This window comes from Triticum aestivum, chromosome 4D (assembly GCF_018294505.1).
Source record: "Triticum aestivum cultivar Chinese Spring chromosome 4D, IWGSC CS RefSeq v2.1, whole genome shotgun sequence".
NCBI lineage: Eukaryota > Viridiplantae > Streptophyta > Magnoliopsida > Poales > Poaceae > Triticum > Triticum aestivum.
In genome coordinates this window covers 22,433,984-22,505,163 of record NC_057805.1, presented here as the reverse complement: position 1 = coordinate 22,505,163, position 71,180 = coordinate 22,433,984, and the positions used below count along the sequence as shown (strand labels likewise).

General features: G+C 46.8%; 3 protein-coding genes across 4 annotated transcripts; all 3 read right to left on the bottom strand.

Moving 5' to 3' along the window:
• Window positions 1-10,860: 10,860 nt before the first annotated feature.
• On the bottom strand, window positions 10,861-14,570 carry LOC123099480 (DNA (cytosine-5)-methyltransferase DRM2-like). Its single transcript, XM_044521629.1, has 9 exons — window positions 14,433-14,570; window positions 14,205-14,313; window positions 14,065-14,111; window positions 13,808-13,975; window positions 13,138-13,237; window positions 13,034-13,098; window positions 11,721-12,893; window positions 11,339-11,430; window positions 10,861-10,957 (listed from the first exon to the last, which is right to left on the bottom strand). Exons 1-9 carry the CDS (start codon window positions 14,568-14,570, stop codon window positions 10,861-10,863), a joined length of 1,989 nt encoding a protein of 662 aa, XP_044377564.1.
• Window positions 14,571-17,389: 2,819 nt separating this feature from the next.
• On the bottom strand, window positions 17,390-27,874 carry LOC123096595 (uncharacterized). The gene is made up of 12 exons (XM_044518354.1): window positions 27,471-27,874; window positions 26,718-26,835; window positions 25,349-25,656; window positions 25,126-25,257; window positions 24,953-25,051; window positions 24,228-24,767; window positions 24,035-24,111; window positions 21,193-21,510; window positions 18,364-18,503; window positions 18,147-18,272; window positions 17,932-18,058; window positions 17,390-17,684 (listed from the first exon to the last, which is right to left on the bottom strand). The coding sequence occupies exons 1-12, from the start codon at window positions 27,857-27,859 to the stop codon at window positions 17,626-17,628; spliced, it is 2,433 nt and encodes an 810-aa protein (XP_044374289.1). The 5' UTR covers window positions 27,860-27,874; the 3' UTR covers window positions 17,390-17,625.
• A 2,395-nt stretch (window positions 27,875-30,269) lies between these two features.
• Window positions 30,270-32,479, bottom strand: LOC123099478 (cell division cycle-associated protein 7). 2 transcript variants are annotated; one of them, XM_044521628.1, is made up of 9 exons: window positions 32,286-32,479; window positions 31,929-32,169; window positions 31,678-31,828; window positions 31,530-31,600; window positions 31,120-31,197; window positions 30,959-31,046; window positions 30,762-30,817; window positions 30,582-30,659; window positions 30,270-30,485 (listed from the first exon to the last, which is right to left on the bottom strand). In XM_044521628.1, the coding sequence occupies exons 1-8, from the start codon at window positions 32,349-32,351 to the stop codon at window positions 30,589-30,591; spliced, it is 822 nt and encodes a 273-aa protein (XP_044377563.1). In that variant the 5' UTR covers window positions 32,352-32,479; the 3' UTR covers window positions 30,270-30,485; window positions 30,582-30,588. The 2 variants fall into 2 exon arrangements, with proteins under 2 accessions (XP_044377563.1, XP_044377562.1); XM_044521627.1 differs by having other exon boundaries at window positions 30,270-30,659.
• Between the last annotated feature and the right edge of the window lie 38,701 nt (window positions 32,480-71,180).

Genomic DNA, 71,180 nt, shown 5'->3' with positions numbered 1-71,180 from the left:
TCTTCTCCTGCATCATCGTCCATACCGCCGATGTCTTCGGAGTCGAAATCGAACATGTCGGTTAAGTCATCGACACTGGCTATTAAGTGGGTGGTGGGTGGGGAACAAATTTCTTTGTCGTCCACCTCCCATTCGAGCCGGACATAGTTCGGCCAAGGGCCTCCTGACAAGGAGAGAGTCCTTAATGAATTTAGCACATCACCAAAAGGCGAGCGCTGAAAGATATCCGCGGAGGTAAACTCCATGATCGGCGCCCAATCAGATTCGATAGGCATGGACGCAGGCGGTTCGGGGCCTGTGGCCGGGGACGAATCCGAGGATCCGGCGACACAGGTCTCGTAGGAGGTGAAGTCAGTATTCGGCTCTATCGCCAGTGAGTGTGCAGCCTCCAAGGCGGGGTCCATCCACCCGTCCTCGGACGGCGCAATCTGCTCCGGATTGAGGGCCGGAGTAGTTGCAGGTGTGATTTCCCGAACACTGTCCGACGGCAGAGCAAAGTCATGCCCGTCGTGACTGTGCGGCGCACCTGACATGGGCTCGAATCCGTCGAAGATCAAGTCTCTGCGGATGTCGGCAGTATAGTTCAAGCTTCCAAACCTGACCTGATGGCCAGGGGCGTAGCTATCGATCTGCTCCAGATGGCCAAGCGAGTTGGCCCGCAGTGTGAAGCCGCAGAATACAAAGATCTGTCCGGGGAGGAAAACCTCACCCTGGATCACATTGTTGCCGATGATCGAAGGAGCCATCAAGCCTTGCGGTGACGGCATAGTGGAACTCTCAATGAAAGCACCAATGTCTGTGTCAAAACTGGCGGATCTCGGGTAGGGGGTCCCGAACTATGCGTCTAAGGCGGATGGTAACAGGAGGCGGGGGACACGATGTTTACCCAGGTTCGGGCCCTCTTGATGGAGGTAATACCCTACTTCCTGCTTGATTGATCTTGATGATATGAGTATTACAAGATTTGATCTACCACGAGATCGTAGAGGCTAAACCCTAGAAGCTAGCCTATGGTATGATTGTTGTTGTCCTACGGACTAAAACCCTCTGGTTTATATAGACACCAGAGGGGGCTAGGGTTACACAGAGTCGGTTACCAGGGAGGAGATCTACATATCCGAATCGCCAAGCTTTCCTTCCACGCCAAGGAGAGTCCCATCCGGACACGGGACGAAGTCTTCAATCTTGTGTCTTCATAGTCCAACAGTCCGGCCAAAGGATATAGTCCGGCTATCCAAGGACCCCCTAATCCAGGACTCCCTCACCGGGGTCGTCTGCCTTGACCTTCTTGGCAGCGCCGGTGTCGTCAGACCCTTCAACGGCAAGCACGGCCTTGCCCTTGCGTTTCCTATTGCGACGCCGGCCCTTCTTCGTCGGGGCGGCGGTGTCTTTATCAGTAGAGTCGGTTTCCGCGCCGGCGTCCTTGCCGGGGTACTTCCTTCCCTCTTCAGCCCGGGCGCACTTGTCGGCCAGAACATAGAGTCCGGCCACATCCTTAACCTTGGTCATCACCAGCTCTTCGCGCATCTTGCGGTAGCGCATGTTCTGATGGAACGCGCTGATCACAGCGGCGGGATGAACGTCGGGGATGTTGTACTGCACCCGGCTGAATCTCTGGATGTACTTGCGCAGAGTTTCCCCTTCCTTCTGGGGAATGATATGTAGATCACTGGCCTGGCCATGAGCTTGGTGGCCTCCAGTGAAGGCGCCAACGAACTCATGGCACATATCCGACCAAGAAGAAATGGAATCCACCGGCAAGTGCATCAACCAAGACATAACATTGGGCTTCAGTGCCAACGGGAAGTAATTGGCAAGCACCTTGTCGTCGCGAGCTCCGGCAACCTACATCGCGATGGTGTAGATGCTGAGGAACTCGGACGGATGGGTCTTGCGAGTGTACTTCTTGCCGACATCGGGCTTGAACGTGCGGTGGGACGGCCACTGGAACTGCCGCAGCTCGCGGGTAAAGGCTGGGCAGCCCACCTCGTAAGGTAGGCCGCCGGAGCCCCCCGGCACTGGGTGGTCCATAGCGGGTCCCGCCCGCTTGTCCGACTGGTGGCGTGTATCACGCCGGCGCTCGATAGTGGTTCGAGCATCTTCGTGAGCTCATTCTCGAAGAACTTGGCGCTGGTCGCGGTAGGTCCGCGGGTCGGACGATGCTATAGAGATGTTATCACAAGCTTCGTCACGACGAGCCGACGCCCGCGGCGGCTGGCAAGGAGGAGGAGAGTGCATCGTGACCACAGCACCCCCGGTCCTCCCAGCGCTGGCATGTGGTGGCTCGGTGGAGTGCCGGCCCGAGGGTCCCGCCGGCCGCGGATCATCTTTGTTGGCGACGGTGACGAGGCTCCGGATGGTGGCCCTCCACTCGTCGAGCTTCTCCGCAACAGGAGGGAAGTCGAGGAGCAGCTGCGCGCGTGCCAAAACTTCTGCTGGCGTGGGTGGCGGCGACAGTTGCGTGGACCGTGGCGCGCTTCGACTTCTAACCACGTTAGAAGGAGCTCCATCACGACCCAGCGGCTGCGCGCCATTTTCGCCAGCACTTCGGCGGGCATGTTGAACTCCTTCATCCCGCGGATGACGCACAGGGCTCTTCCCACGGCGGTGCCCAGGGTCACCGGCGTGGTGACGCTGCTCGTCGCGCACACCATGGGAAGAGCGTGCAGTGGTCGCCGGCGTGGGCGTCTTGGAGGTTGTTGCGCCGCCCGTGGGTGGCACAACGACACTCCTGGAGGGCCCTGCGCCGCCTGTGGGGGGCCCAGCCCCGTCTTTGGAATTGGTGATGTGCGGCCCGTCGCCTGGTGCGTGAACGGCACCGCTCGCCAGGCTCTGATTGCCAGGGCGATGCTGGTGCTCACAGACCGCGGCTCGGGTTCTGTCCGCAACCGGGCCGCTGCTCGCCCGTACTGGCACGGGCCGTTCGGCCCCCGATGAGCCGATCGCCGTGGCCGTCTTCTTCTTGGGAGCCATGGCGATGAAGAAACGCTAGGCTAACTACTAGACCAGATTCTCACAATCGCGCACCCCCTACCTGGCGCGCCAAAGATGTCGGTGGGAAACGACACCTATGGGATCACAAGAATCCCTACTACGGTTGCCAGGGCGCAGGGTTGTGAGAAGAGCAGGGATAGCAGTCAGCACAAGGATCGTTTACCCAGGTTTGGGCCGCAAGGATGCGTAATACCCTAGTTCTGCTTTGGTGGCTGTATTTCAGAGAGTTCTTGAGCTCTCGAACTAGCTATGGTGGGTGCGTGGTTTCAAAGAGCCGAATCCCTCTCCAGTACGCCATGGGCCTCCTTTTATAGTCGAAAGGGGCTGCCACAATGGCACATAGGAGGTGGAAAGGCGTACAGTGCTACGAGCTTATCGCTCGTATTATAGGACAAGATACATTTAATGCATCGCTTAGGTGTCCCCTTGCTTTATTGGGGGACGGGAACGAGGCCCGTCCCGTCCGTCGCCGCTCCTCCTCGCTTCGACACGCGCCCTGGCCAGCGATGCGTGCGGCGCCATGTAGGCAGGCAGGCAACTGAGGTGGCGCGGTGGTAGGGTCTTCATGAAGATCTGCATGCCGCCACGCAGGCGTGTGCTGAGTCGGCCTGGAAGCTGCATGTTGCCACGCAGGTGCCTGCCTAGCTGGTTGGGCTGGCAGCTGCATGCGAATGGCGGTGGAGACTTGGCTGGTGCGGGCCTGGCGGTGGCCCCGCTGGCGTCCTTGGTGAGGGCCTTGCTGGGTGGCCCGGCAAGGGTCTTGCCGTGGCGCGCAGTCGTCCCCGACAAGGATCTTGCCGGGGGTCTTGTGGCTTTCTTCGGAAAGGATCTTGCTGAGGATCGTTGTCTTCCAATCCTCATCTGATCCTGAGTGTTCTTTGTCTTCACAAAGATCTGCATGCCACCATGGAGGTGCCTCCCGAGCCCTGCCCCAACGTGGTTGACGGTGTTGGAGACCGTGGGCTCAAGGGTGGTGCGCTCCGCTGGTGTTTGGACGAGCCGCCCCGACAAGGGCCTTGCCGGGGCCGTGGAGGTTGCCCCGGCAAGGGTCTTGCCGGGGGGACCTGCTTCGCCTCTCTGCTCTTTTGTGGTCTTGGCCTTGGCATTGCTCTGGCTGTCTTGGACTTTGGTTTTACCTCGGTTCACCTCCCTTGTTCTGCTTGGTGCGGCCGTGGGCGCGGCTCCGACTGTCCGTGCACAGGTAAAGGGGTACAAAGGTGCGCCCCTTCTTTTGTACACCGACAAACATAGTTTTAAACCAAATTAAGCAATTTTTGAAATAGTATGACACTTAAACCAAGCAGTTTTCAAGCAAACCAATACGACATAGTCGATACCAAACCAACACGTGCAATAGAGAGCTCTCCTAGACGTTCATGATGAAGGCGTCGTCGTGCCTCCCGCACTTGGTCACCAATACAATGTCGTCGTCGTTGAAGACGATCACCTTTAGGGTGTCAGGAGTCAGCAAATTGAAGGTCGCCATGTACCTGATCCTGGTCTGGTGGGCGGCGGCGAAGGGGGCCCAACCCTGATCGAGGGTGACCCTGTCGTTCATCAGTCGGATAGTGACCCTCCATGTGCAGCCGGTGTTCGTCTTCAGCTTGAACTCCATCGACACGGCTGGGAAGTGCTTCGTGAAGTCTAGGGGCATAGCCAGGCACTCCAGCTTCGGGGCAAGGATCACCTTGCAGAAGTGAGTTGGTCCACCCTCCTCATGGTGGGCCGTGAGCTCAGCCCATGGATTGTGGGTCGTATAGGTTAGTACCCCTTAGTCCAGGACACCATCACGAGGGGCGAATTGGAGTGAGGAGCTCCTCCCCCCTTGGACGACGCCCCAAGGAGGGACTTTCCATCCTTGGTGGCTGCCATCTTCTCCCCCTCTAACCTGTATATACTTGAGGTATTGGCCACAATTGAGACACAACTTTTGGAGCCTCCTCTAGTTCAATACTACTAGCTCTAATTGAGACAATTATAGCTAGTTCTACTTTCTCTAATCCTCATAATTAGAAGCCCCGTGTGGCTCTAATCTTATCCTCTAATTCTCCGGTGGCGATTAGTTCTGGACTGTGAAGCGCTACCGGATCGTGAATATCGTACGCTTGCAAACTGTAGAGAGGTCGTGCTTTCGGTCTTCCATTCGAGAGATTGTTCGAGGGCGGTTCGCGAGATCATTCATCAGCGGTACGAGGGACTCCAAATACGATCTACACCGACTCGTCTGCTTCCACTACAACTCGGAGTTGGTAAGCATCATGATCCAATCTTCTAATGCACCTTCATATTGTTCCTGGGTGTTCGTAGGCCATTTTTTTTGTTTTCTACCATGTTTCCGAAGGAAATATGCCCTAGAGGCAATAATAAAGTTGTTATTTTATATTTCATTATTCATGATAAAGGTTTATTATTCATGCTATAATTGTATTGATCGGAAACCTAAATACATGTGTGAATACATAAACAAATACCGTGTCCCTAGTAAGCCTCTACTAGACTAGCTCGTTGATCAAAGATGGTTAAGGTTTCCTAACCATAGACATGTGTTGTCATTTGATAACGGGATCACATCATTAGGAGAATGACGTGATGGACAAGACCCATCCGTTAGCTTAGCATAATGATCGTTCAGTTTATTGCTATTGCTTTCTTCATGTCAAATACATATTCCTTCGACTATGAGATTATGCAACTCCCGGATACCAGAGGAATACCCTATGTGCTATCAAACGTCACAATGTAACTGGGTGATCATAAAGATGATCTACAGTATCTCTGAAGGTGTTTGTTGAGTTGGCATAGATCGAGATTAGGATTTGTCACTCCGAGTATCGGAGAGGTATCTCTGGGCCCTCTCGGTAATACACATCATAAGCTTGCAAGCAAACGACTAAGGAGTTAGTCATGAGGTGATGTATTACGGAACGAGTAAAGAGACTTGCCGGTAACGATATTGAACTAGGTATGAAGATACCGACGATCGAATCTAGGGCAAGTAACATACCGATGGACAAAGGGAATTACATATGTTGTCATAACGGTTCGACTGATAAAGGTCTTTGTAGAATATCTAGGAGCCAATATGAGCATCCAGGTTACGCTATTGGTTATTGACCGGAGCAGTGTCTTGGTGATGTCTACATAGTTCTCGAACCCCTAGGGTCTGCACGCTTAACGTTCAATGACGATATAGTATAATATGAGTTATGTGATTTGGTGACCGAATGTTGTTCGGAGTCCCAGATGAGATCACGGACATGACGAGGAGTCTCTAAAGGGTCGAGAGGTAAAGATTGATATATAGGACGATGGTGTTCGGACACCAGAAGTGTTCCGGAGGGTACCCGGTACATATCAGGTCACCGGAAGGGGTTCCGGGCACCCCCGGCAAAAGATATGGGCCTTATGGGCCAAGAGGGGAAACGCACCAGCCATAAGGGGCTGGTGCACCCCACATATTGGCCGGCCAATGTGGAGAAGGAAAGGGGAAGGAGGAAAGGTAAGTGTGAATTAGGATTCCCACTTCTCTCTCTCCTCCCCCCCCCCCTCTTTCCTTCCCCCTTCGACATATATGGCAGGGGGCGCGGCCAAGGGCAGGAGCCCAAGTAGGATTCGGTCCTACTTGGGACACCCCTAGGCATCTCCCTTCTCCCTCCCACCTATATATATGTGGGGGGGCTAGCACACACCAGACAATTTCCTAGCCGTGTGCGGCGCCCCCCTACACCGTTTACACCCCTGGTCATATTTTCGTAGTGCTTAGGCGAAGCCCTGCGGAGATCACTTCACCATCACCGTCACCACGCCATCGTGCTGACGGAACTCATCTACTACCTCGACGTCTTGCTGGATCAAGAAGGTGAGGGACATCACCGAGCTGAACGTGTGCAGGACGCGGAGGTGACGTGAGTTCGGTACTTGATCGGTTGAAGCGTGAAGAAGTTTGACTACATCAATCGCGTTGTGAAACGCTTCCGCTTACGGTCTACGAGGGTACATAGACACACTCTCCCCCTCGTTGCTATGCATCTCCATTGATAGATCATTGCGTGTGCGTAGATTTTTGTTTTCCATGCAACGATTCCCAACAGTTTCCCAACTCTTTACTTCTAGTTGACCCAATTAGATCTAGATCTAGATCCTCTCTAATCCTCAAATTAGAAGCCCGGTGTGATTCTCATCTCCTCCCTCTAATTCTCCGACGGTGATTAGCTCTGGACGATGAAGCGCTACCGGATCATGAAGGCGCTTGTAAACCGTGGAGAAGTTGTGCTTTCGGTCTTCCGTTTGAGGGATCATTCGTGAATGTTTCGAGGGACTTCAAGTACGATTTACACCGACTCGTCTTCTTCCGCTGCAACTCGGAGTTGGTAACGATCCGGTCTAAACCATAGTTGCATCTTCATAGTCCTCATGGTTGATCGTAGGATGAAATTTTTGGTTTTCTACTACGTTTCCCAATAACCCCTTCCCATGGGGCATTGGATGGAGGGCTTTCTTCCAAGGGTGCTCGCTTGGTGACCGCACCAAGTTTGAGAACACCATGGAAGTGTGCTCGAACTTCACCAGCAGCGAAGACATGCACAAGGAGGCAGACGCTGTGGTGAAGAAGACGATGACGGAGGAGATGAAGACGTTGATTCTTGACCCAGTGAAGGGCGCTATGTCAGTAGACATTGCGCTGGGCCATGAATCAAGACGACTTCGGCAATGCTGGACAGAGGGCAAGATGGGCCAAGTACAGGGAGTACATGGCTCCTCAAGACGAACGTGCCGCAGCGTTCTGGACTAGGACATTGGTGGCACCGGAGGTCATCACTCTAGAGCCGGAGGAGGAGGAAGAAGCGGTGGAGGTGGTGGTCAGGGCGCCGGAGCCAGGCCATCGTGTATGCCAATCGATCTGGACGACTGCGAGGATGACCAGACAATGCATGCTACGGTCGAGCTGGAGGACAACTACAAGGCCAAGGGCCCCCGCCGCTCCGAGCGCCATCAGGGTCGCCGTGGCTACGATTTATCGCTACTGTGTAAGATTAACCCCGAATCCCCATTCCCCTTGTACTCAATCCGGATCGGTACCCTAAAATCAATGGCTACTCAGTACTCATGAAGAAGTGCTAATCAATCCTATGGCTATTTTCCCCGATTCCCCATTCCCCTAGAACACAGATGGATTACGTGGATTGAATATGAAATCGTAAGCGAGGAGGTGAAAATAGGGCTTACCGCCATTGCCGAAGTGCTGCGGGTGATGTTGTTGATGCCGGTGATGGAGGTCGGTGGTCACCTTGCTGTTCTTGGATCCGCTTATCGCCGCCGACGGCGTGAGAGCGGGAGAGTGGAGGGGGTGGGCGAGGGAGAGAGGTGAGGGTAATTATTGCTGACGCTTCGGGAAACAATGCGACGTCTTGAGCGTGGCTCCTTGCGTGCAGTCGCCGCCGCCCATGTGCATCCCGTGGGTCTGGCTGTAGAAACTGCCGATTTGACGGTTTCCAGCGGGCCTGACCCCAAGGTGTTTTAAGTTTTTTTTTTTTTTGAACCTCTAAGGTACTTTAAGTTTCATGCTATGCAGGCTAAACAGTGAATGCATGTAACCAAGCAACCTATTTTCTTCCCGGACGGGCCTGGTTGGGTCTCATGCGATCAACCAAACACGTCCATGCTACTATTTGATGTGCAGATTCTGCCCCGCTTAGAAAATGTTTGGAGACGCCGATTGGTCGTTAGTAAATTGTAGTAGTGCGGTCATATGTTAATATGCAAAGCATGGATCCTGTTGCTGGCTGCATCAGTGCAAAGGGGTTCAGTCAGTGAGTCCCAGTGAGATGGCAGGGTATGGGGTGTGTCCCAGGCAGCCAGATTCGGAGGCCATCAAGGTGCAGCTGATCCACGGCGTGGGGGCACACTGCTTTCGTTCGCTCGCTTGCCGGGTGGGATATGCATACGCGGCTATGGTAATGGTGGTGTAGACATCCTCGTCATGTTCTCCGGCCTTTCGGCACCCTCCATGATGCCTTTGATCCTTTCTTTCTCGTCTCCACTCGTCGCCCTTGGCTTTCTCGAGGAGATAGCTTCGTCCAGGCAAAGTGTCGAGAAACTCTAGCTAGGAACGCCGCCTTAGTCTGCACTTTCATCCTTTCGCACTCTGATTTGCAACAGTTTCCAAATCCCAAAAATGCGCGTTTGGCTTCCTAAACTTTGGCGCCGAACATGCATGTTTGGCGTACCAATTCGGAAACGTCACATAACTGAAGAAGAAGAAGAACATAACCTAACACTGTCATAGGTAACACTTGTAAGCGTGTCAATCAGTTGGACTGAAAGAAAGAAAGGAAAAAAAAGTAGCTTCATCAGGTGTGCAGCTTCTGCCTCACTTGAAAAACCCTTGATCAGTGCACACACACAAGCCACATAACTGAAGAAGAATATATCATAACACAGTCATAGCAACTAGCATGTCTTGTATGAATGCATTACTCCACAGGTTCGTTGTCTGAATCTGGTCAGTAATTCAGACGACAATGGCGACAGCACAAACAGGCAATCGAATCGGTCAAGGCTAGCTGCTCGTGGCGATGGCGCCCAAAGCAACTTGCGACTTACCCGGTGGGATGGAGGATTCCAGTGATCACAGGCCACCGGTCCTTCCTCTGATCCCCATTTCTCCTGCTACACTAGAAAAAAGGCCATTCCTCAGGGCTGAATGCCGCCGATTTGCAGCATGAACCGTGCATTCCCCTGCTTATTCACATTGCATTGGAGTTAGTTTAGCAACCAACAAGAATTTACTAGTGCACAAGGTTATCTCCAAGGAAGTCTGAATGCGAGCTGTTGTTTTGAAAATGCTCAAGATGCACTACCAACTTACCCAAATTTTCTTCACAAGCAAAGCTGCTTCAGAAGGAAACAAAAACAACAGCTCGCATTCAGACTTCCTTCGCACGATCTGGCACAGCGCAACTCCCATCACCACTGGATCCTGCGAATAAATTAAAAGTATCCATTATCCGCTCCATGCTGCCAACAGAATTTAAAGATCATGAACTGCCATGCAAGGTGGTGAAGTAGAAAAGACCAGCATCTTCAAGGAAGCCTGTTTAATCTTTTACCATGCAGTTGATGACTCGCAGAACAGAGCATATGACTTGCAGAAAATACGCGGTCGGATGTTCTAGTGTAAAGACCAACAAAAAGTTTTCGCGATCCAATCTAGAGTCCTTGTTAGAGACAAGCGGAAAAACATCAACAAGGGAGGGTCGAGGCCGCTCATGTTTTTCAAAACTTTATTAGTTGAGTTTGGCATTGCACTGATTTTGAAATGCACCTTCGATTATGTTTACTTTGATACTTCAACAAATTGATAGGATGTTTGTGAGCAGAAATATTATACTCCTAGAATTTGTTAAACTCCATATAACTAGATACATTCCACAGGAAAATGTAAATGCTAATGGATAGGATCTTTCAGAGCAGTAATAGCATTTGTAAAACTCCATTTAACTAGCTATATTTCACAGGGCAGCGTAATGCAACACAGCATCAGCCAGTCGCAAACTGGCCATCAGTGTTTATTTAACTTGGGTTACATTCCCAATAAAGCAAACAATTTTCTTTGCAGTTTTTCAAATACGCTAATCCCTCGGTTTCTTAGTTTAAGTTTTTTCCTATGAAAGTACATTGAACATTTATCTGCAATTGGCCATTAGTTGGGTTACATTCATTTGTCGAAAACTGGCCAGTCATAAAGCTTAACTTTGTCGAAATACAGTGGTACTCATTTGTCCTTCTACCACATTTGATTGACAGGTGTATGAACCACGGTGATTTTAAGATTTTCAATGACATGACAAACCGGCAACCTGAAGATTATGCAGCTCTTCTCTCAATGCCAGTCCAGTCACTGGGTGCTTGCTTGACTGAATTCCAGCATCGAAGTATAAGCAATGATAGGTTACTGGGCCATCTACAAGAACAGGCTAGTAAGCAGACATCGATGTACCTTATAACACATAAATGGTAAGAAAATAGCGCCAAAATCTGCACCTAAGCATGAACGTGCACATAAAAATATCTAGTAACATATGTCTTCCACGAAAGCTTGTTTGGTGGAAACTGAATGTATTAAGATTATCAACACAACATTTCTAACGCATCTCAACTGATTAAACAAATCAAAGCACGGTAGGAGAACAAATACAAGAAATGGACTTTAACCAAGGGAAGAAACACTAAAATACAGAGCTACACTCTCCAATTTCCCAGCACATAATTTGTTTCCAGGTAATACACTAGCTAACCTCTATCTGAAGCACATGAGTCCTTGCCCTAAAGCTCTGAGATGTACCTTTCCATGCGCACTTTGACTTTGCAGCAGATTGCCAGCCCTTCCCCCTGCTCTCCCAGGTTCTGCAAAGGAGCAGAGCAACATTGCCAACCCTACCATAACCACCCACAAGTGTAGAATGAAAATACAATGAGAAAGCAATGAATTCAGTGTTCACAAAGATCAAAACAAGTTTCTTCTCTGTCAGGAAAAAATGAACTTCTCCCAAATGAAGGCCAGCAGGTAATAAAATAGTTATAAGCATCAAACACAGAGCTCCAAATTTATCTGGTCTGTCTACAAAATAAACTTTCACCGCAGTTACTTGATGTTCCAAACCTAAATGAAGTAGAGTTTCTAAGGATAAGGACTAAAAGAACATGGAATGCAATCATCATCCTACATTCGCCATAATCGACTTCACAGAGTTCAAGATTCTAACATAGTCACGAAACAACACGGACTGGTCACCCTCCAAGCCAACACGGTGGTGCCGGTTGCTGCCGGCAAGGTTGTTACATGGGCTTCCCCCGATCACTAAGTCAAAGCCACCAAGTTGTCTGATAAGTGATGCAATTTTTTCATGTGTGAGAGACTGCACATCACGAAACTCTATCAATGTGCCTTCCTGGGTCTGATCCCACCAAGTTCTCAAGATGTTCCTACTCGCGTCGCAGATTTCCACAGAAACCACGGTCTTCATCCGTATGCCAAGCTTGTGAAGGGCAACCTCTGCTCCTCCGATACCACTGAACAGGGACAGCACGTTCATACCACATGGAAACCTATCCTTCAGCACTGACAGATGAAAAGCAACAGTATCGACTTGGAATGAATTTCCAAGGCATTTGTCTTTCTTTTTCTTGCTAGCTCCCCTAGTATGGTCCCTCGGATAACCAAGCAGAAACTCCATTTCCAGAGAATCCAATGCAGCAACTTTGTTTTTGCCAATCCATACCAAATTCCACTTCCTGCACTCTTCCAGCACATATTTCTGAACAGCTTGAGTTGGTGGATCGCTCGAGTTTGCAAGAGCACGGTGGATCCGTTCAGTCAGCTTTGCGCTTGCCATACATGTTTGTAGGCAATTGAACTGCCTTCTTTGGTCCCACGAGGGCCACCATGTCTCGTACTGGGGGAAGGCCTCGAAAATGGTCTTCGGAGGGATGGGACGCAAAACTGACCTTCCCTCAGTTGGGAGGTTATGGATGTAACCCCGTTTCCTTAACGCTGCGCAGAAGTATTTCGAGTCTACGAACTCTGGCTCAATACCATATAGGCATCTTGAAATTTCTGCCCAGGCACCTTTAGTAGCAAGTGCCACATTCTCATAGTAGAAGAAAGGTGCTCTCATACTATGTGCAGGAAGCAATCTGCTCACTGACCGTGGTCGGTCACCAGGTAGGCCAAATCCCACCATTGGCTTTGGCAGAGAAATTGACTCTTCATGACCACCATCCCATGGGGATTGACTTCCATGTGCTCCACCTCCGTATCTTTTCCTCTTCTTGCTATCTTCTGTGAATCTTGCTTTCTTTCTCCCCACGCAGGAACTGAAGCGATTCTCATCCAGAACCTGCAAACAAATTCCAGTGTCAATCCATCGAAATTAAGAACGAAGCCATTATTATTCACATGTATAGCAAACTGCAATGTACCTCATGGTCAGCCTGTGATGCATAGATGGAGTCAACCAATACATGCATAGGGGTATACCTGGCCAAGTTTGAACCAAATATAAAGCATAAGGTACCATCCCATTAAAGTATGATCAACAAAGCCTAATCACCAAGCCAACAACTACAAGAAGAGAGCCATACCACATCTTCTAAGAGCCATGTTTGCTTCATCTTCAGGAAATCCCATGTCCACTAAGGACTTGATCTGCTTGTCCCACTGTGACATTTCTTCTAGGAAACCCTGCACAAAAGCACAGCAAAACAGAGATTAGAAAGCACTTTCTACATCTCACCGCCCATTTTGATGCCAACTAAGTAACTAGTAACTACATACTAGTGGTGAATGTAATTGTACAACATGATGCACAAGACCTGAAGAAAGGAGGGGGGGGGTTCAAAAAATTAATATTTAAGAGCTCGATTTGATGTCCTGCAATGCCGTTTGAGATGTATAATACAAGAGTTATTCTTGTGTGCATGAACTCAGTCCAGTACTTCATCTGCTTACTTGACACAGCTACCTAGACCAGCCATAAATGTGTTTGCAGCGTCATAAATAAGTGAAAACATATCTAGATAACACATAAATCATGAAAGTGGGTAATGCTTATGTAGCTAGTAATTTTCCATCCCTCTAGACACATTTCAACAGGTAAAATTACTCGATGGAAACAACTCATGGTCTCATACGTTAGATCATACCAGCTAATAAACAGATCAACAATGTTTCACATGTATATAAAATTATATATCACAATCCACATAATCAAAAAAATTCCGGTTACCAAGCTGAAGATAAGTAAGTATCTACCTCATCACCAGAACCATCAGAGTAAGGTTCCCTTTGGCCAGCATCAACAGCATCATCCCAGTCTTCAAAATCAAAAGCATCATCTTCTTCTTCTTCTTCTTCTTCATCTTCAACGCGCTGGGGGATGCGGCGAGAAGTAGAGCAGCTACCCACTGAGTCGTCATTTTCCTGCATTTCACACAACCAATCTTAACATACTGTCCTTCCCGCTATGAAGCAAGAGGTCAACTCAGATATGGGAGCACATCAACAAATACCGTATATGCAAGAAGTAGTGACAGCAATGCACTTTCGTCCCTCTCCCCTGAAAGCAAAACAAAAGGTTACAAACTGAAGGTGCAAAACATCAACAACACGAATGAAATGATCAAATGGAACTGACTACTACTTGTATTACCAATCTCTTTGACGGCCTTCAATACCATCTCTTTCGGGAAACCCATTTCTACATACATCCCAACTAACGAGGCAGAAGGAGCTGCCCCATTGGCCATCCCAACAGCGTCCTTTAGATCAGTAACAAACATCAGACTACGATCAAAATCATAACAAAATAATAACCTTATGCGAGCAATGACTAGCTCTTGTGCACTTGTGCTTAAAGACACCCACTTCTATCAGTTACCTGCCTCACCAGCGTGGACGGGCCAGGAGCATCAGCGTTTCTCAGGACTGGATAAGACGAGCCCCCAACCTGACCATCATTGTCCTCATCCAATTCGAACTCATCATTATCGCTAACCAAGTCCACCATCTGTAACATGAGTGACACCACAACTCAAACGCACAGAACAACAGCGAAAGCAAACCAGCAGCAACGGAGAAGAGAAATTACGCGAGGGCATGACACACTGAGCCCCAAGGCAACAACAGCCATGCGACATCGCAAGTGAAGCCTCAAACAAGAAATTAGCACAGCCACATTCAATTAGTATAAGGTCTAGAACACGTTTAAACAGAAAGAAAACTGCCACCTTTTTCGATCCAACCGACCATTTGCGTCCCACAGATGTCAAAACCCCGTGCACGGTTTATCGCATGCAATCGGAACCATAGCATGCATCGTCACGAGGTTTCAAATTAAAGACTGCTAAGTGCTAACCATCACTAGACGTGGAAACCTCGGCATGTAGCCGCATTTAAGAATGAATTTGCTGCCCTTGTCCAGGATCACATTTTACAACTGTTAAAAAACATTACAGAAACCAAAGTTTCCAGATTGCAGGGGAAATTGCATTGCCTACAGCAAGATGGCAGCACATCTAAGATCTAACTACATGAAGAAAAAGAAACCAACTAAGTGTGCTCGGTCTCTTCTCGGCTGTGACGAGAAAGAATCGTTTCATGCAGAACATCTGAGGAATCGATGAGAGGAGAGGAGGTCTTTACCACCGCCATTGTTCCTGAACTGCCTGGAGAGCGAAATCACCCGGCCAAGTCCTAGACAGTTCCCTCCCTGAGTCCCTGCGAAACAGAAAAGGCATTCAATTTTAGGGCGGCCGACGTACGGACGGACGGACGGACACTCGTCCCGCGAAATCCGCGGCCTCCCCGTTCCGGAGCGAAACCCTAGCCCATCAGACGGCCACGAGAGAGAGAGAGAGAAGGGAGGAAGCCGGGGAGAGAGGCTGCTCACGTGCGATGATGCGACGGCGGCCGGCGTGGCTGGGGACGGCCGCGAGCGTGGACGGGGAGGGGGAGGCGGCGGGCGGTGCCTGGTCAGGAGGGCGCGGGCTCCGGGTCCGATGGCGCCGCCGGGGGTCGCCGGCGCGTAATGCGGGCGCCGATCGCCTCCTCGCCTCGTCGATGGCCCTCGCAGCGGCGGGGTGGAGCGGAGCGGAGGTGGCGGAGTAGGTGGAGAGGAGGCGGCGCCCCGACCAGGTCACAGCCAGACAAGAGGACTGGAGCGACGAGTTTCTGCACCCGAGCTCAAATGAGCTCGGGTGAACAGTAAAATCAAAAAATTCAAAAAAATCCCTTTTTTTTAGAAACATTGACAAAAGTTTTAAGTGCTTGCAAAAATTCGTCATGAAATCACATTCCACATGGCAAAAAAACAAAAACAGTACTCTGAAAAAGCTACTTTCAAAAGCATTTTGAAGCACTGAATTTGTTTTTTTTGCCACGTCTTACAGGAACGTGATTTCATGATGAATTTTTACAGGCACTTAAAACTTTTGTCAATGTTTCTCTCAAAAAAATTGAATTTTTTTCGATTTTACTGTTCACCGAGCTCAAATGAGCTCGGGAGCAGAAAGGCACTTTCGACGAGTCCACTCCACTTGTTGTAGCAGCTGGTATTTTAGCTGGGCCTCAACTGAACTGGCCCATTGCTCGTTAAGGCCACTCCAGTCTTTTTATTTATTAACTGTATTTAATGCAGTAATTTTTTTACTGCATTTAAGGATTCCCTTAGAAAGAATACCGTATTTAAGAAGATCATAAGTTGTCAAGGAACATAGATGAAGCCCGTATCTTCCCCTGCCTAAACTCAAACTTTCCAAATACGTTTAACTTGAACCGGTTATGGATGGTGTCTTTCTTTCTCTTTAGTTAGGGGCTATTAAAAAAAGGATGTGAACAAAGGGAAGGGTAGAAGGAAATGCTATGGATTGCGAATGATAACCTTCAAAAATCCATAAATTATTTTGTGAAAAAGAAAGTAATAATTTCATTTTTATGATATACAAATTATTTTATTTTATTTTCATGAATTCTTGCCGGTTCTTATTTTTGTGGGATTTTATGAATTTTAATTTCTTCCCCTAAAACTTTGAATGCCCAAAACCACCCTAGGAACTCCCCTCCAAAAGTATAAAATAAAGTGAAACAATTCATGGGTCTGAGGATTATTGTAGGATTCTAATCAAAATAGCATCAGACAATACGAGATCATTTGTGTTCCATACTAAATAGGAAAAATGGTAAATGCATTTCTCTTTTTTTCACATGATATAAATAGTCCTAGTGCTAGATAAACCGTGGCATTTTATTTATTATATGTTTACTACATGCATGGTTTTGTTTTTGCATATATTTTCCTAGAAAAAGTGGGCTCTGGGTCGATGTTTTGGGAAGTTCTGGTTTATTATAAATTCTTGTGATCGGTTAGAGTTTAATTGGGACCAAACACTGTTAGTTCATTCCAGTTGAATATTTTCCTAATAACTCTACATTTAACTTTAGGTGAGAATTGACATTCTTGTTACCCTATCCACCAGTTGCTTTGTCATTTTGTTGTTGATATGGTCTTGCTTGCTTCTCTTATGCACTTTTGGGAAATGTTTGGTCAGTAGCCAAAAATTGGTATGCCAATATGTTGGCAAGCCTACCAACTTATTTTGCAAACATAAAACTTGTTTATTTTTGGCAACTTTTGGAGTTGGCTACCAAACAAGCATACCCTTAGTAGCTACCATCAGAGTCAAATCAAACAAAGAAAGCATAAGGAAATCCTACGAAAAGTCATAAATAGAAGTACTGTTCACTAGGCGACATCTGGTTTGCAGTTCTGTGCGTAAAAACCAGTGGTTTTCCATGATGAAACCCATGGAACTGATGCAGAAAGAAGTTCCCAAGAACTAACAGAAAGAAACAGCAAGCACATGGCTCTTGATATTGCTAAATGAGGGATAAAGGGTTACACCACTGTGCAGACTGATTAACGAAGTCATTGGCATTTTATTTCGGCAATAGAGCAGTTTCGATCCAAAGTAGCGACTAGCGACTGTCAAATTACATGATTTCCTCCTGGGTTTCCTCAGCTTCTGCGTTCTGATGCTACTCAGTGTAACACTGTACATTGCAATGCGCGTATCTTACATAACGACACATCTAGCTGCTAGCCCTTTCTGCTCCACTCTCTGATCATCGTTGCCTGCAGAGAAAAATCAGAGTAGGTTTAGAATCTGCTGTGGTACGCAGGAAAAATTCACCAGCACCAAAAAATGAAAACTGCATTAGCTTCTAGTAGAAATTAAGAACTCCTTGCAGCTAGAATCACTTCAGGGAAGAGAATGGGCTTTGTGGCTTGACAAGCTCCTCTTGGCAAGAATTTTGGCAAGTCAAGATTGATTCATTCAAGTAGATCTCAGCCACACTGAATCAGTGAAAAGCACAACTACCTTCATGAGGCTGGTGGAGCCTGCGGTTCTGAGGGGTTGACATCTCCTTTTTAAGGCTGATGAGGATATCCTCCATTGTATGTTCCCTTTTCCAGTTTCCAAGCATAGGAAATCGTCTTGGATCAACCTAGAAAAATAGCTCACTGTAAGTACTAAGGTAAACATCACATCAACAACTTCACCACAAGTTGGGTTTTTATTTTTTGCACAAGTACCATTCCAGTTTCTTGATTCACACATGTCATATTGACCCTAGCCTGGAACCGGACAGTCGGTGGTTTGTCTGGATAATCTGTATCACAGAACAACTTCAATTGATAGATTCGTCCCTCGTGAACAGTCTGCAAGAGAAAAAAATGCAGTAATCAGTTGGCTCGAGCGTAAGGAAGCAAAAGACAATTAATATCTACTCATGGGTATTGTACAACATACATTGGGTGGACCGATAATAGTTCCTGTCCAGGAGCGCATATATATGTCATCAGCATCATCCATCCCATAGCTCACAGTTCCATCACCAATGCCCTTCTCACCTCTCTCAAGTTCTTCCAAAAGTCTAAAGTTTCTGGGAACTGAAGAACAGATAACAGTTGGTACAATAGAGCATGCTTATTATGAGCAGCTCATTCAAGCAGAGTAAAACATGAATCCAGTCACATCATTCTAAATTCTAATGGTAGAAAATTAAGGAAAAGCAAAATTCCCTAATTTATTAGGATACTTATAGTTTTAAAACAGTACACTTATAATTTTTAAAGATGTTTTCAATGTCATAAAATTGGAGTGTAGTAGCTAAGTTAACAGTTGTAGTATTAACATAAGCTATCCATTTAAATAGCAGAAATGGGTGATGTTTAAGGGAAACAATGTTGTGTGCCTAGATCATAGACAACATACTGAAACAAAAGAGAAGAGTATAGAGCCACAACTCGCAGCATTAACCCTAGCATTGCACAAGACCTACTTAATAACTGCAATCAAGCACAAGGAACAATATCTGGAGGTACTAAAGATGCACAACAAGCCAATACTTGTTTCAATATTGGCATATTTGCCTATGGCAGTATTCTTCTCATAAGAGCTTATTCAAGTTGCATAACAGCAATGCTTTGCATTTTAGACCAATGTAGAAGACCTTAGTTTCAACTTGTAAGCAGGTTGCAGATGGTCCATGTTGTTTAGAAGAGTAGTGTCTTGCCCCATGATGGAGATTAAGGACTGCGTACGAAATCGGCTATAAGTTACAAGTGAATGTTAGTTGTCAAGTCTTTCAATTTTGAAGATTGGCTTGACAGGTGTGACTGTCCTAGCTAAAGCATCTAGTATAAACTGACTTATTGGCCTTTAACTTGTAGTTGTAGCGCCCAAAAGGCAAGGCTCTTAGTAGACTGGGCCTTTCGGTATATCAAATAAAATCCCGAGGAGAGCGACCTTTTAAGCAGCGTTGACTTTAAGTATTTAGTTCTTCAATGGCAGGATATACTCTTAATAGATGGATAGCTCTTCACAAGTTGTGCCCTTGCAAGACAAGTATGGGTTATGGTTTCATCCTGGCAAAATCAGCCGTTCGTCCCATTCCTGTGATCACATGCTAGGGTTGGTAATGGTTCGATCATTGAGTGAGGGTAGGCTTGCTATATCGAGGAGGAAGAGAGATAGAAGAGAGGGACTAGGATCAGATCTCTCTAGTTGATAATTCTCATTGGATAATATATATATATATATATATATATATATATATATATATATATATATATATATGGCATCACTTTAATATAGACGAATTTCTTAGTCCTTAAGCGACATATCTCAACTAACTGGAGACCTATCTTATATCCAAGGAAATTGTCCTTATCTTTTATAAGTTTATAACCTTCCTTATCTATAAGTGACCATCCAAGTTACTGTTTTATTCGGCTAGACGGTGGGCCTACGCCTGACACAGCTGGCCACAAGCAGCATATCAAGTATAACAGGTTAGTAGGAATCAACATGAAAAGGGCAATGCCAGTTAGGAAGAAACTGATCGTATAGCTGGAACACATTTTTATCAACAACGCTTTCATGTGAAGCAGTGTATGATCACATCAAAATAGGACACTATACTTAGGCTGAGTGCCCTGAGGATGAAATGCCTTCCTTAGATCGGTTGTTGTCAGTGTTTCTAAGTGGAGAGGAAGGACAGATATACCCACCATCCAATATAACTCCTAGGAGTACTCTAGTACTCTTCGCATTTAATTTGCTTCAAAATTCTCAAACCCTTCTTTAGGTTTTGGCTGCTCATGGCATACCAGTCACAAACAACTAATGCCGGTGGGTTACAGGAATAAACACATCTTCATGATTGTTCTAACACCACTAGTTTAGCTACAGATAGGGATCCAAAATTGCATTATTGTTCCATAAAAACATGCCCTGAGAGTGGGTTGTGAGTCTAAACGGACAGCACATAAGTATTGATAGGAGTTTTTGATAGAGAAAATGACGCGTAAGAATACAAGTGCCCAGATCGTAGTAATAGCTCGGATACCAGAGAGCTGACAGAAAAAATCAACCTAGGATTATTAATCATAATGCGAACCTAATCAACAGACAACGATTCGCATGACAAGATAAACTGTGACCGGCCAACAAATCCAGCTGGTACCCCCTAAATTCATACCGGTCCATCCATCCAAAACTGTGCCAATAATTGAGGACTTCATCAATTCCTGGTGTTAGGCATAAAGGACCAAACCACTCACCAAACATCACACCAGCAAACAACACGGTGAATTTGGCCTCACCAATAGCTCTAGACGGTTCCTCGGACCGACATCTAGCCCATCGTCCTGATAGCCCTATCCAAAATTAACCCAACATAGCAGCATTCCGTCTTCGCTTCAGCCCCATCATGGAAGTATATGCTAATAATACCTACGAAACCTGCCTTTGCTCGAGAGTTTCTTGGCTGAATGTCCACACGGATGTCTGAACTGCGAAGGCAGATTTCATAGGGCATCATTCAGGAGGGATTCGGGATCGCCGGCAGATCCCACCCCCTCACATCAATCCCCAGAGGCCGAGCCTAATCCAGCAATCCCTCCAACGCCCCCCTCCCCGGTCACTCGAATCACCAGGCCCTAAAAATCCCACCAAGAATCCAAGAACTCGTACTCCACGGCCAGGAAGATCCCGCGGCGGCAGAACGAGTCCTACAGGAGGCGGTTCGTACAAATCGTGGCAAAGAAACGGCGAGCGGGGGAGAGACCGACTCACCTACGACCGGCGCGGATCCCTCGGAGCCCATGGCGAGCCCCTCTTCCACCTCCAGCTTCGACCGCCTCTTCCCCCTGAGCTGCGCTGGATGGATTCCGCGGTGGCTGAGCCGCGAGGACAACGAATATCCGGAGCCCCGCGTGAAGCAAAGAAAGCCTCTCAGGGGGGAGAAAAAGGAGGAGAGATGCGCGCACAGTACTGGACTGGGGCCGGAGCGGAGGAAGGAGCCCAAGTTGCCAAGTGATAAATAGGGATGACTTGGCTGCCGGCAAGCAATTTCCTTGCCACCTCCATCTTTTTTTTCTGCCTCAAATTTTCCTAAGATGAAGATAATTGACCATTTAAATTTAATCTATGGAAAACCGGGCGAAAACCGATGCAGACACGTCCACGATACGTGTCGGTCATGGGACATGGTAGCGCACAAGGCATCCTCGGTCTGGCTATTGATAGTGGAATCCACACACAACCGAGAAGAGAGCAATCGACAAGGATGACTACAAGCGTCATCTTATCGCCCATCGCCCTCGGAACAGCGACTCCGACTTTTCGCCACGGACCAACGGCCACCGCCATCTTATGACATATTAGTATTTGGTTAATAGCCGGATGTATTGAAGAGAAACCGGTCATCCTTTTTTCGGCAAAGTTTGGCTAATACATCAATGCACGACAGGCGAAACATAACGACAAGAAGGTGTGACGCCACGATCATGTTAGTGAGATAACCAGTTTGTTATAAACAGTTGTTGCTTATGTGGCAAAGTTTGTAACCTTTTTCTTAAAAAATTCTATTAATTCATTAAGACAAAGAGAATTGCCAATATAATCTATGGAAAATCGGGCGAAATTTGATAGACACATCCACAATACGTGTTTGTCATGGAACATGATAGCACACAAGGCATCCTCGATGTAGCTATTGATAGTGGACTCCACACACCACCATGAAGGGAGCAATCGACGAGGCTAACTACAAGCGTCATCTTATCGCCCATCGCCCTCGATTTAGTGACTCTGACTTTTCGACACGGACAAACGTCCAACGCCATCTTATCACATATTAGTATTCGGTTAATAGCCGGATACATTTAAGAGAGACCAGTCATCCTTTTTTGGCAAAGTTTGGCAAATACTCCCTCCGTTCCTAAATACTTGTCTTTCTAGGCATTTCAACAAGTGACTACATACAGAGCAAACTGAGTGAATCTACACTCTAAAATATGTCTACATACATCCGTATGTGGTAGTCATTTGAAATGTCTAGAAAGACAAATATTTAGGAACGGAGGGAGTATATCAATGCATGACACATAAAACTAACAACAAGAAGGTGTGATGCCACAATCACGTTAGCGAGACAACCAGTTTGTTATAAGTAGCTGTCACTTATGTGGCAAAGTTTTTAACTTTTTTCCTTGAACTTTTTTCAATTAATTAATTAAGACAAAGAGAATTGCCAATTTAATCTATGGATAATCGGGCGAAACCCTATATAGACAAGTTCACAATACATGTTTGTCATGGAACATGATAGCACACAAGGCACCCTCGGTCTAGCTATTGATAGTAGACTCCACACACCGCCAAGAAGGGAGCAATCGATGAGGCTAAGTACAAGCATCATCTTATCACCCATTGCCCTCGAAACAGCGACTCCGACTTTTGGCCACGGACGAATGACCACCTCCATCTTATGACATATTAGTATTTGGTTAATAGCCGAATACATTGAAGAGAGATTGGTCATCCTTTTTTGGCAAAGTTTGGCAAATATGTCAATGCATGATAGGTAAAACATAACGACAAGAAGGTGTGACGACACGATCATGGTAGCGAGACAACCAGTTTGTTGTAAACAGTTGTCACTTATGTGGCAAAGTTTTAACCTTTGTCCGTGAATCGGGCATGCTTAATTTGTGTTTCTTAGGCGAGTTATAACAATAGTTGCTCGGATCACTTTTGTGTAACATGTTGTTTTGTTATTTTTGTTTTTGTTGATTATTGAATCTAAAGAATAGGAATTTCAAAGTAGCCCTGAGAGATTCTTTTCAGAGAAAATTTGTACGAAAGCCCATATCCAGTTATTATGATAAGTGTAATGTTGTGGGTGTGTATTTGCTACATATCTAAGGGCGTATATAATGATGCTATCTTAGCAGTGTCACATAGGATAAATGTTCAGGTGGAGAAAAGAGAAACCAGAAGAAAAAAAAGTCTTTGTTTTCTCTTAATTAAGAAATGATCTCTTAGTAACAAATCTCTCACCACATTCACAATTTTAGGAATATCTAGTTACTAGAGATAAGATGAAGAGACAACCCATTGTACTTTTTTTGTCATCTCTAGATTAGCTGGCAGGACTAAGATTAGACTGTTTTATCAACCAATATACATGCCCTAATTAGCTAGCCGGGTTGAACTCGTCTTATCAGTTTCTGGCCGGTTTTTCTCAATAACTAATAATGGTTTTTTCTATTGTTGCTTAACCTCCGCAAAAGTCACTCATCATCTACCCCTTTTTCACCCAAATCTTGAACCAAGCATTAAACAAACAAGGGCTCGAGAAAAAAAATATGTAGGTATTTCATTTCGTCAAACAATAGCACGTGTGTATGTCGTATCTTCTCCAATTGTTTCGTTTTCAAAGGGTTGGTGGCCAGTCATGACAGGTAGATATGCTCGTAGCCATTTCATCAATTCCTGCGAAAATCCTCACGATTTCGGATAATTTTCAATCGGATACGTAATCCCTAAAAAAAGATCCTACGGGACCACTGGTACAAGTGATGAGCACAGAGAGAATCAAGAAACATTAAGGGCCAGATCTTTGATGGATGACCTAACATGGACCATATGTCATTGTAGTCTGCCATAAATTTCTGCTCCTTGGATAGTACCATGTTCTCACGGAAGTTGCTGGTAAAAGAACAGCAGTAAAGATGTCTTCACTGAATTCTGTACCTCTGGACAACGGTAGATTTTACATGTGAAATTCCACAAATTACCGGCATTTACACAAATTTGTTTACTACTTTTTCAGGTTTCTACTACTGTTCGCACCAGAAAACCATGATGAGATATCGTCGTCGTCGTCCTCAGACTCGAGCATCTCCATGCTTCTGGGAACACGAGGGGAGGACCGATTACTTTCTTCTGATGCCTCTCCTGGAAGCCCCTGGTTCCCCCTGGACATCTCTTCCTTCCATTTTTCCCTCTCCAAAGGTTCTTGGGAAGTAGCAGTCCTGCCCCCGACAATGGGGAAACCGTCGAGGAATTTGTAGTCCCTGTGCATTGGGAGCATGCTGTTCTCATCGCCGTCGTCGTCATCGTCCCCTGCCTCCTCTGAGCTCCAGAAATCTGAATCTTCATCAGATAGTGGGGCCCTTTTTTGCACAAGCTGTCGCTTTCGCAATGTCGGCTGGATGCCATCTTGAACAAATGAAATAGCGGGGTGCTTATTCTGCTCCAGATCACGGTGTGGTTCGATAGTGTCTTGGTCGTTTAATGCTTTTGGTCTTTTCCAACCACATTTCAAGCAGAATGCATTCCTCTTGAAGTTCAGATAGTTACACCTGACATCAATCACTCAATAATATTATTATGCTGATTCTATGGTAGTACAGTACAGAGCAAAATAACAATGCGGAAAGGTTAGCCACATCGTTGACACCACTTTCCCCGTGTTCTGTCTCATATTGACATTAGACATCAAAACAGTGCAAATATACAATGGTGTGCAGTAAGAATAGTCACTCACGAAGGACACTCCCATTCGCCCGGACTGAGTAAACGGTTTGTTGGTTTGTCATGACACTGCAAGCATCGTGTGTTCTTTGCGAAATTCAAAAAGTTGCACCTGAAAATGTAGGATCAGTACAGGCGAGAGGGTTCCCCCAGTCCAATATAAACTGGACTTATTGGCATTCTCACCTTTTGCATATCCAATCACCTTTTTTGAGGGGTAGATGATCTTGGTCCTCATGCATTAAGTGATATCTCTCTTGAAATTCGCCATCGCAGCGCAAACATTTGATATTCTTTGCAAAGTTAAGAAAGTTGCATCTGAAAATATACACGTGGTATTATTCTTTTTGAAGAAAAATAGATTACATCATGTGGATAAGTGATACGAGGTAAAAAAAAACCAACATACTTGGGACAATTCCAGTCACCCTGCTTCACAGGTACAGCAGATTGACCTTTTGACATACGTTGTGCAGCTTTATCAGTTGCGGAACCAGGCCCTTTGGAATCGAGCTCGACAACCTCATTCAGTAGTTTCTTAATGGATTCTTTAACAGTTTTGTTTAGGCATACTTTGTTCCCCACATTACCAGTAATGATATCAAGACCATAAGTCAGGAGGATGCGCATAACATCCACAGTTCTGCCCACTTCCTCTTTACGAGCCCTTACATATGCTCTCTCACAACTTCCCCTTAAATTGCATTGGCTGCAAACCTGTCACTCTGTCAGCATAAGGTAATGAGGCAGATATACTATATATAATACATAGATTTATGTCACAGACTTAAAGCAATCCAAATTGTCACATGTAGGCAAAAATACTAAAACTACAATATACAGATTGAGGGCTAACCACAGGAGAAGGCATAGTCAGACCATGTAAGATGTAAGGTGCCTCGAGAGGTGCTTAGTAAAATAAACCGAGTTTTTCTTCAGCACCAGTGCTTATTTCTATGGCAGGGGTGCCTAATTAAACATCTGCCATCTACAAATAAGCACCAGTGCTTCAGCAAAAACCAGTCTATTTCTCTAAGCACTTTGCATACATGGTCTTAAAGGCAAGGAAAGTGAACATCGTCTGCAGCATGGCAAGCAAAGTGAACATCTCTGAAGCATGGAAAGAAAACTGAACATTGTCTTTTGCAGAGGTATACGGAATGGATTGGTTGAAAGCAAAATATCCTAAGTTTTATGTTAAATAGTACTCCCTCCGTAAATAAATATAACTGATCTAAACGCTCTTATATTTATTTATGGAGGGAGTAGTTACCAGAAAAATGGAAATGTCAATAACTCCTAATATTTCCTAGTTTGCAGCAGAACGTGTTTTAGCTTTTAGGTTGAATTCTAAATTGCTAACACAAAACATGGTTTCTCAAGCTCATACACACTGATTGAGTAAGGCAAGGCTAATAGAGGGGGCAAACTGTTAACTACTTCAGTCCCCAGCTTGTATTTGTAGTTAAGATTTGCATGGTGCTTTTTATAAGCAAGCAGATTAAAACACACACTGTTACATTATTATCATTATCTGAAGTACAAAACATCATGAACTTTGCTGAGCCTAAGAGGTAAGATAGTTTGCACACACACAGCTTTCACATATTTTCCTGTGTTTTAACAGTTTGAGTGTTTGAATATATTGGTTAAGAAAACGTTTTTCTGGTTCCGTTTTTCTCCAGAACATTTGTACAAATGGGTAAGTTCAAAACTGAAGTGAAGTAGAAAAAGGTAAATCAAGAGAAATTCCTCTGCACACATTTTCATGCACTTACCTCTCCTTCATCAAGTCCTACATGAGCACGCAATCGCTTCCCAGAATTAATAACTTTCCTGTCAATGCTAGGGCACCCACCACGCAGAGCGACCTGAATATCCCATCTTGACAGGTACCTGCAACAGAAGAGTTCCGACATTACATGCACGACACAGGGATATCGTATTGTAACGCACAGCATCCTGGTAGTTCAGTGTGGCAAGTGGTGACTGGTGTGGCCAATAATAACACTGCTGCTATACAAGCAGAAATCCTGTCCTAAAATTGCTTATATTGACTGACAGTCTTTCTCCAGTTCTAGAACATGTTGAGCACCCTGTATATTTTTGTTCAGAAGTTCTGTTGAATTTCTTTAAAATTATTTAGCAATACTTTGCTCAACTTCATCAAACAACCATTAGGTAGCGGTGCTCTGGAGTCTGGAGATTTCTACCAAGATTGAAGACAGCATATCAGCAGTTTGGCATAGTTTAGGGGCATATAAACAGCATTGCATTTGTTAGGCAAACTGCTGCGACAAAGCCAACATATTCCCATCCAGGAGATGGGCAACAACCCAGCCTGCAATCTGCACTGCAGTACCCAACACGGAAGGCAACGCAAACTGCTGGCACATTTCAGCAAACATCTGGCGTGCAGCTAAACAATGGCGCCAGAGAGTGACAGCGTCATCCAGACGCGCAGGCGCAGTCCCAGTACAAGAACCCACGTAGACACACAAGCAGGATTCCTCCGAGCTCAGCCACCTCACCTGACGATCTCCGGGCGCTCGCGCCCGAAGCGGAGGCAGGCGGTGCGGACGAGGTTGGAGTCCTTGGACGGCGCGGCGCCGGCGAAGGCGGAGGGGTCGAGGTGGCCCTTGTGGAGGAGGAGCTCCATCAGCGCCACCCACTCCGGCCACGGGTGGGCGATGTCCACGGCCACCGGCTTGTCCCCCGCCCGAGCGCCGCCGCTTCCTGGCTCTTGGGTTACTTGCCATTGCTCCCGGGGCGGCGGTTGTGCTGGTGCGCGGGAGAGGTCTAGGTCGTCGAGCTCCGAGCGGAGGAAGGCGAGCCGCCGGTCCGGTGGCGGAGGCGGGCGGTGGCTGCAGAACCGCCGGAGTGCAGTGGCCGTGGCAGCGGCGGTGAGGCGGCGGTGCATCTCTTGCAAGAGCCCGGTTTCAGTTTGCCCGGCCGAACCCAGTAGCCTAGTGTACATCAGAAGCTGCCAGGCCAGGCCCAAACTTGGGCTATCACATCGTTTTTGGCCCAGCGAGTGCAGTTTTAGTTTTAATTTTTTTTAGAAAAAAAAACAGCCAGAGCAGATGCTAATCTTGGCATTTCTGATTTCAACTTGTAAGAGCATCTCCAGCCGTTGGTCCCCCAGGGGGCGCCTAAAATCGCCGCCTGGGGGTGAGCCGACGCAAAAAATGGGCCTGGGGGCGAGTTGGTCCCCAGCCGCCGGCCCCAGGGCCGCCCCCAGGCGCGTTTAAAAAATAAAAATGTATAGCAAATTTCGGCACAGTTCGGCGAAGTTCGGCTAAACACGACAAATTTCGGCCAACTTGGACATATATTTCGACAAAGTTCGCCGATTTTCATTACATAGCAAATATATAATAAACTAATCTAAAAGAAACTGGCTGAACACCGAGTAGTCGCCGTCGTCGCCGCCATCCTCGTCGTCGGCCTTCTCCTCCTTGACGCGGGCGCCCCTGCTGGACTTGGCGTCGCCATGGCGGACTGGTGGCGGCGGCGGCGCGTCGTCGTCGTCGCTGTCGTCGATGACGACGACTCCTCCTTCGTCGCGGCCCCGGCGGCGCTCCGCGAAGCGTTGCAGGGCGGCGCACTGGCGCTCCCTCGCCATCTTGAGGGAGTCCTGACGTGCCCATTCAAGGGTCGCGTCGTCGTCGCGCTCGACCTCGCCGTGCTCTGCCTTCACCGGCGCGAGCCCCGGCTCCGTCTTTGGCTTGACGAAGCGCGGAGGAGGAGCCGACGAGGAGGCGCGCCGGCCGCCCTCGTTGATGACGATGCCGGTGCTGCGAGTGCGCCGGCCGAGCGGCGTCTCCGCCGCGGGCTCGGCCTTGACGCCGAGCTGCGCCGGAGTGCCGGAGGAGTGCGAGGAAGAGCGCGAGGAGGAGGAAGAAGAGGAGGAGCCGAACCTCCTTGGCGCCCATGGCCTGTCGCGTCGGTGGTGCGCCGGGGCGGCCGCCCTCGCCGGGGGGTACGCCAACGGCGGGTCGTTGCCGCCCTCGAGGTGCGTCAGCACGACCTCGAGTGTGCGGCCGGGGACGCCCCACCACAGGTGGCGCCCCTCGCTGTTCTTCAGGCCGCCGACCACCGCCGCGCCGTTGGTGGACGCCATCCGCTGCTGCTGACGGCGCTCGAAGTACGCCGCCCAAGCTGCGTGGTTGTCGGCGGCGTACTGGGGGAGGGAGAGTTGGGCGTCGGTGAGGGAGGCGCGCACGACATCGACCTCGTCAGCGAAGTAGGAGAGTTTGGCCACGGCGTCGGGCAACGGGGGAATGGGCACTCCCCCGTTGCTGAGCCTCCAGCCCGTCGGCCCGGCGCGCATGTCCGGCGGCGCGGGGATGTTCGCCTGGAATAGGAGCCAGGACTCCTGTTCGCGGAGCGTGCGGCGGCCGAAGCCGTTGGCCGCCGCCTCGTCTCCGGGGAAACGCTCGGCCATCGGGGAGGGGAGGGAGAGGAAGGGGCTGGGCGGCGGCGCTCGGGCTCGGGCTCGGGAAAGGGAAGGCTCGGCGGCGGCGCTCGGGAGAAGTATAGCTCGGCGGCGAGGGCTGGGCTGGTGTGGTGTGGCCACAGGCGAGCGAGGGCACCGGCTTATATAGGCGCACCGCGCCCATGTGTACGCGTGCGAGGGAGGGGAGGCGTCGGCACGCCGTCCCGTGACGCGCCGCCCGTGAGGAATCAATGGCAAGGCTGACCGGCGGCGGCAGCCTTGCCATTGATTCCCCGCGGGAACCGAGTCGTTGTGGGAAGACGAGGCGCGGTGTCGCTGACGCGGCTGGCCCGTGGCTTTTTCGCGCCAAAACCACTCGCCCCGGCGCCCCCGGGCGCCCCCCAGCGCGCCGGGTTCGGTCTGGGTCCGCCGGCGCTGATTTCGGCCCAGGCCGACGAAAATCGGGCTCCTGGGGACGCGACTGGGCCGTTTTTTCAGCGCCGGCGCGAAAAAATCGCCTGGGGAGGCCTTTCTGGGGGCGCGGCTCCATGAACTTCGTTTCAGTATGGCAAGATCTTGTCACAAAAGGATGTGCATAAGACAACATTTTACTGATCCAGACACTCGTGTGTTATCCGAGTGCACACGTTTGGTAGTGTGTTTTTTTCCTTGTGAAAATCAAGCGGGTGGTATCGGCATAGGGCTCGAGTGAGATGTGTCTCTCTGGAAGAATTATGTTGAGTTCAATAGAACCAGGCATGAAATTTCATGTGAACTATCTTCAACATCTTTGGCCACTCAATTATGTTGTAACAGCTTCATATTATAAAATGTTACTCGGACCATTTTTATGACGACATTCACCTTTATTTTCTTGACCGAAGAAGAGCCATTGATACCAAAAGCATAGATTCTACAGCACAAGTGCACACAACTGACGTTTTACAGACAACAGAGAACATACATGGATAAGCTCAAAGCTCATCCGCAACATCTGAGGGACGCAGAATCCTTGCTTCGATCTTCAGCGAAGGTCACTCTGGGAACATCTGGGAGAAGGTTTTGGTAGCTCCACATTTTTCAGCAACAGAGTCTAGCTGTCTACCATCTAAACCGTCAACAAAACAAAAGATCCAGAGCAACCATCAATCATCCCTAAAATCACTGAAGAAGTGAGCAAGTGGGGAACTCCAGGCAGTCGTACATCGTTGTCAGAATGATCCGCGGCTCTTCAGCTGGTCCATGAGAAGGTGAGCGACCGACGCATATCCTTGCTCACGCGCTGTTGCGATGCCGAATGAAGTGAAAAACAGGTCAGGTCAACTATGGATAAAATCTGTGTGAACATACTGCTGAAGTTGCACCTTGGAGCCACCAGAATTACCTTGGAATATGGCGATCCCTGTTGGTGCTATCTTCCTCTTCTTCAAGCAGATGGAGCTGCATAATTTTAGTGACAAATTGAGCGTGGCAGAGAGCATACACTCTTTTAACACAAGATATCCACATCTTGGCAGTGCCATTTAGACATTTCAATTTGTGAGTGCTAGAACCAAGGATCAAGCTTGCAAGTTCACTCACCTGTTGCATATCCAGAATTTCTTGGTACCCGTCTCCTCAACGCAGTGAGGGCACATCCACTTCTTGTTCTTCCTGACCTCTTCCATCTCTGCCACCACGTCTCAAATTCAGTAATCTTATAAATATTATCCACCAAGAATAATAAGTTCCGTTGAACTTACCTTCGCCGTACCTAACTTTAAGGCAAGCACGGCAGAGGATCCCGTTCGAAGAATGGCAGGAGGAGCACTCCGTCTTTCCTGTCATCGGAGAACAAAGATCGATCAAATGAATGCGAATTTGCTACACTAAAGAACTAGCTGCTCTTGTACTCCCTCCGTTCTTTTTAGTTTGCATTTAAAATTTGGTCGAAGTCAAACTTTGTAATGTTCGACTAACTTTATAGGAAAAAATACCAATATTCACAATATGAAATCAATATTATTAGATGCATCACGAAATTAACTTTCATATACCATGTAACTTCAGTTTTGTAGATGTTGATATTTTTTTATACAAGTTTGGTCAAACTTTGTTTAGTTTGACTTTGACCAAATTTTATATGCAAAGTAAAAAGAAACGGAGGGAGTACCTATGCATTGCTGCTCAAAGTCTCCTTCCCCACAGCGCTTGCAGCCCTCCTCGCCGCAGAGTTTCTTCTGCCTATGACCACACGGCGGCAACTATACTTAGTGAACTAATCTCAGAACATAATCAGGATTTGTAGGACGCGAATCTACCTGCAGAAATGGCAGCAGATCCCAAGAACGGGGTCGTACACGGACCCCCTCGCCTTGCTGTCGCACCGCGTCTCCTGCAGCACCCGCAGCCTCTCCTTGTCGATGTACATGGGAGACTTCTCCTCCTGCTCCTCTTCCTCGGCGTCCGCTCCTGCGGGACGACAAGAGAAACTCAGTTCCAGTGCCAGCCCGCAGAACAGGGCCACGGAAAAGCAGGGCGTGCGGATGCGGAGGCAGGAGAAGGGGCCAACCTCTGTAGGGCAGCGCCTTGTGCTGCACGGAGTCCCCGTTGAGCCGGGCGGAGCGGCGAGAGCCGGAGCCGGGCGGCGTCGCGGCGGCAATCAGGCGGCCCGAGCGGCGGAGCGGGGTGAGGACCCGCGGCGGCTTCGGGGTCTTCCTCGGGGTGACGCTCCCGGCGCGGGGGGAGGGGGCGGAGGAGATGGCGCTCAGCTCCCCGGCGCAGCGGCGCAGGCCGAGCATCTCCATCCGGGCCTGCACGGGTCACCGGATTCGAAACATCGGTGGCGGTCAGTGCCGCGAGGAATGGCGAATCTGGAGGAAATTTCGAGATTGGGGGGATGGATGGATGGATGGATGCTTGCGCGTACCATGTTCTCCGAGATGCGGGCCTCGCGGATGCTCTCATAGTCGGACTTGTCGCCCAGCCTTCCCATGGCGGCGGCAGGGGAGGAGGCGACGGCGACGGCGACGGCGGCGGCGGGTTTCGGGGATTGGCTGCGGCGCTGTTGGGCGTGGTAGGTTTCGGGCAAGGGGCGCTGGCGACGGCTGCGTTTGAAATTTGAGGGGTAGAGGAGACCGGGAGGGTAGTTTTACCGGTTTGCCCTCACGCACGCTCGTTGCAAGTCTAGTTAAATCTGGATATTCTCTTCTTTTTGAGGGGTAATCTGGATATTCTTAGTAAGGCTGGTCATAGTGGTGAGTAACTTAGACTAGTGTCATATGCAAAGTAACATAATAGTAGTATCATGGATGACTTCATTTATTAACTTGTAGACTCATCTTGTCTCGGGAAGCGCTATGTTACAGTAACATACTATGTTACCACCTCTCATTAACTACTTGCCACATAAGCAATTTTTTCTTGAATTGCGTTATGTTACTACCTAAGTTACTCCCACTATGACTAGCCTAATGTAAAATTCAGGTGGGGTCAAGAGAAAGTGGCAGTATGGCACCCGGCTGTCTGAAATGGCAAAATTTTGAAAAGAATGCAAAGGAGACGTTGGTTGAGCCGGAACGATGCACCACTTGTCTGGAATGGCAATGAATCTACCAATGAGTTCTTGAATCCATTTCCCATTACTTTGCGTGATAGAGACGGTGATGATGAGACTTCTCGCCCAACCTTCCCATGGTGGCGGCGGCGGGCTGGTTTCAGGGATTGTTTGGGCGCTATTGGAAGTGGTAGGTCAGGGCTACGGGCGCCGACGACGACTGCGTTTGAATTTTGAGTGTGAGGGGTAGGGGAGCCCGGAAGAATAGTTTTACCAATTGGCCCTTAAACATGCTCGCTGCAAGCCTGGTTAAATCTAAAAAAATTGGGTAACTGAAAATCTGTGTGGGGTAATGAGAAAGTGGGACCCGACTTAATCATCGGCAACCAGTGGCAAAATTTTGAAAAGAATGCAAAGGAGACGTTAGTTGAACCGAAACGATGCAGAGTTCTTACATGTTCTTTCCCCTGGCGCTCGTAGCTAGGGTGTAGAGGTCCTCCCTCGACGCCACCATCGAGGGTCTTTCTCTTCCTATTGATATCCCCTCCACCCCCATCTTTCTTCCGACGACTCGTGTTGACCAAGGGGGAGCCATGCGTTCCTGCCTGGCCTTGGTCTGATGAGGACTCTTGGGGATTTTAGGAGGGTTTGGATCTACGTGGGACATATGTCGGCAGAAGGGAGTAGCGCTAGAATGGGAAGGGACAATGAAAATGTCGAGGATCTGCTCAACCGACTCGATATAGATGAAGACGGTGGGGATGATTTCATTTGGGAGAAGAACCTGGTCTACAAGATGTGCGTGTGAAGTGGCTGGCAATTGCAAAGGTTTACACTAGGAAGGGTTTTAGTGTGACGCCCCCATTTATAATCGTGCACTAATCATACACGCATCATGCATGATCACGAACAGTGACTCACGTCAATATCACAACACAACTCTACAACACAAAGGATAAACACAAATCTATATATATTACAAATCAGGGGTCGTAAGACTCGATATTACAACAAGAGTTAGGTCTGAGTACAGATAAATACAAAGGTGCCTTAAGAAGGCGAAAACAAACAATGACTCTAGATCAAAAGGCAAGGCCTCCTGCCTGGGACCTCCGAACTACTCCTAGTCCTAGATCTTCATGTAGTAGCCAAGCTCGAGATCCTCTGGCTCCAGGGCTCCATTCATCTGAGCGCAACATCCGAGAAGAAGAAAAGACATAGCAAAGCAACCGTGAGTACTCATCCAAAGTACTCGCACGACTTACATCAGATCTACACTAGATATACACCGGTATCAAAGGAAAGTGGTAGTATTGTTGGAAATATGCCCTAAAGGCAATAATAAATAGGCTATTATTATATTTCCTTGTTCATGATAATCGTTTATTATCCATGCTAGAATTGTATTGATAGGAAACTCAGATACATGTGTGGATACATAGACAACACCATGTCCCTAGTAAGCCTCTAGTTGACTAGCTTGTTGATCAATAGATGGTTACGGTTTCCTGACCATGGACATTGGATGTCGTTGATAACGGGGTCACATCATTAGGAGAATGATGTGATGGACAAGACCCAATCCTAAGCCTAGCACAAGATCATGTAGTTCGTTCGCTCAGAGCTTTTCTAATGTCAAGTATCATTTTCTTAGACCATGAGATTGTGCAACTCCCGGATACCGTAGGAATGCTCTGGGTGTGCCAAACGTCACAACGTAACTGGGTGGCTATAAAGGTGCACTACGGGTATCTCCGAAAGTGTCTGTTGGGTTGGCACGAATCGAGACTGGGATTTGTCACTCCGTGTAAACGGAGAGGTACCTCTGGGCCCACTCGGTAGGACATCGTCATAATGTGCACAATGTGACCAAGGAGTTGATCACGGGATGATGTGAGTTACGGAACGAGTAAAGAGACTTGCCGGTAACGAGATTGAACAAGGTATAGGGATACCGACGATCGAATCTCGGGCAAGTAACATACCGGTAGACAAAGGGAATTGTATACGGGATTGATTGAATCCCCGACATCGTGGTTCATCCGATGAGATCATCGTGGAACATGTGGGAGCCAACATGGGTATCCAGATCCCGCTGTTGGTTATTGACCGGAGAACGTCTCGGTCATGTCTGCATGGTTTCCGAACCCGTAGGGTCTACACACTTAAGGTTCGATGACGCTAGGGTTATAGGGAAAGTATGTACGTGGTTACCGAATGTTGTTCGGAGTCCTGGATGAGATCCCGAACGTCACGAGGAGTTCCGGAATGGTCCGGAGGTAAAGATTTATATATGGGAAGTCCTGTTTTGGTCACCGGAAAAGTTTCGGGTGATATCGGTAATGTACCGGGACCACCGGGAGGGTCCCGGGGGTCCACCAAGTGGGGCCACCGGCCCCAGAGGGCTGCATGGGCCAAGGGTGGGAGGGGACCAGCCCCAGGTGGGCTGGTGCGCCCCCCCACAAGAGGCCCAGGGCGCAGGAAAGGGGGGAAGGGGGAAACCCTAGGCACAGATGGGCCTAAGGCCCATCTAGTGGGGCGCCCCCTCTCTCTCCCCCTTTGGCCGCCCCCCAAGCCCCATCTAGGGCTGGCCGCACCCCTTGGGGGGAAACCCTAGATGGGGGCGCAGCCCTCCCCCTCCCCTATATATATTGGGGTTTTGGGGCTGCCCAAGACACGAGAACGTCTCTCTTTCGGCGCAGCCCTACCCCTCTCCCTCCTCCTCCTCTCCCGCGGTGCTTGGCGAAGCCCTGCGGGATTGCCACGCTCCTCCATCACCACCACGCCGTCGTGCTGCTGCTGGATGGAGTCTTCCCCAACCTCTCCCTCTCTCCTTGTTGGATCAAGGCGTGGGAGACGTCACCGGGCTGCACGTGTGTTGAACGCGGAGGCACCGTTCTTCGGTGCTTAGATCGGAATCAACCGCGATCTGAATCGCTACGAGTACGACTCCTTCATCCGCGTTCTTGCAACGCTTCCGCATCGCAATCTACAATGGTATGTAGATGCACTCCCCTTCCCCTCGTTGCTAGATTACTCCATAGATTGATCTTGGTGATGCGTAGAAAATTTTGAATTTCTGCTACGTTCCCCAACAAGTATATGTGAACTATACTGCAGAAATGCCAGAATGAGGGGGAGAAGAACATCCTATCGAAGATTAATCATCGGCGTCCATCATCTTGCAATAGTAGAAGAGCAGAGTTTAAATATAATATTTAGTAACATGTATATATCAGCAAAACTCAGAGATCCTTCCTCTACTACCCAGCCAGAAAGTGATCTCGGAGTAGTAAAACAGTTAAGTATCACAATAGTATCCGGTTCTAGTTGTAGCACAACAGGATACAACTCCAAGCGTCTTGTTACTGTGGACACGGCTATTCGAATAGATTGCTTTCCTGCAGGGGTGCACCACATTACCCGATACACTCAATTACCTCTGGCCAAACACACTTTTCTGGGTAATGCCCGACCTCGGGCAATCGACACGCCGTAGTCCTACCTAGGCTCTCCAAATAGGTCAACACGCCGGTCTAAATTCTAAGTGCGAAGGGGTCATGGGCCAATCGTCCTAAGCACTCGTACACGTTGCGAGGACGACCGGGACCAAACCCACCTTAGTATCCAGGCATAACCGGCTCACCCGGGCGCCTGTCGCTCAACTGTGATGTTTGTAGAGCTTTCGGGAGAAATTGTACGACGCCGAGGGTCCCATAACCATTATCCCGCACGACGCTTAGTGCGAAAAGGCCAGCGGCCAACTCAGATCAAATACCCAAATCCGTTAGTGTATTATTAGCATCTCGCGGAGAAGACCAGGGTCGTCGGTCCGACTAGGTAAATCACGGACCACGACCAGGGACCAGGCCCACCTCTCTCCTAGATGGTCTCCACCTGCCTTGTCGTTCTGCCACATTATCTCTCGCGGGTACCCTTGGGGCCGACCCATCTTTATCATTGTAACAGTCGGGGTTCAGGTCCATACCATCAAGGTGAAACCGGAGGAATCACCCTTGATAGGTTTACCTTGATATACTGCACGACAGAGTCATCACCTAGAGTGAAATACGAGGAATCACCCTCAGTAGATCACACTATATGTGCTACACTACGGGGTCGTCATCGAGAGTGAAATAAAAGGAATCACCCTCGGTAGATCACACTTGATACGGCTCGGTAGAGTCATACAATTGTAAGGGCCTTTAGGGGTGTTCTGGTCTCGGTACAGTGATCCAACATCTTGGATAACCCAGATAGTACAACATGGCAACACAGACAATGATGTAGGGCCATTGATGGGACACTATCTCACCTATACTAAGCATATAGGTTAACAGATAAAGTATCAATAGCAGGTTATAAAAAATAGGCTATGCATTGGAATAGGAGCTATCGGAACAATAGTAGCAAAATCTAATGCAAGAATAAGAGAGAAAGAATGGGAGATATCTGGATGATCGAGGGGGGTTTGCTTGCTTGGAAGCATTGTCGAGAAGGACGGGTCGTCGTCGACGTAGTCGTACTGGGTGTCACCGGTAGTCTCTGTTGGAAATATGTCCTAGAGGCAATAATAAAATGGTTATTATTGTATTTCCTTGTTCATGATAATTGTCTATTGTTCATGCTATAATTGTATTAACTGGAAACCGTAATACATATGTGAATACATAGACCGCAACATGTCCCTAGTAAGCCTCTAGTTGACTAGCTCGTTGATCAATAGATGGTTATGGTTTCCTAACCATGGACATTGGATGTCATTGATAACGGGATCACATCATTAGGAGAATGATGTGATGGACAAGACCCAATCCTAAGCATAGCACAAGATCGTGTAGTTCGTTTGCTAAGAGCTTTTCTAATGTCAAGTATCGTTTCCTTAGACCATGAGATTGTGCAACTCCCGGATACCATAGGAATGCTTTGGGTGTACCAAACGTCACAACATAACTGGGTGGCTATAAAGGTGCACTACAGGTATCTCCGAAAGTGTCTGTTGGGTTGGCACGAATCGAGACTGGGATTTGTCACTCCGTATGACGGAGAGGTATCTCTGGGCCCACTCGGTAATGCATCATCATAATGAGCTCAATGTGACTAAGGAGTTAGCCACGGGATCATGCGTTACGGAACGAGTAAAGAGACTTGCCGGTAACGAGATTGAACGAGGTATTGGGATACCAACGATCGAATCTCGGGCAAGTAACATATCGATTGACAAAGGGAATTGTATACGGGATTGATTGAATCCTCGACATCGTGGTTCATCCGATGAGATCATCGAGGAGCATGTGGGAGCCAACATGGGTATCCAGATCCCGTTGTTGGTTATTGACCGGAGAATCGTCTCGGTCATGTCTGCGTGTCTCCCGAACCCGTAGGGTCTACACACTTAAGGTTCGGTGACACTAGGGTTGTAGAGGTATTAGTATGCGGTAACCCGAAAGTTGTTCGGAGTCCCGGATGAGATCCCGGACGTCACGAGGAGTTCCGGAATGGTCCGGAGGTAAAGATTTATATATGGGAAGTCTTGTTTTGGTCGCCGGAAAAGTTTCACGCATTATCGGTATTGTACCGGGAGTGCCGAAAGGGGTCCGGGGGTCCACCTGCCCCGGAGGGGCACATGGGCTGTAGGGGTGTGCGCCTTGGCCTATATGGGCCAAGGGCACCAGCCCCAAGAGGCCCATGCGCCAAGAGATAAGGGAAAGGGAGAGTCCTAAAGGGGGAAGGCACCTCCTAGGTGCCTTGGGGAGGATGGACTCCTCCCTGGCCGCACCCTTCCTTGGAGGAAGGGCCAAGGCTGCGCCCCCTCTCCCTTGCCCCTATATATATGTGGGGAAGGGGAGGGCAGCAATACCCTAAGCCCTGGCGCCTCCCTATCCCTCCCGTGACACATCTCCCTCCTCCCGCAGCGCTTGGCGAAGCCCTGTTGGAATCCCGCTACTTCCACCACCACGTCGTCGTGCTGCTGGATCTCCATCAACCTCTCCTCCCCTTGCTGGATCAAGAAGGAGGAGACGTCGCTGCTCCGTACGTGTGTTGAACGCGGAGGTGCCGTCTGTTCGGCGCTAGGATCATCGGTGATTTGGATCACGACGAGTACGACTCCATCAACCCCGTTCTCTTGAACGCTTCCGCTCGCGATCTACAAGGGTATGTAGATGCACTCCTCTCTCTCGTTGCTAGATGACTCCATAGATTGATCTTGGTGACACGTAGGAAAATTTTGAATTTCTGCTACGTTCCCCAACAGTCTCGGGGTCTACCAAAAGAATAGAGGATATGGGGGAAACAGATAAATAACGGAGCAACACAATGCATGTCATGGCAGTATGTGACGATGATATGCTCTCACTACTGTAGGATGCCGCTAACTCGACACTATGATCAGAGGCCCTTCGACGAAAGTGTGTGTGATGCATTAATCGCAAACAATGATGTAAAGAAAGCATAAAAAAAGATACAAAATGTATATGATGACAGAGACATCAAAGATGATTTAGATTGTAGTTGCGTGTGCGATGAGTGGCACACAGTTCACTCGAATGAACTGTGTGCGATGAGCACAACAACAGAAACGGTCAGCCAGGTCAGGCTGTGTGCGATATATGGCATACACTTCACACGGATGAACTGTTTGCGATTAGTCACGCCTAACAGAAACAGTCAGATAGATCAAGGTGCGTGCGCTAGATGGGCACACATTCTAATAAAAAGAATCATGCACGATAGTATAAGGAGTGCGCCCGGTTGATGGAACAAGCCATGTGCTGACATCGTCGGTTGTGGTGCATCGTATGGTAAAAACGCCATGTACGCGTCCGAGAACGCGTGCCCACCTTACGCCTTCCGGGAATCGTACCGCACTTTGAAATATGAACTGTCAATAGATTTTGAACTTGCTTCCCTTCACATTCACAATTACTGTTCACGCTGATCAAAACATGTTCACACCGATCAAAACAAGTAGATATGATCAACATAGAGATATTCATCATTGATGACTACCCCATCTCACGTGATAATCGAACATGGGTTAGTTGATTTGGATCATGTATCACTTAGAAAACTTGAGTGATTAATTGAACTTAATTTATCATGAACTTAGTCTTAATAGTTTTGCATATTTATGTTGTAGATCAATGGCCCATGCTACCGTTCCCCTGAATTTTAATGCGTTCCTAGAGAAAGCTAAGTTGAAAGATGATGATAGCAACTACATGGATTGGTTCCGTAACTTGAGAATTATCCTCATTGCTGCACAGAAGAATTATGTTCTTGATGCACTGCTAGGTGACAGACCTGCTATAGGAGCTACTGCATATGTTATGAACGTCTGGCAGGCTCGATCTGATGACTACTCTATAGTTTAGTGTGCCATGCTTTACGGCTTAGAATCGGGACTTCAAAGATGTTTTGAACGTCATGGAGCATATGAGATGTTCCAAGAGTTGAAGTTAATATTTCAAGTAAATGCCCGAGTTGAGAGATATGAAGTCCCCAACAAGATATATAGCTGCAAGATGTAGGAGAATAGTTCTGTGAGTGAACACATGCTCAAAATGTCTGGGTATCATAACCACCTGACTCAACTGGGAGTTGATCTTCCAGTTGATAGTGTTATTGACAGAGTTCTTCAATCACTGCCACCAAGCTACAAAGGCTTCATGATGAACTATAATATGCAAGGGATGAATAAAACGATTCCTGAGCTCTTTGCAATGCTTAAGGCCGCAGAGGTAGAAATCAAGAAGGAGCATCAAGTTGATGGTTAAAAAGACTACAAGTTTCAAGAAAAAAAGACAAATGAAAGAAAGGGAACTTCAAGAAGAACGGCAAACAAGTTGTCGCTCCCGGGAAGAAACCCAAAGCTGGATCTAAGCCTAAAACTGAGTGCTTCTACTGCAAAGGGAGTGGTCGCTGGAAGCGAAACTGCCCCAAGTATTTGGCGGATAAGAAGGATGGCAAAGTGAACAAAGGTATATTTGATATACATGTAATTGATGTGTTCCTTACCAATGTTCATAATAGCGCCTGGGTATTTGATACTGGTTCGCTTGCTCCTATTTGTAAGTCAAAACAGGATCAACGGAATAAACAAAGATTGGCTAAGGACGAGGTGACAATGCGCGTCGGGAATGGTTCCAAGATAGATGTGATCGTCGTCGGCACGCTACCTCTACATCTACCTTCGAGATTAGTTTTAGACCTCAATAATTGTTATTTGGTGCCAGCTTGAGCATGAACATTATATCTGAATCTTGTTTATTGTAAGACGGTTATTCATTTAAGTCGGAGAATAATGGTTGTTCTATTTTTATGAATAATATCTTTTATGGTCATGCACCCTTGAAGAATGGTCTGTTCTGGTTGAATCTCGATTGTAGTGATACACATATTCATAATATCTTTACCTAATATTAAAGGATGGAGGCTTTCATAGTTCTCCATATGTCATCTATTTATAACCGTTGATTTTATGATAACCAATAACGATTTACCGCTGAGATTTAAATTAGATTTGCGCATGTGTGTATAAGAAACAAAACGCTGTCGGACGACAACCCACACCGATACCACGATAACCTTCCTGTACGTATTTGCTTCTGATTGATCTCATCCTCAGCCATTAAAAAAGGGCCGCTGCTAGGCGTAAGCCGACTGATTTCAGGTGGATTGTTCTTCGGATCACGAATAAAGTGTCCGGACACCACCGAGGATGCGGGTCTGAGCTGCAATCGTCCAGATACCCATGTAAGTAATTCCGCGACCGAACACGCTGTCTTTTTATTTATCACAACATCATTCTGAAAAGTCGCTCTTTGACCAGGACTGGATAAAAAAGGCGAAGATGGTCAGGTGTTCGGCCCCCCTTCCCGAAGGCTCACCGGATCCTGTACTAGCCAGGATGCTTGAGCTCGCACCTTATCAAGCGCCATCAGGGGAAGATAAAGGGAGGAATAAAGAAGCCACAAGCGGGCTTCACGCATTACTCATCCAAACCGGGGGAATTAGTGTCTCCGCGAAGGAGGATAATCGGGGAGAAGAATCTAAAATTCCCTCTCCCCAAGGAAGGAAAAGGACCGCCTCTGAAGACTTGGAAGCGAGGGTTTCCAAACGAGGGAAGAAACCTTTGTCAGGAGGCCCTGCCCCGGAGGGCGTCCTTGCTGCATTGTGCCTGCAAGGGGGTCAGCCCTCCACCGAGCTGTAAGTAAATAAGAGTGCTTTTGGTAAATATATACTGCTTCATCTCTGAGGACAATAACCGATACGTATGTCTTGCAGTTCGGATCGTAGCCCTTCTCAACAAAGTTCGTCTTCGGGGGATCTTCTTCCGGAGATGATGGAGAGCGAAACGCCTCCCCTTGTCTCCCCGCCTCGAGGGGCGGACGACCCTGAGGTGTCGTCACGGAGGCTTTCTCCTGATCCGCCAAGGCCAGAAGGTAACCCTTCGGCCACCCGAAGTCCGGAGTATTTGGCTCCTAAGGAGAGCAACAAAAAGAGTCCGGGACTGTCCGGTGCACGACCGGACGCACGGACGGGTCTTCTGGAGCAAGCGGCTATCTCAGAGGCGCATCATACTTTAATGGGTACGGTGGTTGAGAGGATTTCATCCGCCAAAAGTGGATTGCATGAAGCTTTTATGAGCCTGCTAAGAGGCTTTGAGGTACACAAAGTAATATGTTTTTTTGACGGTACCGCACACGCTAGGTGTGCCCTATGCAGATAGTAGCCCCTGAGACTCTGGTTGCTGTCCAAAGGCGGCAAACAGAGGATCATAGTCCCAGGTAATGATCATGTTGCTTCCGTGTGCAGGCGGCTGAGGGTCCGGTGGCTGGCCGGACTGCTGAGTTTGCCGAACTGAGGAGGCAGCTTGACGCGGCAGATGCCGACATCACGCTTGTGAAGAAGCGGCTTGACGAGGCATAGGCTATGTATTTTCGGGTGGTTAACGGATATTAAGAGGAGCATGATGCTAGTATCTATAATATGTTGTGATTGCAGATGGAGCTGCCACCGTGGAGACCCTTCGGGCGGAGCTTGCCCGAGCCAAGGAACAAGCCAGGAGAAGCAATGCGGCCGCCCTAAAGGCGGCCGAAGAGTTAAAAGCTGAACAGGCTGCTCATCGCCAGAGCAAAGATAAAATAGCCAAGATGGCTGTTGAGCTGAAGGATGCCGCCAACCGGTATGAGCTTCTTGAAAGGGAAAGCCAGGCGAAAGCGGCGGACCTGAAAAAAGCCATGGTAGCAGCCAAGGAAGCCCGTTCTAAAATCAGAGCGGCGAAGGAGGAGCTTCGTCAAGCCGGAGATAACACGGCTGGGAAGCCCTTTTTGTTGCGGTCGAAGTTTGGAGATCCGAAGTATGCCCCTCTGGATCAGTTATGGAGTGCTGCAAACGCGTATTCGGACTTGGCAACGAGTGCTGCTGATGCGACTGAGTTTTTCAAGGATCAAAAAGATCACGAAGTGGAAAAGTTGTTTTGGTCGCAGTTCAGTGTTCCAACGCGTCCGCTGCTGTTAAATGAACAAATGGCCGAGTGGGCTGAACTCCATAGATTGTCCGGACTTGCCATGAGGTCTATCGTGGATCATCTTTGGCCGGAAGGACCAAGGCCCAATAGTTATTTTGGATTAGTGCAACGATTCCTTGGTGCTGTGCTGCATATCGACGCAGTAAAGAGGTCGGCGTGCATAGAGGGTGCGCGGATGGCTCTTGCCCGTGTTAAGACAAACTGGCAGGCATGCAGGCCACCGCTATTGCAACCCAGGATCCGGCCATAGGCCAGGTCTCGGCCGAGCACTATTTTGAAGAAGTCCTAGAAGGTGCTCCTTTAATAGAGACTCAGTGCTCGAAGAGTATCATGTTTGAGTGACATGTATCCCAATTGTAAGAACAATGCTATTTGGATTATAAAGGCTATGTTTATACTTTTGCCTGAAAGTATTATGATGCCTCCTGTGCGGCCGTTTATGTATGTATATAACCTGAAAGTTTGCAGTCGTCGGCTTCAGCCCCCACACATATAATGCGGGGGTGTTCGAAAAAAGCGCGTATTCACACTTGACCCAACGTCTTGGTCCATTAAGGAGGTGATAGCGCGGTGAACAAGGCAATCAGACTATATAGCTTTAACACTTTCACTTAGCCATAGGAGTTTGACGGTGGGGCTACTATATAGCCCCTGGTACTTCCGCGCTCATCCGAATACGGGGCGCGTACATACATGACCGAGAAATGGCCCTTCGTTAATGCGGAGGAATCGCGAAGATTCCGCTGGGTCATCGAGTGGTTGACCAGTCTCGCGCTTTATCATGACAGTCAGTTTTCGGCTTTCTCTACTGAGGTGCTCATCCAGATGAACTAGGGCACAATCGCAGTAGTTCTCACGGTGCCACCTTAGCCGATAGAGCGGAACGTAAGGTAGCAAAACACGGGAGCCGGGCAAACCCAACTATTGACCAAAGACATGATTCGGAGCTGATGCATATAAGGCCAAACTCGCGACGCCGAACACTCCCTAAGGTATTCGGACTTTACAGCATATACCGGTCTGAGTAACGCCCTTGATAATGAACCCTGGATTTCCAGGTACGTGCATTAGTCTGACATGGCGAAATGCCAATAACGCCAGCATCCCTCTCGGTTGTGTTGAGTATCCGGAGGGTGTGAAGCAACAAGAGACAGTAAAAAAGGTTTACGCAGGGTCTTAATCTAAAAAGAAACCTTTGAACGGGACCCTGCTGCACGTCTGCGCCTGCGTCTCCGTTGTGCCGTATCCTGGAAGGGTGTAGCACGATGATCATCTGCAAAAGAGAAAAAACCCAGGTGAAAGTCTCCGTGCGAAAAAATTGGTTATACTTAATGAACCATTAAAATTAAACCTAAATAAGGTCAAGCCGAACTGTAGTTCTTTTTGCATGCGGGAAGCCCCTAGCACCACCTATGGGGGTATGTCCATCGACCCACTCTCAGGTTTATCTGAGCTATTACAGCCAGTGGTGCGCCGGACTCGTCTAGCCGTGTCCGCGGTCTTGACGACCGATCATTTATTCTAGTTGAAGAGGAGGTTCAGTGTTCGGCTGCTGACACCGCCACACATTCTTAAGCTTAAGGTAAGCGTAATGCGGTATTGCATTAAAACGAGCGAAGGCCGTTCTTCCGAGTAGTGCTTGATAGCCGCTTCGGAATGGAGCGATGTGATACGTCTCCAACGTATCTATAATTTTTGATTGCTCCATGCTATATTATCTTCTGTTTTGGACATTATTGGGCTTTATTATTCACTTTTATATTATTTTCGGGACTAACCTATTAAACGGAGGCCCAGCCCAGAATTGCTGTTTTTTGCCTATTTCAGAGTTTCGCAGAAAAAGAATATCAAACAGAGTCCAAACGAATGAAACCTTCGGGAACGTGATTTTCGGAACGAACATGATCCAGGAGACTTGGACCCTACGTCAAGGAAGCTTCCAGGAAGCCACGAGGTAGGGGGGCGCGCCTACCCCCCCAGGCGCGCCCTCCACCCTCGTGGGCCCCACGTTGCTCCACCGACGTACTCCTTCCTCCTATATATACCTACGTACCCCAAAATGATCAGATACGGAGCCAAAAACCTAATTCCACCGCCGCAACCTTCTGTACCCACGAGATCCCATCTTGGGGCCTGTGCTGGAGCTCCGCCGGAAGGGGCATTGATCACGGAGGGCTTCTACATCAACACCATAGCCTCTTCGATGAAGTGTGAGTAGTTTATCTCAGACCTTTGGGTCCATAGTTATTAGCTAGATGGCTTCTTCTCTCTTTTTGGATCTCAATATAATGTTCTCCCCCTCTCTCGTGGAGATCTATTCGATGTAATCTTCTTTTGCGGTGTGTTTGTTGAGATCGATGAATTGTGGGTTTATGATCAAGTTTATCTATGAACAATATTTGAATCTTCTGACTTCTTTTATGTATGATTGGTTATCTTTGCAAGTCTCTTCGAATTATCAGTTTGGTTTGGCCTACTAGATTGATCTTTCTTGCAATGGGAGAAGTGCTTAGCTTTGGGTTCAATCTTGCGGTGTCCTTTCCCAGTGACAGTAGGGGCAGCAAGGCACGTATTGTATTGTTGCCATCGAGGATAACAAGATGGTTTTTTTTATCATATTGCATGAATTTATCCCTCCACATCATGTCATCTTGCTTAAGGCGTTACTCTGTTCTTATGAACTTAATACTCTAGATGCATGCTGGATAGCGGTCGATGTGTGGAGTAATAGTAGTAGATGCAGGCAGGAGTCGGTCTACTTGTTTCGGACGTGATGCCTATATACATGATCATACCTAGATATTCTCATAACTATGCTCAATTCTGTCAATTGCTCAACAATAATTTGTTCACCCACCGTAAAATACTTATGTTCTTGAGAGAAGCCACTAGTGAAACCTATGGCCCCCGGGTCTATCTTCCATCATATTAATCTTCCAACACTTAGTTATTTCTGTTGATTTTATTTTACTTTGCATCTTTATTATAAAAATACCAAAAATATTATCTTATCATATCTATCAGATCTCACTCTCGTAAGTGACCGTGTAGGGATTGACAACCCCTTATCGCGTTGGTTGCGAGGATTTATTTGTTTGTGTAGGTGCGAGGGACTCGCGCGTAGCCTCCTACTGGATTGATACCTTGGTTCTCAAAAACTAAGGGAAATACTTACGCTACATTGCTGCATCACCCTTTCCTCTTCAAGGGAAAACCAACGCAGTGCTCAAGAGGTAGCAAGAAGGATTTCTGGCGCCGTTGCCGGGGAGGTCTACGCAAAAGTCAGCATACAAGTACCCATCACAAACCCTTATCTCCCGCATTACATTATTTGCCATTTGCCTCTCGTTTTCCTCTCCCCCACTTCACCCTTGCCGTTTTATTCGCCCTCTCTTTTTGTTCGCCTCTTTTCCGTTTGCTTGTCGTTATGGCTAGTCCTTTATCTTCTCCGTTGTCTCCCGAAAATGAAGTTCTCAATTTTAAACAAAGGGAGGGAGAAAATTTGAAAGACGCTTGGTATAGAATTTGCAATGCTCAAAATAGATCTACCAGGAAGCAATCTACTTCCGTTCTTCTCCGCAATTTATATGTAGGCGCTAATCCTTGGTATAGATATATTCTTGATACCATTACCGGAGGGAATTTCTTGGGTAGCCATACTTTTGACTCTTATAATGCTATGATAGATTTATTTGGCTCACCACCTCTTTTGGTTAATGGAACTATTTTAACTTTGGAGCATGTAATGCAAAGACTTGAAATTATTGAAAATAAAGTTGTGACTGTAGAGTTAATCAAAAATTTGGATAAAAAGATCCACAACCAAATTACCCAATATGGATCCAAAGTAGGAGTCACTTTGAAAAATATTAAGGAGAAGGATCCCATAGTTAATGAAAGAATAAATCAGGATTCCACTAGAATCGATAAACTTGATGGCATCATTACCAACTTGGGTACCGCTTTTTCTTCCGTAAAGAATACTCCAAGTCCTCCAACTAAAATTACCAAGCTTATGTATGTTCCTAAAAATAAGGGTGAATCCTCTAGTAAGGAAACTGCGGATCTCAAATCTATAAGTATTCATCCCAATCTTTTCGCTATCATTAAGGAACCATTTGCTACAAATGAATTTTTTGTGCCTAAAAGTTTGATGGTTAATAAAAAGAAAGAAATTCCTAAGGATGATAGATGTCTCATTGAAGAATCGCCTACCAAATATGGCAATACCTAGATCTATCCTTGCTTTTATGCCTAGCTAGGGGCGTTAAACGATAGCGCTTGTTGGGAGGCAACCCAATTTTATTTTTAGTTTTTTTGCTTTTTGCTTCTGTTTAGGAATAAATATTTGATCTAGCCTCTGGTTAGATGTGTTTTTATGTTTTAATTAGTGTTTGGGCCAAGTTAAACCTATAGGATCTTCTTGGATGATAGTTATTTGATCTTGCTGTAATTTCCAGAAACTTTCTGTTCACGAAAATAATTGTTAAAAATCACCGGAACGTCATAAAATATTGATTCCAATTTCTGCTGATCAATAAACAAATTTTCTAGGTCGTCCTATTTTGGCTGATTTTTTGGAGTTCCTGAAGTTTGCGTTAGTTACAGTTTACTACAGACTGTTCTGTTTTTGACAGATTCTGTTTTTCATGTGTTGTTTGCTTATTTTGATGAATCTATGGCTAGTAAAAGAGTTTATAAACCATAGAGAAGTTGGAATAAAGTAGGTTTAACACCAATATAAATAAAGAATGAGTTCATTACAACACCTTGAAGTGGTCTTTTGTTTTCTTTCGCTAACGGAGCTCACGAGATTTTCTGCTGAGTTTTGTGTTGTGAAGTTTTCAAGTTTTGGGTGAAAGATTTGATGGATTATGGAACAAGGAGTGGCAAGAGCCTAAGCTTGTTGATGCCCATGGAACCCCCAAGTTAATCTAAGGACACCTAAAAGCCAAAGCTTGGGGATGCCCCGGAAGGCATCCCCTCTTTTGTCTACTTCCATCGGTAACTTTACTTGGAGCTATATTTTTATTCACCATATGATATGTGTTTTGCTTGGAGCGTCTTGTATGATTTGAGTCTTTGCTTTTAGTTTACCACAATAATCCTTGATGTACACATCTTTTGAGAGAGACAGACATGAATCAGAAATTATTAGAATACTCTATGTGCTTCACTTATATCTTTTGAGTTATATAGTTTTGCTCTAGTACTTCACTTATATCTTTTAGAGCATGGTGGTGGATTTGTTTTATAGAAACTATTGATCTCTCATGCTTCACTTATATTATTTTGAGAGTCTTAAATAGCATGGTAATTTGCTTAAATAATCCTAATATGCTAGGTATTCAAGAATAGTAAAAACTTTTTTATGAGTGTGTTGAATACTAAGAGAAGTTTGATGCTTGATGATTGTTTTGAGACATGGAGGTAGTGATATCAAAGTTGTGCTAGTTGAGTAGTTGTGAATTTGAGAAATACTTGTGTTGAAGTTTGCAAGTCCCATAGCATGCACGTATGGTAAACGTTATGTAACAAATTTGAAACATGAGGTGTTCTTTGATTGTCCTCCTTATGAGTGGCGGTCGGGGACGAGCGATGGTCTTTTCCTACCAATCTATCCCCCAAGGAGCATGCGTGTAGTGCTTGGTTTTTGATGACTTGTAGATTTTTGCAATATGTGAGTTCTTTATGACTAATGTTGAGTCCATGGATTATACGCACTCTCACCTTTCCATCATTGCTAGCCTCTTCGGTAACATGCATTGCCCTTTCTCACATTGAGAGTTGGTGCAAACTTCACCGGTCCATCCAAACCCCGTGATATGATACGCTCTTTCACACATAAACCTCCTTACATCTTCCTCAAAACAGCCACCATACCTACCTATTATGGCATTTCCATAGCCATTCCGAGATATATTGCCATGCAACTTTCCAGCATCCTTTTTATCATTACACGTTCATCATTGCCATATTGCTTTGCATGATCATGTAGTTGACATAGTATTTGTGGCAAAGCCACCGTTCATAATTCTTTCATACATGTCACTCTTGGTTCATTGCATATCCCGGTACACCGTCGGAGGCATTCATATAGAGTCATACTTTGTTCTAGTATCGAGTTGTAATCATTGAGTTGTAAATAAATGGAAGTGTGATGATCATCATTTAATAGAGCATTGTCCCAAAAAAAGAGAAAGGCCAAAAAAAAGACGGCCCCTAAAAAATAGAAATAAAAAGGGACAATGCTACTATCCTTTTACCAAACTTGTGCTTCAAAGTAGCACCATAATCTTCATGATAGATAGTCTCTTGTTTTGTCACTTTCATATGCTAGTGGGAATTTTTCATTATAGAACTTGGCTTGTATATTCCAACAATGGGCCTCCTCAAGTGCCCTAGGTCTTCGTGAGCAAGCAAGTTGGATGCACACCCACTTAGTTTCTTTTGTTGAGCTTTCATATATTTATAGCTCTAGTGCATCCGTTGCATGGCAATCCGTACTCCTTGCATTAACATCAATCGATGGGCATCTCCATAGCTCATTGATTAGCCTCGTTGATGTGAGACTTTCTCCTTTTTTGTCTTCTCCACATAACCCCCATCATCATATTCTATTCCACCCATAGTGCTATATCCATGGCTCACGCTCATGTATTGCGTGAAGGTTGAAAAAGTTTGAGATTACTAAAGTATGAAACAATTGCTTGGCTTGTCATCGGGGTTGTGCATGCAGAGAGCGTTCTTGTGTGACGAAAATGGAGCATGACTAAACTATATGATTTTGTAGGGATGAACTTTCTTTGGCCATGTTATTTTTAGAGGACATAATTGCTTAGTTAGTATGCTTGAAGTATTATTATTTTTATGTCAATATTGAACTTTTATCTTGAATCTTTCGGATCTGAATATTCATTCCACAATTAATAAGAATTACATTGAAATTATGCCAAATAGCATTCCACATCAAAAATTCTGTTTTTATCATTTACCTACTCGAGGACGAGCGGGAATTAAGCTTGGGGATGCTTGATACGTCTCCAACGTATCTATAATTTTTGATTGCTCCATGCTATATTATCTTCTGTTTTGGACATTAGTGGGCTTTATTATTCACTTTTATATTATTTTTGGTACTAACCTATTAACCGGAGGCCCAGCCCAGAATTGCTGTTTTTTGCCTATTTCAGAGTATCGCAGAAAAAGAATATCAAACGGAGTCCAAACGGAATGAAACCTTCGGGAACGTGATTTTCGGAAGGAACATGATCCAGGAGACTTGGACCCTACGTCAAGGAAGCTTCCAGGAAGCCACGAGGTAGGGGGCGCCTACCCCCCCCCCAGGCGCGCTCTCCACCCTCATGGGCCCCACGTTGCTCCACCGACGTACTCCTTCCTCCTGTATATACCTATGTACCCCCAAACGATCAGATACGGAGCCAAAAACCTAATTCCACCACCGCAACCTTCTGTACCCACGAGATCCCATCTTGGGCCTGTTCCGGAGCTCCACCGGAATGGGCATCGATCACGGAGGGCTTCTACATCAACACCATAGCCTCTCCGATGAAGTGTGAGTAGTTTACCTCAGACCTTCGGGTCCATAGTTATTAGCTAGATGGCTTCTTCTCTCTTTTTGGATCTCAATACAGTGTTCTCCCCCTCTCTCGTGGAAATCTATTCGATGTAATCTTCTTTTGCGGTGTGTTTGTTGAGACCGATGAATTGTGGGTTTATGATCAAGTTTATCTATGAACAATATTTGAATCTTCTGAGTTCTTTTATGTATGATTGGTTATCTTTGCAAGTCTCTTCGAATTATCAGTTTGGTTTGGCCTACTAGATTGATCTTTCTTGCAATGAGAGAAGTGCTTAGCTTTGGGTTCAATCTTGCAGTGTCCTTTCCCAGTGACAGTAGGGGCAGCAAGGACGTATTGTATTGTTGCCATCGAGGATAACAAGATGGGGTTTTTATCATATTGCATGAATTTATCCCTCTACATCATGTCATCTTGCTTAAGGTGTTACTCTGTTCTTATGAACTTAATACTCTAGATGCATGCTGGATAGCGGTCGATGTGTGGAGTAATAGTAGTAGATGCAGGTAGGAGTCGGTCTACTTGTTTCGGACGTGATGCCTATATACATGATCATACCTAGATATTCTCATAACTATGTTCAATTCTGTCAATTGCTCAACAGTAATTTGTTCACCCACCGTAAAATACTTATGTTCTTGAGAAAAGCCACTAGTGAAACCTATGGCCCCGGGGTCTATCTTCCATCATATTAATCTTCCAACACTTAGTTATTTCCGCTGCTTTTATTTTACTTTGCATCTTTATTATAAAAATACCAAAAATATTATCTTATCATATCTATCAGATCTCACTCTCGTAAGTGACCGTGTAGGGATTGACAACCCCTTATCGCGTTGGTTGCGAGGATTTTTTTGTTTGTGTAGGTGCGAGGGACTCGCGCGTAGCCTCCTACTCGATTGATATCTTAGTTCTCAAAAATGAGGGAAATACTTACGCTACTTTGCTGCATCACCCTTTCCTCTTCAAGGGAAAACCAACACAGTGCTCAAGAGGTAGCACGATGTCGAAGGTTAACTTTTCACTTCGGAAGTTGTCGGGAGAACCGAATTCAACCTCTAGAACTAGAGAGCCCGTGCAGCGGGCCTCTGGGCCTGGTATTACTCCTTTAAAGGTAGTATTGCTTTGGCCGATTCTTGTCGGGTCTATCCCCATTTTGCGGACTGTGTCCTGATATATCAGATTAAGACTACTGCCGCCGTCCATAAGGACTCGGGTGAGATGGTATCCGTCAATTATTGGGTCTAGTACCAAGGCAGCCGATCCTCCGTGCCGGGTACTGGTCAGGTGATCCCTGCAATCAAAAGTGATCGGGCAGGCCGACCAAGGGTTGAATTTGGGGGTGACGGGTTATGCGTTGCATATGTCTTGGAGTGTGCATTTGCTCCTCCTTTTTGTTACGTGAATCATGTTCACTGTTTTGACCTCTGGTGGGAATTTTTTCTGCCCCCCAGTGTTTTGCTGGCGAGGCTCATCCTCGTCTTCACTTGGTGTCTCCCTCCCCTTGTGTTCGGCATTTAGCTTGCCAGCCTGCTTGAAGACCCAGCATTCTCTGTTGGTGTGATTTGCAGGTTTGTCAGAGGTGCCATGAATCTGACATAATCTATCTAGAATCTTGTTTAGGCTGGACGGTCCATCTCTGCTGCCTTTGAATGGCTTTTTTCGTTGACCGGGTCGAGAGCCCCTGAATCCGGCGTTTACTGCTGTGTTGTCTGGGCTGTCTTCATTGTTTCGATGCTTACTTTTATTGCGTCGTGGTTTTCCATTGCCATCCCTAACTTCGGATGTGCCTGGGTCGCTGGTGCCGCTACGGGCCAGCCAACTATCTTCGCCCGTGCAAAAGCGGGTCATAAGGCTTTTTAGGGCTGCCATTGTCCTCGGTTTTTCCTGGCCGAGGTGTCTGGCGAGCCATTCATCCCGGACATTGTGTTTGAAAGCTGCTAAAGCTTCGGCGTCCGGGCAGTCGACAATTTGATTCTTCTTAGTGAGGAATCTGTTCCAAAGCTTTCGGGCTGACTCTCTGGGCTGTTGAATTATATGACTTAAATCGTCTGCATCTGGAGGTCGGACATAGGTCCCTTGAAAATTAGTCTTGAAAGCATCCTCGAGCTCCTCCCAACTTCCAATTGAGTTTTCAGGGAGGCTCTTCAGCCAGTGCCGAGCTGGTCCCTTCAACTTGAGGGGCAAGTATTTGATGGCGTGGAGATCATCTCCGCGAGCCATGTGGATATGAAGGATAAAGTCCTCAATCCAGACCCCAGGGTCTGTCGTTCTGTTGTATGCCTCTATGTTCACGGGTTTGAATCCCTCTGGAAATACATGATCCAGCACCTCATCGGTGAAGCATAGGGGGTGCACGGCACCCCTGTATTTGGATGTGTCATGGCATTCTGACGGTTGTAGTGTTCGGTTTTGCTGCTGTGCCAGAGCTCGCTTCCTAGATCCGTAGATGGACCTGGTCATACCGGATTTTCTGTGCCAGTCCTCACGTAGATCGTGTGCTGACTTATGCGCGACATCGTTAGCCGCCCTATCGCGGCCACGGGGTGGTCGATCCGGCTGATCGGCCGTTTTATTTTTTGGCTGTATAGGCTCTACAGCCTCATCATCGAATTCGGGCAGCAGCTTGCGCTTTGGATAGCTTTTCGTGCGGCGACTGCCACCGTACTTTTCTTCAGTGTCGAGCACTTTCTTCCATCTACTGTTGAGTGTATTTTGCACAGCCTTGAGCCTTTGCTTCTGCTTCTTTAGACTCCTCGCGGTGGCAATAAGCCTTCTTTGGAGGTTCTCTTGCTCCGAGCGTCTTTCCGGGATGATGTGTGCATCGTCGTCCGGACCTCTTCTCTGGAGACAGGTTGATTAGCTTTACCCTCGGCGTCGCCGTGATCGGACGGCGGCTCTGTACTATGTTCGCCGTCCGCTGGTTCATCCTGCTCTGTCGCTGGATCTATGTGGTCGTCGTTTCCTTTGGAGTCGACCGGGGTATTATTTTTTCCTGCGCTGCTGTCGCTGTTTTTGCCGAGGCGGGATTTGGAGCGGCGTCTACGTCATCGCTTTGGTTGCTTCTCGAGGGAACTATCCTTTGCTGCATCCTTACGTTCCTCATCATTGTTTTCTTTGGGTGTATCCACCATATATATATCGTGTGATGAAGTGGCTGTCCAGCGCCCTGTGGGCGGTGGTTCCTGTTCCTCTCCTGCATCGTCGTCAATACCGTCGATGTCTTCGGAGTCAAAATTGAGCATGTCGGTTAGGTCGTCGACAGTGGCTATTAAATGGGTGGTGGGTGGGGAACAAATTTCTTCGTCGTCCGCTTCCCACTCAAGCCGGAAATAGTTCGGCCAAGGGTCTCCTGACAAAGAGAGAGACCTTAATGAATTTAGCACGTCGCCCAGGGGCAAGTGCTGAAAGATATCCGCGGAGGAAAACTCCATGATCGGCGCCCAATCAGATTCAATAGGTACGGACGCAGGCGGTTCGGAGACCGTGGCCGGGGATGAATCCAAGTGTTCGGCAACACGGGTCTCATAGGAGGTGAAATCAGTATTCGGCTCTATCGCCACTGAGTGTGCGGCCTCCGTGGCGGGGTCCATCCACCCGTCCTCGGACGGCGCACTCTGCTCCGGATTTAGGGCCGGAGTAGCCACAGGTGTGATCTCCTGAACACCGTCCGATGGCAAAGTTAGGTCATGCTCGTCGTGACCGTGCGGCGCACCTGATATAGGCTCGAATCCGTCAAAGATCAAATCTCCGCGGATGTCGGCAGTATAGTTTAAATTTCCAAACCTGACCTGACGGCAAGGGGCGTAGCCCTCGATCTGCTCTAGATGGCCAAGCGAGCTGGCCCGCAGTACGAAGCCGCCAAATACGAAGATCTGTCCGGGGAGAAAAACCTCACCCTGGATTGCATCGTTGTTGATGATCGAAGGAGCCATCAAGCCTTATGGTGACGGCACAGTGGAACTCTCAATGAAAGCACCAATGTCGGTGTCAAAACCGGCAGATCTCGGGCAGGGGGTCCCGAACTGTGCGTCTAAGGCAGATGGTAACAGGAGGCGGGGGACACAATGTTTACCCAGGTTCGGGCCCTCTCGATGGAGGTAATACCCTACTTCTTGCTTGATTGATCTTGATGATATGAGTATTACAAGAGTTGATCCACCACGAGATCGTAGAGGCTAAACCCTAGAAGCTAGCCTATGATTATGATTGTTCTTGTTGTCCTACGAACTAAACCCTCTGGTTTATATAGACACCGGAGGGGGCTAGGGTTACACAGAGTCGGTTACAAGGGAGGAGATCTACATATCCGAATTGCCAAGCTTGCCTTCTACGCCAAGGAGAGTCCCATCCGGACATGGGATGAAGTCTTCAATCTTGTATCTTCATAGTCCAACAGTCCGGCCAAAGCATATAGTCCGGCTGTCCGAGGACCCCCTAATCCAGGACTCCCTCACATATGCCAAAGGATGGCTTATCATGGTGGGAGCTAGTAAGACGTCGCCGGTGCCTGGAAACGGGATGAGGCGTAGACATGAACGTCGACGCACTTTACCCAGGTTCGGGGCTCTCCTAGGAGGTAACACCCCTAGTCCTGCTCTGCGGGGTCTCCGCATGATCACTAAATCAACAAGTAGCTACAAGTGCTCCTTGAGCTGTTTGCTAGAGGAGGAAGAAGGGCAAGGCTAGCTCTCTCCTCTCTCTACGTGGTGTGTATGATATCTCAGGGGTTGAACCCTTTGCATGGGTGCCCTGGGGGGGTTATATAGGCCTACCCCCCAGGGGTACAAAGGTAATCTGGACGGGTGTAGGACCCAGCTGTCAGTGTCTATGGTTGCCGTCTTCTCCGCCGGCAGCTGGGGCCCACCGTCTGGTGGGACCCGCCAGCTGTCTTGTACTTGGCCGACAGACCGCACCTGCCGCTCGCAGGTTTTGCTGGCTGCTTTGCCATTCCCCGTCTCTTCTGGTTAATGGCGCACAAACTCCAAGGAAGGGGGAGGGCCATCTGGTCAGGAGTCGGCCTCCCCATGAGCCGGCTGGTCAGGGCTCGCCGTCTTCTGGCTTCTCACGGACAGGTGGGGCCTGTCGTCTGTGGGTCGTACCGACAGCCCGTCGTGGGAGCATGGCCTTCTCTGCCATGGATGATGTCATGGCTGCGGGGCAACAGTGCTGCGCCGGGCGAGGGACGTCCGCCCGGGGCGCTGCACTGTGGCCACGCTCGGCCCTAGATTCGGGGGTGGCAGGTTGCACTGTAGCCACGCCCCGTCTCGTCATATTTATATGGGTGCTAACTTTGAGGGCATGGGCGGGCCACCTGCTAGGAGTCGGCCCTCCTCGAGGCTGCCTTTAGGAGTCAGCCAGCCTCGGGGAGCCGGCCGCTTGGACCAGCCGGCCCCGAGAAGGCGGCGCTTGATCCTTGACGTTTGAGGGGCGCAGCCGGCCCCGATGTCTTCAAATACCCGAGGAGACCGATGAGGCTACCCGTGGTCATTTACTCTGACAAACTTCATTCGTTGCTTTGGTTGGTTGGTTTGTGGTTGTGTTCGTGTGTGTCCAGGAGACTTTCATATGGTGTAAGACATATGTCCTTAGCTTATCTTATTGTCTGGTATGTTTAGTTGATTGTGAGCCTATACTATCTTGTGCCCTTTACTTAATGCTCATTACTTTACCTTGCCTCCATGCTTAGTGTCATTCATTTTGTTGCAAGGATTGCCTTGTTTATAAAATATAGGGGGAGTGTTGATCCTAGTATGTGTGCCGTGCAGTCCAAAGCACTTCTCTAAGAGTGCACACATCTAGGGGGAGCCTGTCTATATTTTATGAATGTTGGGTTTGCTTATGTTCATTTTATATCCCTATGTGCAAATCCCGTATTGCCATCAATCCACCAAAAAGGGGGAGATTAAAAGGGCATATTTCTTCCTAAGTGGTTTTCGTGATTGATGACAATGCATTTGCGGACTAATCGTGTGCACTGAGCATTTCAGATATCTCATGTCTAGGCACAAGACAATTCGGTGCCCCTCGGAACCTATCGAAGACGGCGTTTCTCTATGTTTCTTTTTGGTGGATTTGAGTCGTAGGAAAGCCGTACTATTAAGAGGGGGTCCGCTTCGGAAAGGTTAGGGTGGAATCAACACGTACACATCTGTTCCTTTGCACCACCTTTCTTTCGCTTCATTGGAGCACCGGTTGTTTCCCTTGTCATTGCGAAGATGAAGGCTTCCAAGTGCTACTGTTCTGTGGCGTGCGGTAGTACTGCTCAAGGGAGCAGTAGTACCGCAGCGGCCCATGGTAGTACCGCCCCTGGCAGCGGTAGTACCGCATCGTGCGGTAGTACCGCTCCTAGCACGCGGTAGTACCGTGGCCTCTAGCCCAGAACGGTGGCATGCGTGGAAGTAGGAGCGGAAGTAATTTTTTACTTCCGCACCCTACGCGGTAGTACCGCTCCCTGTGAGCGGTAGTACCGTGCCAGATTTTTGCACCGACCGAAACTCAGCGGAAGTAGCCACGGATGTAATTTTATTAATCCGTGCCTTCCCAGCCTAGTCGAGCCTTGCCTTGCGGTAGTACCGCTCCGGCGGTTCTACCGCTCATTGTCTTAATGCAACAGGGCCTTGTCTTGTTTCTGCCGCGGGAGCGGTAGTACTGCATCGTCGAGCCGTAGTACCGCAAGGCCTCGCGGTAGTGCCGCGGGTCGCGGGCTGATGAAGTGGGTAACGGTTGGATCTTTTCCCTCACTATATAAAGGTGGTCTTCTTCCCCAAGTTGACCACCTCTTTCCTTCCCAAGCTCCATTGTTGCTCAAAGCTCCATTTTCGCCCAATCTCTCTCCCTAGCCAATCAAACCTGTTGATTTTCTAGGGATTGGTTGAGAAGGCCCCAATCTACACTTCCACCAAGAGAAATTTGATCCCCCCACTAATCCCTTGCGGATCTTGTTACTCTTGGGTGTTTGAGCACCCTAGACGGTTGAGGTCACCGCGGAGCCATATTCACATTGTGGTGAAGCTTCGTGGTGTGGTTGGGAGCCTCCAATTAAGTTGTGGAGATTGCCCCAACCTTGTTTGTAAAGGTTCGGTCGCCGCCTCCAAGGGCACCAATAGTGGAATCATGGCATCTCGCATTGTGTGAGGGCGTGAGGAGAATACGGTGGCCCTAGTGGCTTCTTGGGGAGCATTGTGCCTCCACACCGCTCCAACGGACACGTACTTCCTCTCAAAGGGAAGGAACTTCGGTAACACATCCTCGCCTCCACCGGCTCCACTTTTGGTTATCTCTTACCTTTACTTGTGCAAGCTTATATTGTGTTGTATCCCTTGCTTGCTTGTGTGCTTGTTGTTGTTGCATCATATAGGTTGCTCACCTAGTTGCATATCTAGACAACCTACTTTGATGCAAAGTTTAAATTAGTAAAGAAAAGCTAAAAATTGTTAGTTGCCTATTCACCCCCCTCTAGTCAACTATATCGATCCTTTCAATGTTGTTACACGACCAGATACCCCGGCTCTCGCATGCGCTGCTGCTCCGGGCGCTGTTGCTGCTGCTACTGCTTTTCAGCTACTAGTGTGTTCAGTTTCGACGGTAAAATTTAGTTTTCACAGCAAAATTCAGTTTCGACAATTAAATTCAGTTTCGACCGTTAAATTCAGTTTCGACAGTTAAATTCAGTTTTGGCAGTTAAGTTCAGAGATGAGCGGCTGATGTATTTTATATCTAGCACTTTGTGGTTATGTATTTTACGTCATCTATTAGAGATGCTATTAGTATTCCACTCAGGCTAACGTTGTCTCTCTTGTCCTACTTCAGCCTCGCCATCGTACAACTCACCGGAGCTGCCCCAACGACAAAACCCTCCATCACAGTAGAGCAGTACCCCGGGCTCCATCTTCATACGCCTAAGATCTTCTTCCCCTCCTCCAACAGCCAAATCAGCCAGAGCATCCTCCCCGACCAACCCAATCACGCTGAGATCGACATGGCTTCGCCAAAGTGGTTGTACACTTGTTGCATCGCTTTTTTACTCTACATGTTATATATATTGTCCACTAAGCACACCTAGTAACGTGAAATACGATTAGTTTCTCCTACTATATGACAAGCAGTGAGGTACCAGGCAACTTAGCTATCCGTGATGGACTCTCTTGAACACCATCATTATTTATCTCTGCGTGTTTGAGATGTGCATTTGTATATGGGCCTGGGAGTTGAGCTAGTAGGGCAGTGGCCTGGGTCCAAAGTAGTAGAAGTAGGACAAAAACATTTTTTGAGTGTAGGCTTTTCCCTGCTCAAGCCTGCCTACTAGAATCGCTAGTGCTTGAAATGAAAAGTGAAGGAAAAACATAGGAATTGGAAAGTTTCCTATGGTACTACTATTCATGCATTTGGTTCAAAGGAATGGAGCAAAGGAAAAATGTAGGATTTGTTGCTTTAGTGTCTCCTTGAAAGAAAACCCGTAGGAATTTTAATATCCACTTGTCCTCCTTTTCAAATTCCTATTCATGAAGCACAAGACTAAGAGATAGTAGCATAATAGCATTATAACCGTACATTTTCTTGTGGTTTGACTTAATCTCACCATGCTTCTTGGCATCTTGTGATCTTCCAATTCTTGTGAACCAAACACTTAGATTGGCAGAAATCTTGTGTTTTTAAATTCTCTGTTTTGCACGTGCATTTCTATCCTATTCCTATGTAGTTCCTATCCCTGCATTGTTTGAATCCTCAAATTCAAACAAGCCCTTACACAATTACTTCTGTTACAGATATGTGTCAAAGAAAACCTTGTGTGTTTTGTCCCGCTCCTGCTGCGTTGTGTTCCACCCCAGCTCAGCTGCTCCAACGACGGAAGGGTTCACCACAGCAGGGATCCGCCCTCCAGACTGTCTTTCACCGCCTTAGATCTTCTTCCCCGCAGCCATAACAACTGCATTACCATCATCAACTGAGCAGATGACCTTGAGGACTAGACGGGTCCGCAAGAGAGGTCACACTCTTTTGTGTCTGCTTACGTTATGCATCGCTTAATATGATGACATCCTACTTTATCGTCCTATTCACCTATTAGGCTCCGAGTCAGGTCCAAACTAATGCTCAAACTTGAGTTTTTAAATGGTTGTGGGGTACATATTGGGGCAGCAATAAATACTATCTATCTACTATCTAGTTAATCTCGGGTGTCTACTATGAGTTTCATACTAGGTGGAAACAAACATTAAAGGAGCCATTATCTCTATTTTTTAACTAAAGCTATTATCTGCTTGCTATCATTGGTTTTGGGTCTGTCCACAGTTTGCTACCATCACTCTGGATTTGTGCATGCACTCCTTACATAATCTCACTATGTTTTATTCGTATGCATGTCAGTTATTGTACACAATGGAACTGAACATGTAGAGCAAAATAGACGAGCCTTGCGTGGCAATAAATTTCATGCAGACGTCGCTCCATGGTGGGCGCAAAGGCAACCCCCTCTCCACCCATTTCGGATTGTAATCAAGAGGAAGATAACTGTTCTGAGGGGGATTCAAAAGGAGAAGACCACTCCTATTTACCCCCTGAGGTCTTCGCTCTAACTTGGCATGCTGATGTTGGTAATATCATGCATATGGTGCCTTGCCTTGCTTGCTTTATACATCAAATATGTCATCTTCTTAGTTTAGACAAGCTTTGTATGAATGCCATCTGTTTAGTTTCTTTATCGTATATGTGAATCATGCAATGCCATCTTGTTTAGTCAGGCATCATATATGTGAATTTTGCAATGCCACCCTGGTTAGCTAGTCATCTTATATGTGAATTATATCATGACATCATTCTTTTATTACGTATTAGATTTGTCAACAATTTTAGTACATTCAATTGCTCTTCCTGTGCATCAGCCATTCGACACGGTCATGGAAAAATCTGGAGTGGAAACAAGGTCTTCAGAGCAGACAATGCTATCTGACAAATCGCATGTCTTGCTAGTTACGGATAGCTCCTCAGAGGAGGATTCAGAGACAGATGACCAGTCATATTTCCCCCCAGAGGTGCATGCTCTAACTTGGCAGGGTTATATTGCTCATATCGTGCATATAGTGTCTTGCATTGGCATGCCATTTGCTTAGTTTATACATGCTTTGTGTGAATGCCACCTGTTTAGTGTGTAATTACCATGTATGTGAATTTTGCAATGCCATCTTATTGCAAGACATTATATATGTGAATTATGCAATGCTATCTTATTGCAAGGCATTATGTGTGAATTATGCAATGCCATGCTGTTTAGCCAAGCGTCATATATGTGAATTATATCATGTCGTCCTTTTTTTGTATTACTCATTGCATTTGTTGACAATGTTTGTATATTCAACTGCTCTTCATATGCATCAGCCATTTGAATTGGTGATGGAGAAATCTGGAGTGACAACAAGGTCTTCAGAGCAGACAATGCTACCTGCTGAAGCAGATATCTTGCTGGTTACAGATAGCTCCTCAGAGGAGGATTCAGAGGCAGATGACCAGTCCTATTATCCCCCTGAGGTGTATGCTCAAACTTGGCGGGGTTATATTACTCATATCATGCATATGTTGTCTTGCAATGCTTAGTTTTTACATCATATACACAATATTGAATGCCATCTCCTTAGTTCACACATCATATATGCGATTGCCCTCTAATCACTTGCTTAGTATATAAATCATATATTTGAATTATACCATGCCATAATGTTTACATAGACAGCATGTATCTGAATTATGGCATGCCAACCCATTTTCTAAAGACATAATATAGTTATATCATCTCATCCTGTTTATATAGTCATCATATTTTGAATTATATCATTCTATCCGTGAATTATATCATGCCACCATGTTTCCATCAACGACATGTTTGTGAATTATGGCATGCCAACCACTTTAATAGACACATTGTATAGTTATATCATGTCATCATGTTTACATAGTCATCATATTTTGAAGTATGTCATTCTATCCTGTTTAGTTAGCCATCATACATGTGAAATTGTGTCATGCTATCCTGTTTAATTAGCCAAAAGAATGTTGATGTGGCATGTGTGCTGAGGTGGATAGGCTGCATCTAGAGAGAAATAGGATATTGGGGATGAACTATTTAGGTATTATAGATTAGCCATCATATTTGTGAAATTATGTCATGCTATTCTGTTTGGTTAGACAACATAAATGCGAATTATTTCATGCCCTGTTTTCTTCCCTACTATCCATTGCACCTGTCTATCTTACAATGCCTGTACATTCAATTACTTTTCTTGTTTATCAGCCATTTGAATTGGAGGGGGTGATGGCAATATCTGTGGGAGTAAAAACACGGTCTTCAGAAAAGATCGTGCTACCTGTCGATGCAGATAGAACCACGGTTGTACTTCCCCAAGAACCAGCCCCACCACACATAACCCAGACTCACGCAGATTGTACCCCTACCCAGTTGGACAGAGAACCAGCTACACCCCTTCTAACCCCGACCCCAGCAGATAGTACCCAGTTCCAGTTGACACAACACCGTCTCCACCACAGAGCACCCAAACACGAGCAGTTAGTAAGGCAACTGCAGTGCCCAAAGCACGAGGACCACCACTCCGAACCCCAAGTCAACGCTTAAAACAGAAGAAGAATTGTTCTCAGGTCAGGTTTCGTAGCTATGGTTCATACTCCTTTGCTCTTGCATCACTGTATTTACTCATACTAACTAATTTCAAATTTGAAAGATGCAATTGAAACTCCAATGGCGCAACAGGTATGTTTTAAACCTGTTTCTTTAACGTGTTTGCTGTTGTAACTCGCTCTATGTTGATTTCAGTTTCAATTGAATAAACAGTTATGTTCTCATGCCATGCACATTACAAGTGTTGTTATTACTGTGTAGTTTCCCACACTTATATTATGTCTATGCTGCTTTGTCTTAAATAGATATGATTTGAACTGTCTCTATCTTGATTTGGCAACATAAACTAGAATGATCTAGACCATACCGTGACCATACTACATAGATATATGTTTGTTTCATGCTGTTATCCTGTCCACCTTACTACTGAACTGGTTTACCAAAATGAGTTTCATATACAACATGGTAAACTTGTGATGTGTTTGTTTGTTTCTCTTTTAGAATGCAGATAAAATATTAGAGAAGAGTACCCCGTTATGCAATGGTAAAGGAAGTAATGCAGATAAGGTTGAAGATAGTGAGACATCTCCGTTGGTCTCCAAGAAAGCTGATAAAAACTATAATGAAGACACTGAGACAACCGCAAAGTCCTGTCTTGATGTAGTGTTTGAATTACTGGCCACTACTGCTGGCACCAGCTCTTCGAACTCACTGCCTGAATTAGTTCGGCTTCTTGAGTCTCAACTTCAAGTTGAAAGGCATCAATCAGATGTTCTGCGTCAGGAAGCTGAAGGACTGAGGAAGTCCCTGCAAAATTCAGATGCATACTTTTTGGTGCAATAGCAGGCGCTGGAGGATTTAAGCGCCAAACAAGAGAAAGCTAATAAGCTTGCTCAGTGTCTTGCCAGCATTATGGGTACCCAGGATATTGTTTCTTGAGCTCTTCTGAAGTGGTTTCAGTTCTGGACTTATTCGGTTGCGGAGTTTATTTGCACTGGTCGCCAACTTTGACAACCAGTGTATGTGATATGCTGCTTTGTTCCCTATATTTGCACTGGTGGCGAACCTTGATGCCCAGTGGATGTAATATGTGTAATAGTCGTGATAGCCTAGCGTAAGTTGCTTGCTTATTTATTTCCTTGTTGTCTTGTTTTTTTTGCTTGTAGTCAGTGCAGTTCTTTTTCCGCGGTTTGCTAGTGGTCGCAATAACCTATTTTTTAAAACTAGGCCACAATAACCATGGGCTACATATTTACTATAGTGACCAAGGGCCTCCTACGGGCCGTAGAAACAATGGTCCTTCTACGGCCCGTAGAAAGAATGGGCCTTCTACGGGCCATATGATCGATTGGCCAAACATGGGCTAATAACAAACCGCATTATGGGCCGTAAACGGGCTAGAGTTGGAATTGTCCGTTCATGGGCCGACCGTAACGAGCCATCATTAATGGGCCGTATTTGACGACGCTATGAAAATGACCCAAGGGATTAACGGGCCACAAACGGGCCGACTGTAACCACGGGTTGAATTTGGCCCACAAGCAGAAAAGGCCAGTAACGGGTCGTAAGTAGCCGAATGCTGGAAATGAGCCCAACAATAGATGGGCCCTGAGAAGGCCGAAAGATAACACGGGCTGGAAACGGCCCAATGGAATAATGGGTCGTTAATGGGTATAAAGTGATACACTGTTCATTACGGGCCAGTTTCACAACGGGTCGTTAATGGGCCAAGAGTTACAAAGGGCCTCATATGGGCCGAAAGATGTCATGGGCCGGAAGTTACAACGGGCTGGAATCATATTGGACGGCCCAGATGACACTACTGGGCCAAATTCCGGTAGGCCGTAACGGGCCGTGAGTTAGCGGGCTGTAAGTGGGCTATATGCGCACAGGCCGTTAACAGGCTTTCCGTGGGCCGGCCCGCTACCTTTTAACCAAGTCAAACGGGCCAACCTTTTCACTGAATGGGCCTCTGTTGGGCCGTGCCATGTGTCGACGTATCATAGGCGCCTTCGGTCCAATGAGTGGATGCCATCTGTCCCAATGGTGAGCCGACACGTGGTTCCTCTGGCCATTGAGAATTTTACACGTGGAAAATCCCCATTAGTCTGGGCTGTTAACGGGTTATCGGATCCAAATCGGAACCCGATAGCTTAACGATGACCCGTTACGGTGGATGCCACGTGTCGGTCACCCTTGACGAAAGCACTTCCATGACGCGCGATTTATCGTCATGGAAGTGGACACTTCCGTGATAATAATTTTGGTAATGTCATGGAACACTTCTACGACAGCACAGGTATGACTATCTTGATTCTGTCATAAAATCGTCATGGATGTACATGCATGACAGAAAACGTGACCTACTGTGACAAACCCGTATCATCACGGAAGTGTATTTTTTTGTAGTGGCCGGTCATATCTTCGTAGTGCTTAGGCGAAGCCCTGCGCGGATCACTTCACCATCACCGTCACCACACCGCCGTGCTGACGGAACTCATCTACTTCCTCGACATCTTGCTAGATCAAGAGGACAAGGGACGTAATCAAGCTGAACGTGTGCAGAACTTGGAGGTGTCGTACGTTCGGTACTTCATCGGTCGGAGCTAGAAGAAGTTCGACTACATCAACCGCGTTATCAAACGCTTCCGCTTACGGTCTACGAGGGTACGTAGACACACTCTCCCCCTCGTTGCTATGCATCTCCTAGATAGATCTTGCGTGAGCGTAGGATTTTTTTTTTGAAATTGCATGCTATGTTTCCTAACATCTCTTACGTCGGGTTGCAAGTATTTGTTCTTTGTGTGCAGGAGTTGTTTACGTGGTGTTGCGTGGTTCTCCTACTGGTCTCATCACTGAGGGAAATACCTACTGTAGCCGTGCTGCATCATCCCTTCCTCTTTGGGGAAATACTGACGTAGTTCAAGCCGCATCAGCTGGCGCGCCGCTTCAATGGCAGAGGCACTGAGAGGTCGCGTCCGCCCTGAGCCATCTTCAATGTTGAGCAGTGCGCTCTACAGCGGCATGAATGCGGGCAGCTGGCGCCGGGAGGGAACACGCGCGGGCGAGGGAGGAGGGTTTTTGGTGGGCCAGGGCGGTCAGAAGAGGGCGTAGGATCGGTCTGGACTGAAGGAAATATGCCCTAGAGGCAATAATAAAGTTATTATTTATTTCCTTAGTTCATGATAAATGTTTATTATTCATGCTAGAATTGTATTAACCAGAAACTTAGTACATGTGTGAATACATAGACAAACAGAGTGTCCCTAGTATGCCTCTACTTGACTAGCTCGTTAATCAAGGATGGTTAAGTTTCCTAGCCATAGACATGTGTTGTCATTTGATGAACCGGATCACATCATTAGAGAATGATGTGATGGACAAGACCCATTCGTTAGCTTAGCATTATGATCGTTTAAGTTTCATTGCTACTGCTTTCTTCATGACTTATACATGTTCCTCAGACTATGAGATTATGCAACTCCCGAATACCGGAGGAACACCTTGTGTGCTATCAAATGTCACAACGTAACTGGGTGATTATAAAGATGATCGATAGGTGTCTCCGATGGTGTTTGTTGGGATGGCATAGATCGAGATTAGGATTTGTCACTCCGTGTTTCGGAGAGGTATCTCTAGGCCCTCTCAGTAATGCACATCACTATAAGCCTTGCAAGCAATGTGACTAATGAGTTAGTCACGGGATGATGCATTATCGAACGAGTAAAGACACTTGCCGGTAACGAGATTGAACTAGGTATGTGTTGGGGAACATAGTAATTTCAAAAAAATTCCTACGCACACACAAGATCATGGTGATGCATAGCAACGAGAGGGGAGAGTGTTGTCTACCTACCCTCGTAGACCGAAAGCGGAAGCGTTATCACAACGCGGTTGATGTAGTCGTACGTCTTCACGATCCGACCGATCAAGTACCGAAGGCACGGCACCTCCGAGTTCAGCACACGTTCAGCTCGATGACGTCCCTCGAACTCCGATCCAGCCGAGTGTTGAGGGAGAGTTTCGTCAGCACGATGGCGTGGTGACGATGATGATGTTCTACCGACGCAGGGCTTCGCCTAAGCTCCGCAACGATATTATCAAGGTGTAATATGGTGGAGGGGGGCACCGCACACGGCTAAAATATCGTATATCAATTGTGTGTTCAGAGGTGCCCCCCTGCCCCCGTATATAAAGGAGCAAGGGGGGAGGCCGGCTGCCCTTGGGGCGCGCCAAGGAGGGTGGGAGTCCTCCTCCTAGTAGGAGTAGGACTCCCCTTTCCTAGTCCAACTAGGAAGAGAGAGGGGGAAGGAAAGAGAGGGAGAGGGAGAGGGAAAGAGGGGCTGCGCCCCCCTCCCCTAGTCCAATTTGGACTCCTCATGGGAGGGGGCGCGCCACCTCCTGGCTGCTGCCCTCTCTCTCCCCTCAGGCCCACTAAGGCCCAATACTTCCCCGGGGGGTTCCGGTAACCCCTCCGGCACTCCGGTTTTATCCGAAACTTCTCCGGAACACTTCCGGTGTCCGAATATAGTCGTCCAATATATCAATATTTATGTCTCGACCATTTCGAGACTCCTCGTCATGTCCGTGATCACATCCGGGACTCCGAACAACCTTCGGTACATCAAAACATATAAACTCATAATATAACTGTCATCGTAACTTTAAGCGTGCGGACCCTAAGGGTTCGAGAACTATGTAGACATGACCGAGACACCTCTCCGGTCAATAACCAATAGCAGAACCTGGATGCTCATATTGGTTCCCACATATTCTACGAAGATCTTATCGGTCAGACCGCATAACAACATACGTTGTTCCCTTTGTCATCGGTATGTTACTTGCCCGAGATTCGATCGTCGGTATCTCGATACCTAGTTCAATCTCGTTACCGGAAGTCTCTTTACTCGTTCCGTAATACATCATCCCGCAACTAACTCATTAGTCACAATGCTTGCAAGGCTTATAGTGATGTGTATTACTGAGTGGGCCCAGAGATACCTCTCCGACAATCGGAGTGACAAATCCTAATCTCGAAATACGCCAACCCAACAAGTACCTTTAGGATTGACAAAACCTTCTGGTTGCATCATATACAACTCTTCTTTAATAAATCCATTAACGAATGCAGTTTTTGTTTATCCATTTGCCAGATTTCATAAAATGCGGCAATTGCTAACATGATTCGGACAGACTTAAGCATCGCTGCGAGTGAGAAAATCTCATCGTAGTCAACACCTTGAACTTTGTCAAAAACCTTTTTCCGACAAGTCTAGCTTTGTAGATAGTAACACTACTATCAGCGTCCGTCTTCCTCTTGAAGATCCATTCAATCTCAATGGCTTGCCGATCATTTGGGCAAGTCAATCAAAGTCCATACTTTGTTCTCATACATGGATCTTATCTCAGATTTCATGGCCTCAAGCCATTTTGCGGAATCTGGGCTCACCATCGCTTCTTCATAGTTCGTAGGTTCGTCATGGTCTAGTAACATAACCTCCATAACAGGATTACCGTACCACTCTGGTGCGGATCTTACTCTGGTTGACCTACGAGGTTCAGTAATAACTTGATCTGAAGTTCTATGATCATCATCATTAACTTCCTCACTAATTGGTATAGGCGTCATAGAAACTGGTTTCTGCGATGAACCACTTTCCAATAAGGGAGCAGGTACAATTACCTCAACAAGTTCTACTTTCCTCCCACTCACTTCTTTCGAGAGAAACTCCTCCTCTGGAAAGGATCCATACTTTGCAACGAATGTCTTGCCTTTCGGATCTGTGATAGAAGGTGTACCCAACTGTCCACTTTGGGTATCCTATGAAGACATATTTCTCCGATTTGGGTTTGAGCTTATCAGGATGAAACTTTTTCACATAAGCATCGCAACCCCAAACTTTAAGAAACGACAACTTTGGTTTCTTGCCAAACCACAGTTCATAAGATGTCGTCTCAACGGATTTAGATGGTACCCTATTTAACGTGAATGCAGCTGTCTCTAATGCATAACCCCAAAATGATAGTGGTAGATCGGTAAGAGACATCATATATCACACCATATCTAATAAAGTACGGTTACGATGTTCGGACACACCATTACACTATGGTGTTCTAGGTGGCGTAAGTAGTGAAACTATTTCACATTGTTTTAACTGAAGGCCAAACTCGTAACTCAAATACACTTCTCTACGATCAGATCGTAGAAACTTTATTTTTCTTGTTATGATGATTTTTCACTTCACTCTGAAATTATATGAACTTTTCAAATGTTTCAGACTTATGTTTCATTAAGTAGATATACCCATATCTGCTCAAATCATCTGTGAAGGTGAGAAAATAACGATATCCGCCACGAGCCTCAATATTCATTGGACCACATACATCTGTATGTATGACTTCCAACAAATCTGTTGCTCTCTCCATAGTTCCGGAGAACGGCATTTTAGTCATCTTGCCCATGAGGCATGGTTCGCAAACATCAAGTGATTCATAATCAAGTGATTCCAAAATCCCATCAGTATGGAGTTTCTTCATGCGCTTTACACCAATATGACCTAAACGGCAGTGCCACAAATAAGTTGCACTATCATTATTAACTTTGCATCCTTTGGCTTCATTATTATGAATATGTGTATTACTACGATCGAGATCCAACAAACCATTTTATTGGGTGTATGACCATAGAAGGTTTTATTCATGTAAACAGAACAACAATTATTCTTTAATTTAAATGAATAACCGTATTGCAACAAACATGATCAAATCATATTCATGCTCAAAGCAAACACCAAATAACACTTATTTAGTTTCAACACTAATCCTGAAAGTATAGGGAGTGTGCGATGATGATCATATCAATCTTGGAATTACTTCCAACACACATCGTCACCTCGCCTTTTACTAGTCTCTGTTTATTCTGCAACTCCCGTTTCGAGTTACTACTCTTTAGCAACTGAACCAGTATCAAATACTGAGGGGTTGCTATAAACACTAGTAAGTACACATCAATAACATGTATATCCAATATACCTTTGTTCATTTTGCCATCCTTCTTATCCACCAAATACTTGGGGTAGTTCCGCTTCCAGTGACCAGTCCCTTTGAAGTAGAAGCACTTAGTCTCAGGCTTAGGACCAGACTTAGGCTTCTTCACTTGAGCAGCAACTTGCTTGCCGTTCTTCTTGAAGTTCCCCTTCTATCCCTTTGCCCTTTTCTTGAAACTAGTGGTCTTGTTAACCATCAACACTTGATGCTCTTTCTTGATTTCTACCTTCGTCGATTTCAGCATCGCGAAGAGCTCGGGAATTACTTTCGTCATCCCTTGCATACTATAGTTCATCACGAAGTTCTACTAACTTGGTGATGGTGACTAGAGAATTCTGTCAATCACTATTTTATCTGGAAGATTAACTCCCACTTGATTCAAGCGATTGTAGTACCCAGACAATCTGAGCACATGCTCACTGCTTGAGCTATTCTCCTCCATCTTTTAGCTATAGAACTTGTTGGAGACTTCATATCTCTCAACTCGGGTATTTGCTTGAAATATTAACTTCAATTCCTGGAACATCTCATATGATCCATGACATTCAAAACGTCTTTGAAGTCCCGATTCTAAGCCGTTAAGCATGGTGCACTAAACTATCAAGTAGTCATCATATTGAGCTAGCCAAACGTTCATAACATCTGCATCTGCTCCTGCAATAGGTCTGTCACCTAGTGGTGCATCAAGGACATAATTTTTCTGTGCAGCAATGAGGATAATCCTCAGATCACGGATCCAATCCGCATCTTTGCTACTAACATCTTTCAACATAATTTTTCTCTAGGAACATATCAAAAATAAACACAGGGAAGCAACAACGCGAGCTATTGATCTACAACATAATTTGCAAAATACTATCAGGACTATGTTCATGATAAATTTAAGTTCAATTAATCATATTACTTAAGAACTCCCACTTAGATAGACATCCCTCTAATCCTCTAAGTGATCACGTGATCCATATCAACTAAACCATGTCCGATCATCACGTGAGATGGAGTAGTTTCAACGGTGAACATCACTATGTTGATCATATCTACTATATGATTCACGCTCGACCTTTCAGTCTCAGTGTTCCGAGGCCATATCTGCATATGCTAGGCTTGTCAAGTTTAACCTGAGTATTCCACGTGTGCAACTGTTTTGCACCCGTTGTATTTGAACGTAGAGCCTATCACACCCGATCATCACGTGGTGTCTCAGCACGAAGAACTTTCGCAACGGTGCATACTCAGGGAGAACACTTTTATCTTGAAATTTTAGTGAGAGATCATCTTATAATGCTACCGTCAATCAAAGCAAGATAAGATGCATAAAAGATTAACATCACATGCAATCAATATAAGTGATATGATATGGCCATCATCATCTTGTGCTTGTGATCTCCATCTCCGAAGCACCGTCATGATCACCATCGTCACTGGCGCAACACCTTGATCTCCATCGTAGTATCGTT

What these genes read in the sequence shown, in the direction of transcription:
- LOC123099480 (XM_044521629.1), bottom strand. Translation starts at nt 14,570, where the DNA reads ATGTTACAGATGGTGGACTTGGTTAGCGATAATGATGAGTTCGAATTG. An exon ending in GAAGGCCGTCAAAGAGATTG is followed by an intron (nt 14,112 to 14,204) that starts GTAATACAAGTA and finishes TTTTGCTTTCAG; the next exon opens with GGGAGAGGGACGAAAGTGCA. An exon ending in CACTACTTCTTGCATATACG is followed by an intron (nt 13,976 to 14,064) that starts GTATTTGTTGAT and finishes TGTGAAATGCAG; the next exon opens with GAAAATGACGACTCAGTGGG.
- LOC123096595 (XM_044518354.1), bottom strand. Translation starts at nt 27,859, where the DNA reads ATGCACCGCCGCCTCACCGCCGCTGCCACGGCCACTGCACTCCGGCGG. An exon ending in TGACATATGGTCCATGTTAG is followed by an intron (nt 21,511 to 24,034) that starts GTCATCCATCAA and finishes TCTTCATCTTAG; the next exon opens with GAAAATTTGAGGCAGAAAAA. An exon ending in GCTCCACCAGCCTCATGAAG is followed by an intron (nt 17,685 to 17,931) that starts GTAGTTGTGCTT and finishes TTTTCTCTGCAG; the next exon opens with GCAACGATGATCAGAGAGTG.
- LOC123099478 (XM_044521627.1), bottom strand. Translation starts at nt 32,351, where the DNA reads ATGGGAAGGCTGGGCGACAAGTCCGACTATGAGAGCATCCGCGAGGCC. An exon ending in CAAGGCGCTGCCCTACAGAG is followed by an intron (nt 31,829 to 31,928) that starts GTTGGCCCCTTC and finishes GTCGTCCCGCAG; the next exon opens with GAGCGGACGCCGAGGAAGAG. An exon ending in ATCTGCTGCCATTTCTGCAG is followed by an intron (nt 31,601 to 31,677) that starts GTAGATTCGCGT and finishes GTGTGGTCATAG; the next exon opens with GCAGAAGAAACTCTGCGGCG.